The sequence below is a fragment of the Silene latifolia genome, chromosome 11 (genome assembly GCF_048544455.1).
Source record: "Silene latifolia isolate original U9 population chromosome 11, ASM4854445v1, whole genome shotgun sequence".
NCBI lineage: Eukaryota > Viridiplantae > Streptophyta > Magnoliopsida > Caryophyllales > Caryophyllaceae > Silene > Silene latifolia.
Genome location: NC_133536.1, coordinates 75,592,287 through 75,664,375, shown reverse-complemented (window position 1 = coordinate 75,664,375; position 72,089 = coordinate 75,592,287). Strand labels below are relative to the sequence as shown.

At 38.2% G+C, this 72,089-nt stretch overlaps 1 protein-coding gene, 1 long non-coding RNA gene and 1 pseudogene across 2 annotated transcripts; all 3 read right to left on the bottom strand.

Annotated features, from left to right (window-relative positions):
• Window positions 1-26,385: 26,385 nt before the first annotated feature.
• On the bottom strand, window positions 26,386-39,362 carry LOC141614925 (uncharacterized). The gene is made up of 6 exons (XR_012529471.1): window positions 39,090-39,362; window positions 37,173-37,240; window positions 36,596-36,886; window positions 35,715-35,807; window positions 35,520-35,628; window positions 26,386-26,556 (listed from the first exon to the last, which is right to left on the bottom strand). It is a non-coding gene; the product is annotated as an uncharacterized LOC141614925 (long non-coding RNA).
• LOC141612540 (uncharacterized) lies at window positions 38,049-38,819 on the bottom strand (annotated as a pseudogene).
• A 12,352-nt stretch (window positions 39,363-51,714) lies between the features above and the next one.
• Window positions 51,715-52,405, bottom strand: LOC141613565 (uncharacterized). The gene is made up of 2 exons (XM_074432303.1): window positions 51,908-52,405; window positions 51,715-51,765 (listed from the first exon to the last, which is right to left on the bottom strand). Exons 1-2 carry the CDS (start codon window positions 52,403-52,405, stop codon window positions 51,715-51,717), a joined length of 549 nt encoding a protein of 182 aa, XP_074288404.1.
• Window positions 52,406-72,089: the final 19,684 nt, after the last annotated feature.

The following is a 72,089-nucleotide window of genomic DNA, read 5'->3' as shown; positions in this document are numbered from 1 at the left end:
GTAGTCGATCAATGTGACAAAGGATAGACAAACAAACAAACAAGTATATAAAATATATACAATACTACACTATAAAGGAAATGAACATGTTTTTGGTTTTTTCAATTTTTCAAATTTTTATGGTTTTTGATTTTATGAAATAAAAAGACATTATCCTCAATGGTTTTTTATGGTTTTTTTTATGTATTTTTGGAATATAAATTCCCATCCCCCACTTTATTTTGGACATTATCCTCAATGTACATGTAGGAGTAGGAATGAATAAGAAATACATGTTTTTGGATTTTTGAATTTATGAAAATGAAGTACAAATGCAATGATGTGAATGGATGAATGCATGCTCTAACTAAATGCAATCTTATATGATATATATAACAAATGAATGCAATCTAAACTACACTATATGATGCATGTTTTCTAGTAAACTATGGTCACCTATGATCAAACCTCCCCAAACCGATTTAAGCACTATTTCTAGTGTAAAAAAGAATAGGATTGGTCATTAGTGACTATGCATGAATTCTAGTCTATATTAAACTATCTACATGAATCATGTGAGATATATTACAATGCAACTATACTATATGAACTAACTAATGTAAATGAAATATGAAATATAATACAAATGCAAGCTAAATGTATATGTATATAATTAAATGCAAGTGTAAATGTAATGCAAAGTCAAAGGATATCTTACAAATGGTGGTTTGAGGGAGGACTCCACCAAACTCATTCCTTGTTGCCATGGTTATTGATGTTGTCCATGTTGCTCAATGCTCTCAATAATCGGTCAAAGGCTTGAGCACAATCTTCAAACAAGCATGAATACGGTTTGTTCCAATTCAAAATGAAGCTTGGCCAAGGGAGCTTGTCACTTACTCTCTCATTCACCTTGCCCTTGGCACTTGAGTCTTTGCAATGCTTCAAACCAACAAGCCCATGATTCTTGTCAACACAGGGTATGAAGTATGGTTCATATTCGTCCGGAGACTTCCACTCACCAACTTCTTCTATAATTTTGGTGATGATGATAGCGCTTTGATTATTCAATCCTTCCAAGGTACAAGGAGAATTCTCATGGCATTGATGACCGGATACCTTAGGAATTAATGTTGTGGGTGCCAAATTTCCACAAGCAAGTTCATTTGCATGTTTGTTCTTGAGCTTTTCCACCAAGTACCCTTTATATGATGTTTTGACCTTTTGGAGAAGGTCCACCATATCATCTCCAACAATCATAGGTTCCATGGTGGGTGCGAAAAGGTCTTCATGGTCAATAGGAAAAAGAAATTCATCTTCCTCATGGAAGCATGCCTCAAACTTCTTAAGGATGGGGTCCTCAAGTGAGGCAATATCACAACTCCATTCCTCTTCTTCATTCCATAAGTCCTTGCAAGACACATATTCCGCATAAGCTCCTTCTTTAGGCACGTCATCATCGCTATCTTCATACGAATCATAGATAGGGGCTTCATTCTTCTTCAATAATTCTTCCTCCACCATCTCAATATTCACATCAAAAGACACACCTTCATACTCACAAAGGCTAAGAGTATTTGGCTTACTCAACCTCATGTCTTCTTCAGCAAATACCACACTTTCATACTCACAAGAGCTCAAGGAGATTGACTCTTCCCATTTCTTATCAAAGGTAACTCCTTCAAACTCGCATTCATGATCAATGTCTAGAGAATGGTGAGGGGTAGTTACTTGTGTTAGATTATTTAATCTCATTAAAATACATATTCATATATGTTCAAATTTATTTAGTCATAAAATAAATTCTAGATCTTATGCATGCAAACATAAATAAGATAAGAACAGAATCATCAATCTTACTATGTGATTTCGGATTAAAGGGCGCCAACAAATTCACCTATTTGTTAGCTCTTGAGCTTTCCTTAAAATGGATGAACAAAAGGTCCAAATTAGAACCTCTCCCAAATGTGAATACCCAAGGAAATCTCTTAATAACTAATATTATCTTGTACTAGAAATAATATAAGTCTATAAAATTGACACAAAATAAATTGTATTTTCTCTTGAATATTTCGGTCAAGAGAGGAGCTTTTGTGAGGTTTTTATTTCTCTAAAAATGTTTCATAAGACATAGAGAGAATATATTTCTTACACTAGAGAAATTAGGATTGTAGAGAATGAATATGGAGGAATCCATATTGGTGCCTCTTCATCAAAACCGGTGGGGGTGTCTATTGGGGAGCCAATGCATGGATCCAACTTTCTTCCCAAGAAGTGTAGGCTTGCATGGCTACATATAGGTAGGTAATCATTGTATTTTTTTCTCTTATTAAAATAATCAACACAATTTATCCACTAATACCCTCTAATTTTCGGCACATATATAAAATGGGTGGTCCATTTTATTTTGTCATTTGGCAATTGTAACATATGTGACATGTTACTTGACATATGAAATTGTAATGTATTTTTAACATATTAAAAATCAACATACTCATAAAATATGTCATGTACAAAATCGACTAGTAATTCGTAATTACTTGTACCAAAACGGTTTATCAAATTATAAATTACAACGTCTTGTATTTATAATAAGTTATTCATTCAATTTCAATTTCAATTGTTTCAGAAACAATAATTTCATCCAAGTAATAAAACAATTCGATTACTTAGACCGTATCTAATTTAATCGAATTACAATAAGACACGTTAACTTTACTCACAAAATCATCCGTCAATTTTAAGCAATTTAATTAACTCGTATCGGCATACGATCAATTAAATAATCAATTAAGAGTATTTACCTATAGGTATGACCTAAGGGGATCAACTGATCACCACCGTCGCACGACAGTAATGTCAAACTCTAGTCAGCCAATCATTACCGATATGTGTGGACCAGTTGACTGTAAAATATTACATCCCACATGTATTCTTAAAATGAGATTTAAACATGTGATCATCATGATCAACAGTTGTGATCGCATTATTGTCGGAGGACATATATTCCAACAATCTCCCACTTGTCCTCGACAAGTGTGCGTCACCAATTCTCTTGTCTTATTACTATCTCCCACTCAATGCAAGGTGTCTTTCAGGTCGTACTTGCAAGTGATTATATCGAGAGTGGTTTCCTCGATCTGGAGAATAACTGATTGACCGGAATTATCTACCATAGATACCTTCCGAGCGTGGCCACGCATTTCCAGTACATTACTCCTCGAGTGGCCCTGGGATATTGTTTTAACCCTGACAAGGGGGTGGACAATTCCTATCGCACTATTCCCTTCGACTAGCCACAGCCATCATAACCCAAAATATGCCCATTTGACCCCATTTACGAAGGTCGTAGTAACATAAATCAAAGTTAATCTGAAACTGTGCCACCTTAGGCGAACAGTCTTTAGTCAAAAGAATCGACTCACCAGAATACTATAGTAGCTCTCGCCATGACCAGGTTATATAAATTTGCCGGAACTCTATAACCGGTCATAAGGCCCGACAAGGAGTTCCTAACAGTCTGCCTATGTGATCGACTAGTCATCTCACATGACTCTATGGCAATTGAACTTGCCATAAATCGCATCACACTCTAGTCACTTCGAGACGTCACCTCACACAAGTGATTATGGGCGAATACCATGTTAATCCGGGTTCACTTTAACGGGGTTCAATATTGTCTCTACAACCCATTTGGATGTAACAAAGTATAAAAGGAGTTTTCAGATTTTAAAGACTCGAACGACAAATGTGATTATCATATATGAATAGTCAATACCTGATTACTACTTCATATTTTTATAATCCATTTTCATCTTATATGTAGTTGTTCATCTCAATGCAATTGAAATGACATATGACATGACTCATCATGTTAAGCCCATGAGAAGGCTTTGGTTAGTAGGTTTTATCAACTTCTTGTACCTAACTCAACCTTACTACATACTCGTTTTCCTTTGTAATGTATACATTTGCATTACAAAACTTTCTGAGTACGTGTCTAGATCCAATCTAGACATAAGCTCTCTAGCCTTTGAATAGCTCCCACTGTTTTCACAGTGTGCGGGATCCATCCCTCTCGCACATCTCATGATTGCAAGTGTACTCAATTTCCGTTGTAAATATCTCATTGTTCTTTATTGCCTAGAACGATTCTAGCAAATCTATTTCTTAGATAACATAGCCACAATGGTTCCTTAACCATCTTCACGTATTTTGAATATGGTTTTGTAATCTCAATTTTCATTCGTGTAACACCCTTACACAAATTAGTTAATTGCATCAAAAACACTTAACTTTCCATCCTTAATGCTTCCTCAAGCACTTAAGAATAATCTATATGGCTACTCGGTAACTATTTCTTAAATTCGATTTTGAAATAATTCATCATACTCAAAGTATATGAAGTGTTATACATCATTACTCATTTAATTGATCCTAAATAATGAGCAAATGGAATCAATCAAATATGTCCAACTCGATCGAACTAATCATGAATCTTATCAACATAAGACTTCTTATTTGACGCTAATATCATGTAGATTTATCTCCATAAATCCGGATATTAAAGATGTATTATAATACTCCAAAAGTCTTAAATCGTTCCCAATGATCAATATGTCATCCATATATAAGACTAATTAAAATTATCGTAACTCCCACTAAACTCCATGTATAAACACAACTTCTCGACTTATCGAGAAAAGTTTTATAACATGATAAAAACATTGATTCCAACTCATTGATGTCCTACTTAAGACCCTCTCTTAAGTTTCACATTATCTTAGGATGGCAAGAATCTATAAAACTCAAGACATGTATTGAATACATTCCTTCTAATTGAAGAAGTGGGTTTTAGATTCACTCGCTATATGTATATCATCATAATGAAACACAATCCCTAAGAAGATCCAAATAGACTTAAGCATTTCAACTAGTGCAAAACACTTCGCCACCAATCAAGCTTTGATATCTAAAAATTCACTTGGAATTTATTTCGGATTTTCATGGCTCTAAGCCTTGTATTGAGTTGTGACTTAAACATTCTCATGTAAGTCATATATTCATTACTTTCCAGAAGTAACTTGAATCAAACAATTTCTTTGTAAGTTGTAAGCTCTTTACTTTCTAAAAGTAACACTAATTCATCATCTTCAACAAGTGATGACTTTAACCTCCTAGGTTTTGAAGAAACAACGTCTTACAAAACGTCTCATGTAGCCAAGAAAGACCAGTTTCTTGCGACATAACATATAGGTTTTGAAGAAACAACGTCTTACAAAACGTCTCATGTAGCCAAGAAAGACCAGTTTCTTGCGACATAACATTCTTTGTGGCTCTTGAATAATTTCTCCCACTCTGTCTTCTAGAAATAAACTTGTATTCTAAAAAGACAGCTTCACGAGCCACAAACTCATTGTACTCGTGATTATTGTAAGGAAAAATGAGCATTTGTTTCTTGTGAAAACTTACAAGCATGGTACCATACCATTTCATACTCATATGAATCGTTTTAGATTTAGTGGAAAAATTATTTAGACAATATGATAAAATCCCCAAAATAAGATCAAGTAACTCAAAGTAACTTGATTGAAGTCAAAATCATATCGAATAGGGTTTGATTTCTTTATCCAACCACACATTGTCCCATAATGTGTGCTAAGAGAGATTAACTTGTGATACTATATCACATTTCATTTGGCTTATATCAAAGTTTTCACTTTGATAATCCCATCACGACTAGATTGTGATTCATAGAACTCTTTGAAGTTCTTCAAAGATTTCTCTTTTTACCTTATTAAGTGAACATATTGGTGTCAACTTAAATTGTTGGTAAAAGAAAATGATCAACCTATTCTGTATCAATGATTTATAACCTCGATCTCCTTTTCAACCCAAAAGTACGAGATATCTTGTTTTGAATACAAGATACGCATATACCATAAGATTAACAATCTAATGGTTCCAAGAGTACTCGATAACTCTTTGCGTTCATCATTCCAGAATTTAAGGTTTAATCTTGGGTTACCAATTTGAGTCTTGCATCATCTACATGATTTGTCATTCTAGTTTGTTTTAGAATATAATCACCTTGATAATGGGCTAGCCATATATCAAATCATGGTATATAGGGTCACCACAGTGAAACCTCTTTTGTATCTTAACAAGTATATATTCTTATTTAGAGTTTATGCACTTAATAGTCACAATTAAGTACAACTCTAAACCCAAAAACTAGATTGAGTACACAATGACTCTATCTCTCAACATCATGGTTGCTAGTCGTCATATTCTAATCATCCTATGTATCAAATACAATGATGAAAACCACCACCGGTTTCTAATATTGACGAAGTATTATTAGCAAAATTTATGTCAATCAAATAAACATTTAAAGAAGAAGTCTCATTAGATGTCCCACAACTAACTTGTTGATTCTTCAATAATTTGGGGTAGTTTCCTTTCTGGCGTCCAACAATTAAGACAATGGAAACTTTATCGGTCGGGATTGATAGGTTTAGTATCGTTATTCTCAATAACTTTACTTTTAACATTACCTTGTATCAATTCCATTCTAATTTTACTTCTTAGAACCTCGTCCTTTTCTTAACGGTTTAAGAGAATGCTCCCACTCATTTCAATGAGTCTTTGCTAAGAGAAGCAAAATTGAAATTCATGAAGACTACTCTTCATTCGTTTGTTTAGTCTTAAAACTTTCATTCAAGTAGTTGCGGTATTTTGGTCAATTGCGATTTCTAACAAATCTAGTTACCAAAATGATTTAACGTTTCAAAGTACTTAACTCAATTAAGCATATGAGAAATAATTTATTGTAAGTAGATATGTTAGTCAAGAATCAAAAACCCTTTTGATCACGAATAACTTTTATCTATACTCTTCACAAGAGATCCTTCCAATCGAAATGATATCGTATAAATTGAGGTAAAGAAATAGAACAATATGATAACGGAATAGTGGAAAACTTAACATTTATCATTTTATTAATACTTGTAAATAACAAGTAAAGCATTTATATAGTGACCTCTACCCAACTATGATAAATGATTCCAAGATCCAAATTCATATTAACTTGGGCACGGTAGGGCCGATTCATCCCTTATCAATATAACTCGGTGGATTAACTATTTAATCGATTCTACTTTTAGAACTCTTGGTCGATAAAATTACATTAATGTTTATCTTTAGCCCAAAACACATCCGACAAAGGTCGAGAATACTTTTGTTGAGTTCAACCCAATTTTCGAATAAATGTGTCCATGATCCAAATCCACATCAACTTGGGCACGGTCGGGCCGATTCATCCCTTATCAACATGAATTCAGTGGATAGACATTTATCACCCACTTCCCCTACGTAACAAGGTTTGTACCCCGGTAGGGCCGAGCGCACTCCCTCAGGAAATAGGTTTTCATGGTTTCTACTTTTTGGTAAGGCTAAGTCTCAATTGTTTATTTTAGCAAGAGGTCATGTCAATTTATTATCTATCACGTTTTAAGTGAACTAAAGCGGTGAACTACGATAATTGTAATTGACACGGTCGATAAACTCGATTTAATGATAATGCATGTTTTAGTTATGGCGATTTAGCGATGCATGCAACATATAAATAAAATGCAAAGCATAAATAAAATCCTAGTATGGCCTTCCTAAAATAGTAAATCTAATAAACTATTACAAATTCGGAAACCAACTCCTTTGGTCCCTTGAACTTGGGTCTTGGCACGCACTTCAAGGCAACACTTTCTTTGATGGATCGCCTTCTCGAGTGGCACCGTCTTCAAGGTACTCCGGAATAAATAAATTACAAAATGAATTACATAATTTCCTATTATACATTTGTAATTAAAATAAAAATAAATCTATTAAATTACAAAACGGTGATACGAGATCACAATAGTTACAACCGAATCGATATTCCCATACATTTCGGGTAATACCAATTAAAACTAAGGCCATACTAAGTAAAATTACATAATTCAAAAATTACATAAAATTAAAATATGACAATCATAAATAAAATGCAACATTATAATATGTATGAACATGCTAGATTTTATGCTAAATCGCCTTTAAAGAGCCAATATCGTATATTTATCGGTTTTCATGGATTTGCGTGATTATAACTTGTTAAAATCACAATAATTACATAAATTCATATTTATGTACAAGTTAATTACCCTAACCATCTTAGGGCTCAAAAATTAGTCTCCACTAACATTTTGACAATAATTCAACTTGATTTCTTAATATTGTTCATAAATGGACCCAAAAATGCAAAATTATGCTATAAACTTCAAATTAAATTATAAAAATTTCAAATAATTTCGAAATTTGAAATTTAAACTCATGAACATTCTGGAAAAATACCATGACACTCATAATGTTCAAAACATAGGTTAAAAATTTCGAAAATTTATCAAGAAAAACAATGTTGCGGTTTATCGGTTTTAACAATTATGACCATAAAAATATGAGAAAAATTATTTTCATCAACTTTTCACTTTTAGATCTGAAATATGTGATAAAATGCAACATGTGACATTTTTCCTTTAGTCATGAAGTATGTTTTAGCATTATTACTAATTATAGTCACTATTTATGTGATTTTTCATCAAAAATTCATAAATCATGCATAAAGACTTTATTATAGCCAAATCTTTTACACACATCTTGTAAAATTGCATGTGACAACATACTAAATGTCCATGACCAGATTCGAAATATAACTCATATTAACCTGTTTACCCATTTAAATACGATTTTAACTTGAAAAATCCATATTTCGAGCAAAACAACTCAAGCTATCATGAAAATTTACAGGCCATCAGTAGATAATATATGTGAAAAAATATCCAAAAATCACTGAATAATTCGAAGTTTAGCTAATTTTCGTCCAAAAATGACATTTTTATCATAAAATCACATTTTAATGCCAATATTATATAAAATGAACAATAAAATCCATAAATAAACCAAAATGTCCTAAAAATCACTTAAGACCAGAAACTTTTAACATGCAAAGTTATTTATAGGTTTATCTTCATAAATCCAAATTAATTAGTTTTGTATGTTAATCTTATAACTCGGAAAAACTATAAACCGATTTGCATGCAAACAACCTAAGGCTCTTGATACCGCTTGTTAGATTATTTAATCTCATTAAAATACATATTCATATATGTTCAAATTTATTTAGTCATAAAATAAATTCTAGATCTAATGCATGCAAACATAAATAAGATAAGAGAAGAAATCATCAATCTTACTATGTGATTTCGGATTAAAGGCCACCAACAAATTCACCTATTTGTTAGTTCTTGAGCTTTCCTTAAAATGGATGAACAAAAGGTCCAAATTAGAACCTCTCCCAAATGTGAATACCCAAGGAAATCTCTTAATAACTAATATTATCTTGTACTAGAAATAATATAAGTCTTACTATAAAATTGACACAAAATAAATTGTATTTTCTCTTGAATATTTCGGTCAAGAGAGGAGCTTTTGTGAGGTTTTTATTTCTCTAAAAATATTTCATAAGACATAGAGAGAATATATTTCTTACACTAGAGAAATTAGGATTGTAGAGAATGAATATGGAGGAATCCATATTGGTGCCTCTTCATCAAAACCGGTGGGGGTGTCTATTGGGGAGCCAATGCATGGATCCAACTTTCTTCCCAAGAAGTGTAGGCTTGCATGGCTACATATAGGTAGGTTATCATGTGTTTTTTTCTCTTATTAAAATAATCAACACAATTTATCCACTAATACCCTCTAATTTTTGGCACATATATAAAATGGGTGGTCCATTTTATTTTGTCATTTGTCAATTGTAACATATGTGACATGTTACTTGACATATGAAATTGTAATGTGTTTTTAACATATTAAAAATAAACATACTCATAAAATATGTCATATACAAAATCGACTAGTAATTCGTAATTACTTGTACCAAAACGGTTTATCAAATTATAAATTACAACGTCTTGTATTTATAATAAATTATTCATTCATATTCAATTTCAATTGTTTCGTAAACAATAATTGCATCCAAGTAATAAAACAATTCGATTACTTAGACCGTATCTAATTTAATCGAATTACAATAAGACACGTTAACTTTACTCACAAAATCATCCGTCAATTTTAAGCAATTTAATTAACTCGTATCGGCATACGATCAATTAAATAATCAATTAAGAGTATTTCCCTATAGGTATGACCTAAGGGGATCAACTGATCACCACCATCGAACGACAGTAATGTCAAACTCTAGTCAGCCAATCATTACCGATATGTGTGGACCAGTTGACTGTAAAATATTACATCCCACATGTATTCTTAAAATGAGATTTAAACATGTGATCATCATGATCAACAGTTGTGATCGCATTATTGTCGGAGGACACATATTCCTACAACTTGGGCTTCTTTTATTTGGGCAATTTGAATTGCCAACTCCTCACCATGGGTAACAATGCTTTGAAGAACATTGTCCCAATTTTGGCTCTCCTCTAGCACTTATTTGAAGAAATTTTGTTGATCTCCCATCATTTGGAGAACCATACTTTGAATGTCAAATTCATGCTCATCTTCTTGTTGTGGGTGGGTGTGAAAGTGGTTGTATTGTGGTATTTGGAATTGGTTGCAAAGTGTGTATTGGGAGGGTGATTGTTGTGGATATTGGATGTGGTGATTTTTGTGGGAAAATTTAGGGTAGTAGTTCGGATTTTCATTATATGAGTAGTAAGGTAGGTTTGTGTTGACTTGCTCCTCAAACTCCCCATACCCATCGTAGTCATACTCAAAAGATCCACCACATACTCCATGTACCAAGTCTTGGGTCATCATCTTAACCAAGATAAAGATACAACTACAAACATGGAAACTACAATAAAACGGTAAAAACGAACCTTGAGGAACAAGTTCCTCACGGTTAAAGCACAATTAAAATAGACAAACAAGTAAGAACTTAATCACATAACACCGTCCTCGGCAACGGCGCCATTTTGATGGAAGGTGTCGTCGTATCTCCCAATCAAACACATTTATATTTCTCAACAAATAACTAGTTAGTGGTTAAGTCGAGGTCGATCCATGGGACGGTGTGCTTTGGGTTCTAAGTCTATCTATCTCAATTTATGCTAGTGTCATAATTGATTTGGGTTTGTAGTTGGTGAGTCTAGACTAATAGAAGCAATAAAGTAAAACAAGCAATAAAGAGGAAGGATGTAAACAAATGATTAAGAGTGCTAGGATATCATGGGTTCATAGGGGATTCATGGGAGTTGATCATACAAACATGTTCTCTACTAGATGCAAGCAATTATTGTTGTGATGGGATCGAGTTAGTGTATATCTTACAATCCCTAGGAAGATTTAGGTCCCGGAGCCGAGTCGATTAGATTCTACAACACCTACAAGTCGACTTAGTCTCCTCCTATTCAACTTTCTGCATGGTCTAATGAGGCTCGAGTTGGTTTATGTCTTACAAGCCTCATTGAAGAGATAGGTGATGGGTAAAAATACAAGGATTCATTGGCTCGCATTTCATCAAACATAACATGTGCATAAGTTGAAATCACAACAAGCAAGCAAATTAATTATGAAGACATATTAGATTAAGCATGAATCAATCCCCATGTTTGTTTCCCCTAATTTCCCATTAATCCTAGCTAAAAGATTACTCACTTATTATCATGGAAAACATGTCATTAATGGTGTCAATCATTACAACAAGTATAAACATGATGAGAAGATGAGGAAATCAACAATAAAGAGTAAAGAGTAAAGAGATTATACCAAACTTGAGATGATCCAAATCATAAAGCAAAGAATAAAAGAAGAGAACTTGATTGATTGATGAAGAGTTGTCAATTCTCCAATAATAACCGAATAATCTTCAATTACCCAATAATAATAAACTTGAACAATAATTAAGGAAAGATTAATGTGGAATGATTGAGATTAATCTATTCTTATCTACTCCTAATTTAATCTAAGAGGATTTTCTATTATGGGAACCTCCTACTAAGAGGGCTTGTGTATTGATTATTACAAATGGAGTATATATAGTAGTACATCATTAGGTTAAGCAAGGGTAGATTAGTAAATTGCATTGCTAAGTGTTGAGTAGGGAAATGCAAGTCTCGAAGGGAGATGCGCATATCACGTTGCTAGTCCCGCCACAATATGCTCGGATAGTCTTGAAGCACGGTCGGTTCTGCCACGAGATCCGTGCGTCTCTGGGAGAAGACGCTCGGATCATGGGTCTTGGAGACGCTCGGATTGAGCACGTGACACTCGGATCTGAGACAGTGTTCTTCTTCATTCTTGTCTGCCAAACAATCCGAGCGACTTGGAGGGGAGACGCTCGTCTTGCAGAAGACGCTCGTCTTGGGTCTCGGGAGGCGCGGATTGGCGGACAGCTTGTCTATTTGAGCTCGGATTGTAAAACGGACGTCATTTCCTCATCCGGACTCCTATTGGAGTGATTCAAAAGCCTAGACCACTTTATTTTTCGATGCCGTTTCATCTAACATACTTTCAGAGCCAAAGGAGCAACTCTTGGTTTGGGTTCCGAGCAATTTCTTCTTGTAGTGGCTTCCTTCTCGTCATCCTTGCTTTTTAGCCTATGATCATTCTATATACTCTTTATTCCTACATCCTTGGTCATCATTCTTGCCTCCTCTTCATACTAATCCATCCAAGATCGTCAATAAGCTTCCAAATATGCACGGGAGGTGGGAATTCCGCCTAATTAATTTTCCTTCCTACAAAACATATACAATGCAATAGGGAAGCCAAATAGGAAGAAATTGACGGATAAAATAGCCATGAAATGCTATATTAGTATGCAAAATAGGTTCAATTAGGGGACTAAATATGCGCAAATAAGAGTCACATCAGCCAAATAATAACAATGAAAAACCTGATGAATCTACAGTAGCCATCATGATGGCAGTAGTCCAGGAAATCAAGAAACTAAATGAAAAATTCGAAAAAATACCTAGAGTTCCTGCCAATCTAGAAGAAGCTGCCCGTGATAGTTATGCTGATTCACCTTTTATCGAGGAAATAGCAAAAGTGGATCTGCCCAAAAAGTTTGTAATTCCGTCTATGAAAATTTTTGATGGAACCACGGATCCACAAAATCATGTAGCTCTCTATAAACGGAAAATGTTAGCTGCATCTATCCCCAGTGAGTTCAGGCAAGTCTGCATGTGTAAGGGATTTGGAACAACCCTGACCGGACCTGCGCTACAATGGTATATCAACCTGCCAACTGGGAGCATCCATTCTTTTGCCAACCTAATCAACAAATTCAACCAACAGTTTGCAAGCAGCATGGAGTTGGAGAAACAGTCCAGTGATCTTTACAGGATTACACAGAAGCCGGAGGAAACCCTTAGGGTATTCCTCGCCAGGTTCAACAAGGAGAAATTATCTATTCCCATGTGTGATGTTGGAACAGCAGTGGAAGCATTCAGGCAGGGGTTACTACCTCATAGTGACTTATACAATGAACTCACTAAGTATCCCAGCCATACCTTCGAAGATGTCCAAGCCAAGACCCTTGCTTATATCAGGCTGGAAGAAGACAAAAGCTACAAAGTTGGATCATCCAGTGGACCAAAGGATTATGAAAAGAGCAATAGGAAGAGTAATAAAGGAAACAATTACAGACATACTCCATACTCCAGGCCAGACCATTTAGAAGTCAACCTGGCACATGAGTATCAAGTTAAGGCTAAAGTTTTCCCGCCTATTTCCGAGCATAACTTCAGTGTTGATATTGCAGGATTGATCCAAAGGCTTGACAACATGGGATCAGTAGTTAGATGGCCCAGGAAGGTGGAAAATCCCAACCCAAGGAGAGACAACTCCAAATGGTGCGAATTCCACATGGACATTGGACATACAACTGACGATTGCTTCACCCTGAGAAAAGAAGTGGCTTACCTGTTGAAATCCGAATATCTAAAGGACTTGATCAGGACGAAATGCAGACCAGGGCAAAGAGAACCAGGAGCATAAACAGGACCGCAACCTTCCTCCACCACCTCCAATCTATGAAGTAAAATTCATATCTGGTGGATCAGAAATTTGTGGCCTGACCAGTTCAGCAGTAAAAAAGATAGCCAAGACGCCAAGGACCACATCACCTTGCAAACCGGATCATGTCCCGACAACCACTTTTAGTGATTGTGACCTGGTAGGAAATCCTGATGTTCATCATGATGGCCTGGTAATTTTTATGCAGATTGGAACCGCTGCAATGAGGAGGATCCTAGTAGATGGAGGCAGCTCGATGAACCTGATCATGCTTGATGTACTGAAAGCCATGAAAATTGGTGAAGATCAAATCACCAAGAAATCCATCGTTTTGGTAGGGTTCAGTGGAGAAACCAGAAGCACATTAGGAGAAATCCATCTTCCAACTTATATCGAAGGAGTCTCATCCTATGAGAAATTTGGAGTCCTGGATTGCTTGTTATCCTACAATGCAATCTTGGGCAGGCCCTGGATCCACAATGTTAAAGCCGTACCATCAACCTACCTTCAGTGTATCAAGGTACCAACGGATTGGGGCATAGCCACAATCAAAGGAGAACACAAAACCAGCCCAAGAATGCTATACAACGGCCCTGAAGCCTTCCAAGGACGGTAAGTCTTTTGCATAGCAATTATCGTACCCTGTCAGGAGAACTTATGTGGCACCATCTAGGATGGAAACGGATCAGGTAATCCTAGACCCTGACTACCCTGACAGGTACGTTCTAGTAGGATCTGACGCCCCAGATTGTGTCAGGTCGGAATTGGTAAAATTCCTTAAGAATAAATCATCTTGGTTTGCTTGGTCGTATTTTGATATGACTGGAATTAGTGTTGATGTAATTATGCATAAACTTAACATTGATCAATCTTTTAAGCCTGTGCAACAGAAAGACGGAAATTTTCACCTGAAAGAAATGCAATAATTAACGAAGAGGTGGAAAAACTTCTGGATATGGGAATGATCAGGGAAGTAATGTACCTTGAATGGTTAGCTAACGTGGTTGTTGTGCAGAAAAAGAATGGTAAATGGAGAGTTTGTGTAGATTACACTGACCTGAACAAAGCCTGCCCTAAGGATCCGTTTCCCCTGCCACATATTAATGCCATGGTAGCCTGTCCTAAGAAAGAGAAAAGAAACGATTAAAGAAAGATGGCAAGGAAGAAGTACGGCGGAGGAGAGGTAAAGGGAGAAGAAGAGTTTTTGGGAAGGTAGAGGGTTTAAAGATTGGAATTAATGAAGTGGAGGTAGGGAGTTGATATTATAAAGGAAGAGAGAAGGGGGAAAGCGCGAGAAATGAGGGAGGAGCAATGATTAGTGCTTAGGAAGTTGTGTGAAAGACGGCGCGGGATTTAAAAAAAAAAGAATCTTTAATTCCTTATTCGACGCCTCAAGACATATCTCGCAAGGAATTAGGGGCAAACTGTTTGGGCTAAAATCTGCATCCTAGCCTAATGAGAGCAAGCCCACTTGTTCTTATTTGGAGAGTTAGGCCGTGGAGACAGATTGATCACAAGGAGCCCAAGAGCAAGTGGAGTCCGTCTAAGAAGAATGGGCCAAGGAGCGTGCGGTGGAGAGAATGGCTGGTGATAAAAGAAGCCCGCGTCTTGGAAATTCTTCAGGGAGATTTCAGGGAGATTTTAGGGAGATTTCAGGGAGAATTCAGGAAGATCGGGGAGAATGAAGAAAGAAGCCTCGTTATGGAAAGAGTTGTGGTAGGAGTAATATTCCTTACCATAAACGAGATAGGACACGTCTAGGGTTCCTACCCTATAAATAGCCAAAGAAGCAAACGAGAAAGGCATTCAAAATCTCACACGCATAACACATTGTGCTAGCTAGAATTATATTCCGTCTCCATTGTATTCCTTCTCCTATTAACAGGCTAGTGCAATATTTGGAAGGGGGTCGTCCCTTCCCGCGGTTGTTTCCCACATTGGGTTTTCCGCGTCACCAAATCTCACGTGTCAACTTTTATTTTCGTACTTAATTTCTTTACTTACACTCAACGCAAGTATATATCCAACATACAACGAGTAAGACCGCATTGACCTCGCTTAACCTAAATTGGTAGAAAATTACCAAAACACAGGTAACTGAGAAGGAAGTAATATCCTTCATCAGGACGAATATTATTTGCAGATATGATGTCCCATCAGAGATATTGTGTGATAACGGGGCCCAATTTGTGGGGAAAAAGACTAAAGCATTTTGCCGAGTGTGGAATATTAACCTGGTCACATCAACCCCTGGATATCCAAAAGCTAATAGCCAGGCCGAATCTAGCAACAAGGTAGTCATAAGCTGCTTAAAGAAGAAACTGAAGAGAAGACAAGGCAGATGGGCTGAAGAACTTCCATTAGTTCTATGGGCAGACAGGACAACTCCAAAGACATCAACATGCCAAACACCCTATTCTTTGGTGTATGGTTGTGAAGTTGTCATCCCTTCAGAAGTTCGGGTGCCAACATCAAGATATAGCCTGAACAATGTCGAAGCAAACAGCAACCTGATGCAATACTACCTTGTCCTGACAGAAGAACTAAGAGACACTGCCAAAATCAGAATGGCGTCATATCAACAAGCAGTAGCCAGAACTTACAACAAAAATGTCAGGATTAGAGTCTTCAGGGAAGGAGACCTTGTCCTACAAAAAAATTTTCCAAATAAAAAATAAAAATCAGCGGGCAAGCTTGCCCCTACATGGGAAGGCCCTTACTTAATTGATTCAATTGTCGGACAAGGAGCATACAGGCTCCAAACATTAGAAGGAGAAATGATCCCAAGATCTTGGAATGTAACACATTTGAAATTATTCCATGTATAAATTCTATGTCAGCCCTAAATCAGGTAGAAACTATATCTTTATTATCAGTGTTTCAACCTGACGTGCTATTTGAAAAATTACGTGTTTCACATGTCCTATGTGCAATCTATGTCTATATATGCAACTAAGCCAATTTCTCTTATTTTTAATCCTGAACAATTATACATGATAAATGTTTATATGCATAAATATTCAGGATTGAGGGCTACTCTATTGTACATCAGACCTCTTATTTACATACTTTTTAAAAATTTTTGCACTTCATTGTGCCTACTGAAGTTGGTAACCATCACCGGATACGGTAAATAACAGGACCAATCAGGCATGAAATAATTGTCTGACCTGACAGATTTACTTCACACATCTACAACCGGCTCGACGCAGCAAGACGGTGCAAGGGTGTTTTATCCCGACCATCAGTCTAAAATGCCCTCCTGTCAGGTCGAGTACCAAGCCCTCCAGTCAGGCAGGGGACATAAGCCCTCCTGACAGGCCGGTTTTCCAACCCCTTCAACCACTATGGCAAAAACCATACATGGTTGAATAGCTTATGATGGCTTCATTCGCAGGACAGGTTAACAGGTTTAAAAAAAATCTAACAGGTTAACAAAGTCAAGATTTTAACAGCTTGACAGGACAGGAGAAACAAGGTTCACAGGTTCAAAAAAAATCAAAAGCAACGAAACATCAGGAAATAAGTAAAATAAGCCAAGGAAGGCCACTACCATCATATTAATAAAGCCCTTACCCCCTGGGGCAAAGGCACCAAAATATTCGTCAAGGCCAGGGATAACCTCCCTGACCTACCCAAAAACAAGAAAATAAGATTATTTGTCCAGGGACATCCCCCCTGGATGGGCCAATACCATCAGAGAAAATATAAAATTACTGCTCCACTTTGGAGACAGCATCAGCACTTCCACTTTTGGCTTGATCAGCCTAAGCATCAACATCCTGCTCCCTTGGAGAATCGACCTCCTGTTCATTGCCCATATTATGCCGGTCAGGATACTTAGAGGCAGCAAAGGCCATCTCAGCTTCAGGGTTCCAATTTGCCATGGCCTCCACAGGCTCCGACATGGCAGCCACTTTCCCCTTGATATAGAAGTACAGGGAAGCATCATCAAGCTTGAACTCCAAATCATCCCTCTCCAGGGTAAGCTCCTCATTCCTTTCCAGCGCCTCCTGCAGAAGTTGTTTATTGCTTGAGCTTGCCCCAGCCTTGGCAGCATCCCTCTCAACCCGCGCCTTTCCCAAATCAGCAGCCCCTGCAGCCAGATCAGCCCGAGCAAAATCCAGTTCAGACTTTAGCTTATCATAATCAGATCTCATAAGATCAATCCTGGCCACCAAAGAAGTAGCCTAATAAGCGTTATGGAGACAGGCCGCAACACCCTGAACAGAAACAAAAATAGTATAAATATTATGTCATAATAACAAAAACCTCTAAATAAAATATGTATACATATCACAAAATAAATAAATAAATAAATAAATAAATAAATATTTATAAATAATAAACTACACACCTCTCTCACAGCAGCCAAGGCACCTGCCAAAAGGCTGACAGCGTGATCTACTAAAGCAACCACCTGAGTAGCAGTCTCAATAGGATCAAGGGTGAGCATAACATCTGATTTGGAAGTGCATAATCACTAATATTTACCACGGCAGCCTCCAAATTATCCACCCTGGCTCGCACTTCCCTGACTGGGGCAGACAGATTAACTTCCTCCATTTTTCTCTTCTGCGCTGCTGAACCTGTTTCAGCAGGGGCAACAGGAGTAGCATAAACCTTAGTAGTGGCAGGCAGCTCGGTTAAATCAATTACAGGTCCAGAATCGCCACCTCCTGGGAACTCTCCTCCTTGACCTTGGCCAGCCTGGCAGAAAGGTCAGCCATACCAAATCTGGCAAGGCGAGTAGATGATCTAGTGGCTATAACACGAGACACTATATTAGCAATAAAGACAGGCTGTCATGAAAAAGAAGAAATAAAAAGAAAAGCAAAACCAAAAAGAGAACAAAATTGACTTACTGCCTGAAGTAGAAGCACTGGCAACTTTTGAAGGTTTGGGCACTCTAGCAGCGCCTTCAGTCTTCAGGCAATGAGGAAGATGACCAGCCCACAACAAAGAGGCCAAGTCCTCTCCAATTGAGGAATAGCAAGGAAGGCATAAATACTTGCAGTGGGATATTCGATTTCATTTGACCAATCATCAACTACGAACAAAAAGAGGTAAAAATTATTTAAATTCATTTCCTTTAAAACTAACAAATAAACATGCAGGATAAAAGAAAAAGACAGTATACTCACCACCAACACAGGCATCGTAGTTCAAGTACGCCGGATCAGGACCCACAGAATTGGTCCTGATGAACATGTACCCAGTAGCCCAATTTTTGTCATGTCCGCTGTCCAGATTACTGAGAAGAGGAGTAGTGGAAGGCCTGAACTTGAAACTTATGCGGCCAGGACTGTTGGTCTTGACACCATAACAAGCTTTCAAGTCCTCCAGGGAGAAGGTAGTATTATGTTTTGTGCAGAGATGTTCAACGGAGTAGACTACCTTCCACACCATAGGCATCAACTGATAAGAAGGCACACCAATTTCTTTGATGACATCCACCATAAGTGGTGAGAAAGAAAGCTTGCAACCAGCCCTGAAGGCCCAGTCATGAATACAGAACCAACCAGGACATGCCCAGTCAGCCCTGACAGGAGAATTTTCAGGGATCCAGACTTCGGAATCAACATGAATGATTCCCTTATCCTTCAAAAATTTTTCAAATTCAGGTTTCAGACGATTTGGAAGAGACTGATCATCTTTTAGAGCTTTTGTGGGTTTGAATTCGAATTCTCTTTGAAAAATTGAAACCATTTCAAGAGGAGGATTAATTGGTTTTTCAACCGCAAGAGGTTGAGCAGTAGAAGACGCTGGTATATTTTCAGAGGTGGTTTCCTCAGGATTTGGAACGAATGGAGTTCCAGGAGACATTACTCCCCTGGAAGATTTCTTTTTTGCAACCATTTTTTGAAGATTTAATGAAGATGTGTTGAAGATAAAAAGAAAAAAATCTGGAAATTAAAAGAACTTAGAAGAAGAAGATTATTAGAAGAGAATAGAGCGACTTTGGTGAAGATCAATTCAATGAAGTAAAAGGTATTTATACTCGGTAAAATTAGGGTTTCAACCGCAAGTTGCAAAGGTAATTATTGAAGAAGTTGCAGTAATTGCAACACGCGTCAACAAACCGCCAATTAGCTGTTACAGGATCCAATCAGCCATAATCCAGCCGTTGTAAGCAGTTTTCCAAAATCAGAAGTTATCTCCTTATTTGTGGCCTGACCCAGCGAAGATAAGGAGATAAGGGGCAATTGTTAGGCCTGGAAATCCGCAGATACTTCAGGATGACATTTTACCCTGGCCTCGCTATCAAGGCATCAGGGTGTCAGGCCACCAAGTTGCAAGAAGACAAGCGCTAAGCCACGGAGAGGAGACCGGTCAAAACAGCAGGATGATATTTGACCAGATGACTATGTTATAAACGATATTCGCGCAATAATTGGAGCATTAATGGAGAAGATTTAGCAATAAAGGACGGCAATTAAGGGAGTAATAATGAGCATTATTCCGGATTATTTAGGCAGAATATTCAGCATTGATGAAGGAAGATCCGGCAGCCGTTCAACATTTAACTATATAAAAGAACACTTAGATCATTTGCAAAATACAAGAAAATACTCTAGCAATACTCATATACAATACTCAAGCTAAATTATAGTCATTTGTGCGAATTACTCAATATTTTAGTGAAATCCTCTCCTGGCTTGGTGCCCGTGGTTTTTTTCCATTTAAGGGTTTTCCACGTACAAAATTCCTTGTCTCGTTATAGTTTTATTTATCTTGTTTTACTTTTCTACTTTCGTACCTTGCCTTACATTTTCTCGAAAAGTTTGAGCTAGTTAACCCTTCCTAGACCTACCCTGGCCTGATTTCGCCTTGCGCAAAATCCATACAAAACAGCATCGAACGGCGGTCAGAACCGGCCTACGTACACCTCCTTACAGATGAAGAAGAAAACCCAAAGGAACCTTGGTTCCAAGCCATTCTAAACTTCAAACTTAATGGTGCATTCCCACCAGATATGGACAAGAGGGGACAACGTGCCATACGTCTACTCGCCTCTCAGTACCTCTTTATGCAAGGAGAATTATACAAAAGAACACCACTCGGTGTCATCTTGCGTTGCCTTGATCATTCACAAGCGCATAAAGTAAAGTAATAGAAGAAGTTCACGATGGAGAATGCGGTCCTCACATGAGTGGACCCATGATGGCAAAGCAAATCACACGTCTAAGATATTACTGGACGACAATGGAGTCAGATTGTATTAAATACGTCAGACATTGTCACAATTGCCAGATCATTGGAAATGTGCAACATGTTCCTCCCTCAGTGCTTTACAACATGACATCTCCTTGGCCATTTTCCGCTTGGGGAATAGACATCAGTGGGAAAATCACCCCAGCTGGACAGGAGGTCACTGTTTCATTTTGGTAGCCATCGACTATTTTACTAAATGGGTCGAAGCAGCATCCTACACTGGTCTTACACCTAAACATGTGGCAAAGTTCATACAAACCAATATCATCTGTCGATATGGTTGCCCGCATGAAATCATCAGTGATAACGGGTCACATTTCCAGGCCGAACCTGCACAATTGCTAGCCAAATAAAAAATCAAACACGACCATTCCTCACCATATAGACCCCAAACTAACGGCGCGGTAGAGGCAGCTAACAAGATTGTCGTCATGACCCTCAAGAAAATGATCGACAATTATCGAGATTGGCCTAGAAAAATACCTTTTGCGCTGTGGGGATATCGCACATCAGTTAGGACGCCCACTGGGGCTACTACTTTGTTTTTAACTTACGGCATGGAAGCTGTGCAACCAGTTGAATTGGAAATACCATCCCTACGCATTTTGCTCGAAAGTCAAATCCCAGAAGCTGAATGGAATAGGGATAGATATGAGGAACTCATCCTCTTGGATGAACGACGGTTGCGCGCATTATATAATGTGCAGACATATCATGCGCGTATCAAACGAGCCTTTAATAAGCTGGTTAAGCCCAGGAACATCAAAGAAGGAGATTTGGTGCTCAAGTTAGTCAGATCTCTCTGTGGACATGGGCCACAAGCCGGTCTGCGGGCGACAGCCGCCTACCGTCTTGTAGTCACGGGCCACCTGCACGCCAAGCCAAATTATGGACATGCAGCGGTCTGAAAGCCATGCTCGGTGACAAAAAAATGCTTTCGACCGGATCGCTTTAGATCGGTCGGTTTCATCTCGGTAAAGGTCTCGAAATGATTAGAGATGTTCGGAGTCGCCACCAAACATTTGTGGGATGCTTGGAACCCGTTCGAATCCACTTTATACCTAGGTCAATCAAGGCAAAAAGCGGTGTTTGACATAAGTACTAAAGATAAGGACTCGTCCCCCTTTTAGCATTCTCTGCCTAAAATGACTCTCGTATGCCCTGGATAAGGCCATCCACTATCCAAAGGTTCTGAGTAAGGGGTGAGGGTACGTATTGGAAAGCCCTTTAATCGGACACCCAATCCCGCCCACGTTAGCGGCCTCTACTGATCGATCGTGGTTGTTTAAGTGCAAAAGTTGATAAGACGGTGTAAATGCATGAATGCACATCCAAAAGTTTAACCTAACACGTGAGCATTTGCTAAGTTGGTTTGTTTATCCACATAGCATGCAATTGATGTCAAAGTTGGATTTAGATTGATTTGCATGTGAAAACGGAAATTAAACATCCATTTACCAAATTCGGGTTATGATGCTTAACACGATCCATTATTTGAAAAAGGGTGTCAAATGACAGTGTAAAAACGTAAGCTTGTCAATCTGATCCGTCATGTATTCGGATTAACCGTAATCGGGATCGTCCTAGATAAGTACCAAACGGGACAGAACAGTGCCAGGCAAACCTGTTAGGGCGCGAGCCTATTGGCGAGGTAAAGGGCTCTGCCCAGGTTTTAAAACATGAAAATAGACGGCCTCTTGGGGCGCGAGTCAGACGACGACCTAAGGGGCGTCTCCTGGTTGTTAAAAAAAAGGTTGTTTAAAACCGTTTTTTGTGATTAATGATTTGCAAGTATGATTTGCATGACTCAGAATAATTAGTATTATGTTAGTAATATTCGTTGTCAGATTTGCAAGTTTGAAAAGCATAGTTTACAAATAAAAATGTAAAATGTTTGATTTGAACTAAATATGTTAAGTTCATTTCTTTGTAATTAGTCAAGTTTGTCATCGTACTCGGATTAAACCGACATGGTATAAAGAACCAAGGATGATTATGAATTATGACTAATATATTTACAAATGTAAATAAATGAGAAAAATGATAAATAAAGTAAAAGGGGGTTAAAATACCCTTTAATTTGTAATTAACCAATAATATCACCGAGTCACGGAATAAACCGTCATGGTATAAAGAACCAAGGATTATTTTTGTAATGGTCAAAATATGTTTATCACAAAAATGAATTAAAATGGTAAATAAAAGAAAAGAATTTCCTTTAAAATGTTATTAACCAAATAATATCACCGAGTCACGGATTAAACCGTCATGGTATATGGAACCAAGGGTGATTATGATTTATGGTTAAAAAGTTTGTCATAAAAACGATTTGAAGCATTTGAAATGGTAAAAACCGATTGCAAATAAGAAAGAAATAAAGAGGAAAGACGAGAACAAACACGAATGAGTCTGACCCGATAACCCACAAGAGGCGCGAGCCTCTTTGCAGAGCAAAGGGCTTCTGTCTCGGGCCAAAACTCGGTTTTGGCTCGTCTAACCTATAATTGAATCGTGTTATGCATTGTTCATGCATATAAACTTATAAAAACAGTAAAGACATGAAATAAATGAGTTATTTACACCCTCAAACTTACGTGTATTGATGTTTGCGACGTAGACGACTTTAGAGACGGTTTTCTCGTTGTGACTACTCGCGATCAAAGAAGTTTAAAAGAGTGCCTTAAAAAAAGATTTTGTTTTGAAAATGAGATGAAAATATGTTAATTAAAACATGTTGATTGATGAATTGAGTTGGTCAAATGGGTCGGTCGAATGCACGGCGACGGTACCAAACAAAATGTGTAAGGCTTGTGTTTACGATCGGTAGGTCGTAAACACGTGTCGATTTTGTGACTTAGGAAGTCGGGTCTAAAAGTTTAAGGGAGAAGGAGGGGGCGGACTCTCGCGTTAGTTTTTTGGTGTGTGAAGGGTGGTAATTATAGAGAAATGTGGGGAGGTAGGTCGGTTGAGTTTGGTTAGAGGCTAAGCAGACACCCCAAGGAGGCGCGAGCTACCTTGTGACTGAAGGGGGTGTATTGTCCCTTTCAGAAATTTGGATTTTGCATTTGTTCTAACCAATGTTTTGTTGGTTGTGATTTGTGGTCTTTGAGGTTTGCTTAGCCATGTAAGCTTCCTCTTGGCTGATATTTGGGGTAGGTATTTTGTGTCTTTGACTCGGGTTTGACCCGTGTGAGTCGGGATTTGAATTTCAAGTCGGTTTTTGACTCGGTATCGGTTTTGTCTCTAATTAGGGTCGTTTTAATGGAAGTGACATGATAAAGACATTCATGGCATTATTTTCAACATTCGAGATTTGGTTTGACTCGGTTTGACTCAGGTTGACTCGAGTTGCGGGTTTCTGAGTTGGTTTTTGGCCCGGTGTCGGTTTTGACTCTAATTGGGGTCATTTTAATGGAAATGAGATGATAAAGGCATTCATGGCATCATTTTTAACATTCAGGATTTGGGTTAACTCGGGTTGACTCGGGTTGACTCGAGTTGCGGGTTACTGAGTCGGTTTTGGGTCCGAAGACGGTTTTAACTCTAAATAGTGTTATTTTAATGCAAATGAAGTTAGAAAACTTTTGAAATCATTTTTCATATCCGAGTAGTGCATTAAACCATCTCATGTATAGCCAATCCACGCACGCATATCAAAAACACGTTATAGTCCGATCATCATCGGGTGGTTTTTGGGAGGTGCAGATACTGGGTATCTACAGAGCCCCCACTTTGACCGAGGCTTGTACAGAACAAAAGTCAAAGTATGATCTCCAGGTCAATCGAAGATTACAACCTGAAGACCATTGCGACGTCAAGGCGACGCAAAAAGGTTTGAGCCAAGGACCTGCCGTCGGGAAGGGCGACGTCGAGGCGACTCGAGGATTCGAGTCAAGGACCTGTCGTCGGAAACCATTTAGAGTCTGTCGACTTCCGATTCGGGTCGTTTAAAGTCCATTAGACTACGTATAAAGGCTCGCCAGCCATAAGAAGGAGTCATACCTGAGGCATCTTCGGGATATGTCCTTGAATCTTTTGCGCGCAAAGGCTCGCCAGCCGGTGATGAAGGTGTTGCGTTTGGAGGCTCACCAGCTATAGGAAGGAGTCATACCTGAGGCATCTTCGGGATATGTCCTTGAATCGTTTGCGCGCAAAGGCTCGCCAGCCGGTGTTAAAGATGGTGCGTTTTGAGGCTCGCCAGCCATCGAAGGTGCGTATAGGCTCGCCAGCCATGGATGGTCATATAATCGACTTCGGAAAATAGCTTGGAACATCGGGCTTACTTCTAGATATCGTCCGGTAATGACTTCCAACCAAGTTGACGTTGATCGGTTCAGCCAGGGAGCAACGAACTCCAACTTGATGGGGTCCTAAATGAACTCCGTGGGGATAGATCATCTGTGTGACTTCTATTTGAAAATCAGCACTCGTTGGGGAGTTAGAAACTTCTCGGTACTCGCCGGGGATATGAGTTGCCGCTTTTTGGGAGGTAGCGTATGCCATGTAATCGACGGGGTTAAAGCCCTTAGACTTGACGGGTCGGTGTTTGTTGGGAAGAACCCAGTACTCAGTTGAAGTGAGTTTGTTTTCTCATGATTACCTGCATGGTTAGTGACCAGACAAATCCGCAGTCGCATAGACAAGCACGCACTACAACAAATCCCTTGCATTTTTTACGCTTATAAAGCCAACTCTCGACGCAAAAAAGCGTCAATAATTATATTCTCGACGCTTCTTAAAAGCGTCAAAATTTTTGCCGTCCGTATTTTTTGACGCATTTTGGCGTCACCAATATTGACACATTTATGCGTCAATAATAAAAACTACGCTTTTAAGTGTCACTCTATTGCATAATCACGACGCTAAAATTATATATTCATGACGCTTTTAAGCATCATTTGTTCATTTTCTCTATAACGAATTATTATATGCATCAATTTTGTTTTACTCATACATCACGACATGTATTTAATCAAAGTTCTTACACTATTGTCGGTTGGGGTCGTTATATTGTAACAGAACCTCATAATTAATAACCACGAAAATTAGAAAACTCATATATAATAATTAGAAGCTAGTTACTACAATTATTATATTATTCAACCATGCCAAAATAGAAAGAGTGTTGAGTAAACTTAATCCAAAATACAAATTAAAACTCAAGTTATCAAATGGTACTAGAACAAAAAATCTCTTGATAAAATAATTTGACGCGATAGTTGTAGCAGATAACATTCCGTCTCATTATTCCGGCGCGACTTGACCATCCGAAGAATCTGAAACCTACAAATTTCAAATGAGCGCGTCGATTTAGTATTTAAGTAATAATTCAGTTTCAGTTTAGTTCACAGAAAGTACCGTGATCATGCTAGCGGAAATGTAATGAAACTACGAAGCACCATCAGCTAAACATTAACATTAATAGTAGCAACATAAGTGTACTGATTCGAATTTTTTCCAAAGAATGACAAAGTTTAGAAAGGGCTACCAGAATCCTTGTGCAAGCTAAAAGTTCTCAAAACATTGCATTTAGTGGAATGTAAATTAGGAGATACTGTATTAAGTTGATTGGTGAGCTGGGAAGTCTACTTGTTCTTAGTTTACTTGGATCGTCTATGGACGGGTTACCTGATGAAATTGGAAAGTTGAACAAACTTCGGTTGTTGTATATGAGAAACTGTCGGTTTAAGGAGCCAAGATTTCCTGCTAATGTGATAGCTAGGCTTTCTCTTCTCGAAGGGCTCTATTTGGCAGATAGCAACCTTACATAGCAGTAACTTAATCTGGCCCAAAGTATAATTTTCTAAGCCTAGTCTGGTAATTCACAGTAGAAGTCGACAAACAAAGACCCAGCCAACTTGCAGACCTTGGTTCATAGTTCGAATTTCCAAAAGAGATCTCCACCAATGTAATTTTTCTAATCAGTAATGTAATACCCGCCCTTTTAGAGACCCTTTGACCAGCGTTGACTGACCTTGGGAGCGGTAATAGTCTTTAGAAGTGCGTGACCAAGCTATCTTGGGTTGCGAGTTAAGAGTGGTACTCTATAGAGTAGAGGCTACTCGATCGAGTAGCGCGGTTACTCGATCGAGTAGGGGGTCACTCGATCGATTATGTGGGACACTCGATCGAGTAACGGGTTTTCAGCGAGGGTTTTTAATCGCGTTTTGTTAAATCCGCAAATCATTTCCGCATCATTCCTTCAACCCTTTAGTCGCCTCTTTCTCTTCCCTTCACCATAAAACCTCCATGGAAGCCTTTTGAAGGTCCTTGTGCCTTAGGAGAGCATAGCTTGAGTCGGGTAGCGGTCTTTTGCCGGGTTTCTCCTTGTAGGTATGTCGTCATCATCATCCGTATCCTTGTCTTTGCAGTTAGGGTTTGCTTGATAGTAACAGATGATTGTGTTGTGGTTATAGGCATTGGTTGATTGCTGGATATGTCGTATGTTGGCATGGATTGGTTGTAGTTGCTTAAAGGTAGGTTCGCCTACTCAGTTTCTGTAGATAGTCTAGTATGTCGATTGTGGTGTCGTTGTTGTTGTATTGTGGTTGTGTTTGTGTGGCAGCGTATATACGGTTGTTGGTTGTTGTTGTATTGCAGCGGTTGTTGATTGTGATTGTTTGTCTCTGGTTCTCGAGATGCGTTCTCGGCTGAGTGGAGTCACTTGCGGGAATGGCTTCACGCCCTAGTTTCGCCCTCCGTGGAACCCTCCACGCGAGGGGATGTGCAAATTAACGGGACAATGTTATCGCTCGGTATGATGAGCGGGGCTTAGGTGGGAACGGCTGCGGTCCCCCACTGGCAGGGCTGGTCCAGTGGACAGTCGGTGACGGAGATTGATTGGAGTGGGTGTGATTGCGTGTGTGACTGATTGTGTCGTGTTGTATTGCGAGACGTCGTTGGTTTTGCCATGTCTTATCTCAGTACTGACCTTGTGTGGTTGTCTTGTTGTTTTATGTGTCTGCCGTTATCCCTTATAGTGAGCAGTCTGTCTTAGCAGGTGTTGATATCGTTGATAGCTGGAGTCCGGGCAGGGATGAGTCTTCACGAGATTTGATAGTAATAGCGAGTAGCCTTTGAGTTGTATCTTTTATATCGTCAGTTGGTTTTAAATCACTTGTAATATAACATAATAGTTCTTTTATCGACATTTGATTATTACTGTCCTCGAGCAACCGAGATGGTAATGCCCTTATATGTTAAGGAAGGCCTAGTTAAGGCTCCTCTGGATATGGGGGTGTTACAAACTGGTATCAGAGCGACGATTTTGGAACCTGTAACCAATGAAAATAATGAACGTAGCGAGTCTAATAAAATGAACCTGCTGTATGTATAATGGGAGCCCCAGCTGATGCTAGGTTTTGGGTGAGTAGGCGCCCTCATTTCAAAATCTTGGTCCCATGATACTTAAGCCAGTCACAGGATATGGGAATGTGGAGTCCGTGTGTATATATGTGATGTATATGTTAGTTGTGTCAGAGTTATTTGTGGTTGAGTCTTTGCTAACATAGAGATGGGTATATTAGTTGCTTTTGGATGGTGTATAGTGAAGTTTTGAGCATGATTAGTGAGCTTATATGATGGATATGAGAAACGTGACAAGAATTTATTTGATAGAAATGCGTGAAAATGTGAAAGTGTATGCCGTAATATGAAAGTGATCATGTTAGTATTTGCTTCAGGTTGTTAATAACGGTAATTATGTGCGAGTTTATAAGCCCTACCGCCATTACAATGATGATAGTTAAAGAAGTATTGAGTTATAATATGAGACATAGCATATAGGAATGCGTATATGCCTTGTTTATTGGTTGAAATATTTCCGCTGCGTGACGATCGATTTATGTAAGATGATTTGCTTATGATTGAATTTGGAACACGATAGACATTAATTTGCTATGAAGAGTATGCATTTATATGACATATGAAAGAATGAATTAATGTTAATTGTATGTTTCATGTCGATATGAACCCGAGCTTAGTAGTAATGTGGTAAGATAAGGTTAAGTATGGTATGATGACGTGATTATGCTTATGATTGACTCGGTAGCAGGTAAACCGAATGGGATAATTCATTGTAGCGTAATATGATATAAAACTTATTTGTTGAGACGATATGGTATGCTTGAGTAATAATGGTAATGCGTGAACGAGTGTGATAATTGGTGCCGAATTCCGAACTTAGTTTGAAATCGACACGCGATGTTGTTTTTGCAGGAATCTTCGATTTACTTCGTATTTTTGACCGAGTACTTAACTATACTTGACCGAGTGCGAGTGCTCACTAGACCGAGTAGACCTCACTCGATCTCGTTAGGAAGCTATGGCGTCAGGATGTGGAAATTTTCTGCAGATACTCGACGAAATAGCGCCTACTCGATCGAGTAGAGGGCACTCGATCGAGTACCCTAGACACTCGATCGAGTAGGTTACTGTACAGTGATTCTTACGGGTTTCTTAAAACCCCTAATTCTTCCTATTCTTCTCATTCTTTCTTCTTGATTTCGAAACCTAAGCTCTCAAAACCTTCAAAAGCTCTCATAACTTGGTAGTGTGGTGACGGATTTGGGTTGTTTCTTTTATTTGTTTGCATTCTTTTACTTTCCTACTTAATCAAGGTATGATTTCTTCCCTATTTACCTGTTTTTATACCTTTAATTTGTTGGGAGGATTGTATAATCTGAAATTTCGATTCATATGGGCAAATCATTGCTTTTAATTGTTTTAATATGATTCACATGTTCCCTTTTCTTGAATGTTGGTGATTAATTGCTGTAAAATAGATTAGAAATCACGAAATTAGGGACGGATTTTCTAGGGTTTGCAAAAATCAAAACTGATTTTGGGTTGTTTTTACATGTTATATGATGAAATTGGACACTATATATGGTACATATCATGTTGAAAGTTTAATTTTAGTAATTTTCACCCCAAAAGTGCCCCAAATTGAAATTCGTTTTCTATGTCTGGAATTTGGTGTTGCATATGATTGTTTAAGTAAGGGTAAACTTCAAATATGATAATGGTGATGTTAATTGATGGTGAATATGTCAAAGTTGTTACAGCTGTAAAGACCGTCTGTAGAGACCGTCTGACAAGTCTAAGTGAGTTGTTTGTTTCTAATATTGAAGGTTGGTGATGATATGTTCTAAATAACCTCTCTATGACTATGTATGATACCTCACATGTTATTAGGTGTACATATAGAGTAACATTGAATCATGCTAGGATGTTAGAAATTGGTTGGGTATGTTGTGTTTACCATGCTAAACTTTTCACAACTATTGGATATGAGTTGCTATAAACTGAATGTGCATATCAAATTGGGAACTTGTTGGTGACGTGTGTTCCTAGCTTCGCATTCAAAGTTTAATTGTATGAATTATGTGCTTTACATGTCTATACAAGTTTGGTTTAAGTTATATGCTGAAACAGATGCCGAGACTGAACATAGGGACCCGACAAAGCAAAAGGGGGAGGGCTTCACAGCCTGAGACTGGGGAAGGGAGTGGACCCGTGGTACCCGCGGTACCGGAATACCCTTCGGTAGTGTTTGTAGATTTCAAACAAAGAGAGCGTTTTGTGGTTTTGCAAAAACGCAAGATGAGGCCAACTCGATGTGTGGACACCACACTTCTGACTGATTTGGGAATAGAGACGGATGTCCGTCACATATTTGAGACCTTGGGCTTTACGGGGTTGTATCGGCTGAGGAAACATTCCTACCCTTTTCTTACTCTTGAGTTTATGAGCTCCTTTAGTTATGACCCAGTTGCCCAAACCGTTGAGTTTCGGTTGATGAACACAAGTTTCTTGCTTACCATGGACCTTTTTGCTTCTCACCTTGGGTTGGCCAAGCCTCCCAAGGATTCTATCACTGATATCCCTGCTGAGTGCGGTGTCTGCCGCCTAATGCCTTGTCTTACCGGGAAACCAGCTCCCACCTCAAGCAACATGCTGATTAATGATGTTCAGCATGTTACATTGAGGATGTTTCTTCGTTCTCTCTCGAACCTCCTTTATGATAGACCGGATATCAATAAACTGAACAATCATGAGGTGTTGCTTCTGATGTCTTACTTGAACCCGGAGCGGGCCAGGAAGGTGGTCTTCAATGCTCCTGCCATCGTCTGCGCTAGCCTTGCTTTGATGGCTACTGCCACTTCCCAGTACCTTATCGCCACTCGGTTAGCTGAAAAGCTAACCTCCTTTGAGGCTTCTTCGGCGTATGTGCCTCTGGCTACACCGGTGCCTACGATGGACCATGACTACTATCTCGGCCTGAAATGGTTGAGAACTTTGGCTGACGGTAGCCTAGCCTGGAGAGTGTGGGGGATGAGTTGGATGGGGATCCCGGCTCCTGAGCACCTTCCACCGACCGAGCCGTTAGAGCCGGTGGTGACAGCTGTTGACTCCGACGAGGAGGAGGAGGATAATGACGTGCCTCGCCAGTTGCAGACCTACCTCATTGATGACACGATTCTCGAGGTGATGCCCGAGCCGAAGAAGGGGGAGAACGCGGCGGTAGTGGAGGAGAGGCCCAGGTTGGGGAGAGGACCCCGTCGAGTGAGAGAGAGGACCGCTGAGACTAGACCACGGCCGGTAGCACCACCACAAAGAAGACACCCTTTTCCGTGCTACCCCTACCTTGACACCCCGGAGACGCGATCGGGTTACTTGGCGGAGAGAGTGTCATCTACTTTGACACTCAGGAATATGCACGAGATGGCGTACACTGAGGGGATTGGGACAGAGGGACCGCATCCGGTATGGTGGAGTGGAGTTGGGGACTATAGTGGGGTTTTCCACTCTTACGGGGTGGATCAGTCAGCTTGGGGGACGCCTCAGTCCTTTGCTTATGGTGGTTTGACCCCATGGTACGTAGGTCCGGGAGCTGGAGCGGGAGTTGATGTAGGTATTGGGTCATCGGGAGCGGGCACCTCGGGAGGCGATGGTGGTGGTGATGAGGTGATGGAGGAGGAGGAGGAGCAGTAGCAGCAGGAGTGATACTCCATTTCTTTATCCTTGTTTGTGGTCGTTGGTGTTGGATGTTAGTAGTTGTTAGTAGTTAGAAATTTTATTTTCGGATTTGTATGGTTGGCCATAAGGCCGGATTTACTAGCTTGACTTTGTTGTAGGATTCTAGAAGTCGGGAAGTCATCCCGACTCATGTTATGTGACAATTATATGTATATACAGGTGGTTTATGACAGGATTTTCCATGATATTTGACCTGTAGGTACTCGACAGAGTACCTCACACTCGGTCGAGTAGCTGCAGGTATGAAAGAAATAAAGCATTCTGATCTCAGGGCTACTCGATCGAGTAGCCAAGACACTCGATCGAGTAGCGGGCACTCGATCGAGTACCACTAGTTACTCGATCGAGTAGCACTGTTACAAGAACTTTTGAAAAAAATTAAACTGTTTAAGTGTTATATAATTGCATGTTTGATGTTTAACATGGTTATTAGTGGGTAGTAACATGTTAGAACCGTTCATTTCAATTGTTGGAGGTCGTGCTTGGTTTTAAAGGCGTATTTGCAACGAATAGTGAAGTTGTAATTATTCTTATTGCATTCATTTTACATCCGTTTTGTCTACAAGTTATATTTCACCGAATTCAATATATACAAATTCAAATGATATGCTTATACGTGCTTGACGGTGACTAGTTGTTCGAATATGATTGTATGTATCGTTATGATTGACTAGTTGTACGAGTAATATGAGTAATGTCAACAATAAATAATATGGTTTTAATTTATGTCACGATACAAGTAATAAATAACGTGTGTGATAATTTGGTAGTGAACTTCGGGGACGAAGTTCCTTTTAGAGGGGAAGAGTAATGTCACAAATAAAAAGGCTGATAAAAAGGCTGATTTTGAGATTATGTTGTTGTTCGTTTAAAATGTTTTGTTGTTTATCTACAAAGTTTTCTTTTACTTTGGTCACTTTGATTGTACGAAGTTGTAATTGGTTACTTTAGTTCGTTGAGTAATTCATGCGTCGAAGTGGAAGTTGATAGTCGTGGTGCCATGTGTCGTAGTAGAATCGCGTTGTTGAGTAACATGGTGGTATAGTCGTGCGGCATGAAGTTAACATGCGATATGTTTCGTGTTGATGGTTGTTGCTAGTGAATGGGGTAATCTCTTATATGATGAGTGATCGTTGTTTGTGCTGGTTCATATTGCGAAGTTGGTGTTTATGTGATAGTTGTAAGAGTCGATATGTATAAAGCGTTAGACAATGATGATGATGACATGGGGGATGGCATTTCTGGGGAATAGTGACCTGTGTCGAAAGAGTAACGATGTAGTTGTGTTCCCGTATCTTGTGCGTTGAGGTAGGTGAGTTGAACTTCGGGGACGAAGTTCTTTTTAAGGGGGGAAGACTGTAATACCCGCCCTTTTAGAGACCTTTGACCAGCGTTGACTGACCTTGGGAGCGGTAATAGTCTTTAGAAGTGCGTGACCAAGCTATCTTGGGTTGCGAGTTAAGAGTGGTACTCGATAGAGTAGAGGCTACTCGATCGAGTAGCGCGGTTACTCGATCGAGTAAGGGGTCACTCGATCGAGTATGTGGGACACTCGATCGAGTAACGGGTTTTCAGCGAGGGTTTTTAATCGCATTTTGTCAAATCCGCAAATCATTTCCGCATCATTCCTTCAACCCTTTAGTCGCCTCTTTCTCTTCCCTTCACCATAAAACCTCCATGGAAGCCTTTTGAAGGTCCTTGTGCCTTAGGAGAGCATAGCTTGAGTCGGGTAGCGGTCTTTTGCCGGGTTTCTCCTTGTAGGTATGTCGTCATCATCATCCGTATCCTTGTCTTTGCAGTTAAGGTTTGCTTGATAGTAATAGATGATTGTGTTGTGGTTTTAGGCATTGGTTGATTGCTGGATATGTCGTATGTTGGCATGGATTGGTTGCATCTGCTTAAAGGTAGGTTCGCCTACTCAGTTTCTGTAGATAGTCTAGTGTGTCGATTATGGTGACGTTGTTGTTGTATTGTGGTTGTGTTTGTGTGGCAGCGTATATACGGTTGTTGGTTGTTGTTGTATTGCAGCGGTTGTTGATTTTGATTGTTTGTCTCTGGTTCTCGAGATGCGTTCTCGGCTGAGTGGAGTCACTTGCGGGAGTGGCTTCACGCCCTAGTTTCGCCCTCCGTGGAACCCGCCACGGGAGGGGATGTGCACATTAATGGGACAGGGTTATCGCTCGGTATGATGAGCGGGGCTTAGGTGGGAACGGCTGCGGTCCCCCACTGGCAGGGCTGGTCCAGTGGACAGTCGGTGACGGAGATTGATTGGAGTGGGTGTGATTGCGTGTGTGACTGATTGTGTTGTGTTGTATTGCTAGATGTCGTTGGTTTTGCCATGTCTTATCTCAGTACTGACCTTGAGTGGTTGTCTTGTTATTTTATGTGTCTGCCGTGATCTCTTAAGGTGAGAAGTCTGTCTTAGCAGGTGTTGATATCGTTGATAGCTGGAGTCCAGGCAGGGATGAGTCTTCACGAGATTTGATAGTAATAGCGAGTAGCCTTTGACTTGTATCTTTTATATCGTCAGTTGGTTTTAAATCACTTGTAATATAACATAATAGTTCTTTTATCGACATTTGATTATTACTGTCCTCGGGCAACCGAGATGGTAATGCCCTTATATGCTAAGGAAGGCCTAGTTAAGGCTCCTCTGGATATGGGGGTGTTACAAGTGATGCAACCATAGTTCCACCGTATTTCAGACACACTTTAATTTGGTGAAAGCTATCATTCTCCGCAAATACTAGGATTGTTGTGAACTCAATCCAAAGACCAGCTCAAATCTAATGCAGGAAATTGTTTTTAGCCAACAGTATTTACTGTTGATGCAAGGTTCTCAGCATCAGTAAACTAACCCAACATAGAAGAAATCCAAGAAAGGTACACAATAAGGGTCCCTCAAGTTTACGGGCATTGTAACAAGTCTAGATCCGGTTAGACGGGAGGTAAGATGACCATCAAAAGACAGTCATATCAAATGAAATTAATATTGTTGCAATATCAAATACTGCCATGACCCCAGTATACCCTTAGTTGCAAAATTTAGGTTGGCTACACACACGTTTTTACATTAACAGAAGGCAATATATTACCATTCTAAGAAGTAAAATTTCAATTGTAGCATCATCACCTTACCTAGTAGCAGCGGACTTCACAGATGGATACACATATAGTGATAGAATAGTGAAATAAGTAAAAAGTACCTCTGTATTACTTACATGTAAGATATTCTTTGACAAACGTTCCGTCTTTCTTTTGATGAGTACTCCTAAACATTTCCAATACACTTGGTTCCCTATTATTTCTCTCCTCCTGAAACACAATATCAACAAGATGTTATGGCTAAATATACTAACAAATGTAATGTATGGATGTGTTAAATTTGGATGAAGACATACAAAAGAAGCTCGTATATTAGCATAACGTTTAGCTCCGGATGTATGAACATGATTTTGAAGTGCACGTGCTTCTTTTCCACAATCTGAATACCTCTGCATCCAAATTAAAATCATAAATAATTCTACATCAGGCACATACGCGGCTAAGTACACCATTATGACACCATTCTTTGCTATATACATGTCCCTTTCCGTACCAATAATCAACCAAATCAATCCAACTGTCATGAGGATGTCCAGAAGGCGCAGATTGGTATATCTGTTCTTTCGTCAATGTTGTAGGTTTAAAAAGCTTCTTCTTTAAGGAATGTCTATATTGTCTCAAGCTTTTACCCGTGCGCTTCAGAATTCCTTGGTCGTAACAATCACCATTGGGTATAACAAAACGGGACTTGGAAGAAAAAATAAATAAATAAAGACATTATAGTAAAGCACATTAAATTTGAATCTGCACTAACCAATTCGTAAAAAGAGATCAACTTTATAGAAATTCTTACTCGAATCAACTTAACAATCTCACTTCGAAGTGTTCTTTGACATGACGCCAATTTGTTTCTCTAATTGGACAAAACTGCTCCTATTTTGCCACATCCCCAATAAATCTTACAAGAATATGCCCTCCTTTTTTCAGCGGTTGATAAAACTCATTAAAAGTGACAAAGTACTTCACGCCGTTAGCATGCCAAACATCATTAGGGTGGATTAAGTGACTGACCAAATCGTAATTTCCTTCGGCATCTAAAAAAAATGCAGACTAAAAGTATCAAAATAAAACGCAAAAAAAAAAATGCACACTAAAAGTATCAAAATAAAACGCAAACTAAGAGTATTGACTCAAAGGTAGTATTTATAAAAGCACACTAAAAGCTGGAGAACCTTACCTATTGTTACAACATCCTCGTCCTCAACAAATTCTACTTCATCCAGCCATTCAGGCATTAAATTACAACGCGTGGGCTTGAACAGTTCTCGGACATTATTGGATCTAGTTTGTTGACCATTCTCTAAATTGGAATTCTCTTTGGCTGCATTTGGTAATTCTTGATCCTTTGGGATCACTTCCGCATCATCAGAGAGGTTGTTGGGAATTCTGTTTTGATGACTAGGTCTGAGATCACGTGTTTGAGAAGTGTTTGTGAATTCTGTCTTGATCCTACACCTAAATGCACACCCTGTCGGATACACATAATCGAATCTGAGTAACATAGCTAATTCCCAGGTTTACTCTCAAACATACAGGACTTACTGCACTAATATCATCTATGAGAAGCATAACTACCCGAAATGCGAATTAAGACATAATCAAAAGACAGGTAACCTTAGAAGTTACTTTTAAGAACACGAGTGATCAAGGAAAAATTAGAAACAATACAAAACAGATTAAAATAATGGGTTGCAAGAGTATTCACCAGAAAATAAAACAAATTACTGAACTATTTCAAGAAGTCGGATTCTCACCTGCAAATTTTGACTGAAGCGGTTAATTTGATCCTTCCTATCAACTCGCGGACAAAATTCGCTCTCAACTGTATGAAAAAAATGAAACAAACTAATAAATAATTGAATAGAGTACTAATTTGTTTTAGCCGTACTTTTAAAAAAAAATCACCACTATCAATGTCAACTTATGCAAGTGAACATGGATTACGAGTAACAAACAATGAGCTAATGAAGTGGATGTCAACTTGTTTACCTATTAAATTATCGAGGACTAGGACCGCTAGTACTAATAATAACCTAGATTCGCTCAGTTATATACACAAAAAGGAAACAAACATTTGAATTTAAGGGCAGGGCGATGAAGTGCAACGCATGAGATGAAGCACACGCCTCATGCAAAGAGGATGCAACTTATTTCCTTTTTGGATTTAGAGAGAGATATCATGGTCAAAAATAGAATCTACATAAAATGGAGCTACAGGAAGAGATTAACGAGTAAAAATATAAAAATTATGTAGCAATCGTCTTGTTAGCCATGGTTTCTTAAAAAAAAGGCGGCATTTTGGCTGGTACTTCAGCAAGCCTTGGGTTTAAGGATGCCTGAGACGTGCACTTTTACACTAAGCCCAAAACACTCTCATAGTCAACTACAACCAGGAAAAAGTGATCAATAAATAACAAGTTCATAGTTCTAGAGCCGTGTGACATTAAGCTTCATGTCTCTAATCTTCCTTTTTTTTACAGCCAAGACAAAGCTTCTGGAAATTATCTACGAAGTACTTCACTAATCAATTTCCAGAATCTGAATATCTCAATCTCACTAACAACCTTCTAGAGAAAATCGCACAACGAGAGTCGATAATAAGCTACTTGCATACCAAAAAATCACACTGGTCAAATTATATTCTGCAAAATAAAACATTCACATCTGGCACGAAACACAAGAACCGCTCTTCCATTGGGCGGTGCAATCTTCTTAAGATCGGCCTCTAGCTCACGGTGATGATCACGAGGCAATTCAAATAAACCCTTTTTAATACCATCCTTAGCCACAGGATTGGAGTTCTTAACACATTCCCCAGTCTCAAGCTGTATATCAAACTCGGCCGCCTTCCAAAGGCCCCGACAACTTGGATTACGGCATTTTCGAGTAGTACACATGACAATTGCCTAAGCAGCCATTGCTAAACACACAATACTAACCCCCAAAGACCCATATATAATAAGATTCTCACAAATTTCATCTTCCAAAACATAATATACCAAACTAGTAATCTCAGCAAGCTTAGTATATGTATACATAACGTAAGGGAAGAGCAAAAACCTGAAAGCGCCAACAACAGCAATCAAGATCACAAAATCAATAACAGCCAACTTAGATTCACAGCAGGTTGATTGTATCTGATTATGAATATGATTAATTATACTCCATCCTACTAAAACACATTATCGAAACGGGCTCAAAAAAGCTAACACTGCCATCAAAATGCAAACTATGCAAAGACCCAAAAAGCAAGTTAGAATTAAAAGTATTGGAATAAGAAATCAGTTGAATGCATCTATTGGGGATTTCTTTGTGTGTAGGACATTGTTCTATCCAATGAATGCATATACGAAAAAAATATCTCAAAAATAATATTAATAAGTATATTCTTTACTACCCATGTCTCCATTTATCGTCTATAACTGAGCATCAAGGTGGTAGTAACAGAAATAGAGTACTTTGCATCAGATAATAGATAGAAGCAAGAGCAATAATTACTTATTAAAGTCCAGAACCGTTGGGAAACTGGATTAACAACACTTGATACTTGAAATCGCTAATATATAATTATACCAAAATCTAATTCATCACACGTATGACAGTAATATCGTATAGAGTACTTTGTAATTGAACGAAACTGAATAAATTGATGATGAAGAAAGTAAACAAACCTTTGTCTTAATTTGTTACTGGAAATTGAATGAATCCCAATTGAATCGACTATTGCTATGAATGAATCCCCAATTTGTGTTTTGATGCGCGAGTAAATGATTAATGAGTTGTTGAATCGATTAGATTGAGTAGTGAGATTAACGGTTTGTCGATTTTTTTAATGAAAATGGGAGATGCCAGTTGATTAGCTAGGGTTTTGTTTTAATGAAAATGGGAGAAACTTATGGAAGATGAAGGGTTAGGCGCGCGGTGGAAATAATTGGTGTGCTATTTAGGCTGATTTTTAATTTTTTAATAAAATGAAAAATTGCGCTCAACTTTTACTATATATATGCTAATATATGCACGCCTGCGCGGTTATTAAAGCCAATGACATGATAACGCATCATAAAGGGAAGAAAACTGAATTATGTGGTCGACGCTTTGTTAATGCGTCGATGGTAAAGTGTCTTAAATGTAAGGGATTTGTTGTAGTGACGTAGCACACAAGCATATAAGCACGTAAGCACATAAACATGTAAGTAATTAGCACGTAATATCTCGCGTAAGGGGAGTGATGTGACTCATATTTGCGCACATTTAGTCCCCTAATTGAGCCTGTTTTGCATACTATTATATCATTCCATAGCCATTTTATCCGTCAAATACTTTCTATTTTGCTTTCCTAGTGCATTTCGTATGTTTTGTAGGAAAGAAGGTAATTAGGCGGAAATTCCCGTCTTTCATGCATATTTGGAAGCTTGTTGATGATATTTCATGGACTAGTATGAAGAGGAGGCGAGAATGATGGCCAAGTATGTAGGAATAAAGAGTATATAGAAGGATCATGGGGTTAAAAAGCAAGGATGACGAGAAGGAAGTCAATGCAAGAAGAAATTGCTCGAAACCAAACTAAGGGTTTCTCCTTTGGCTCTGAAATTGCTCGTGTCCCTTTACCACTAAAGGGAGTACAAATCATATTGCAAAGGAGACAAGATTCGCATATTCCATATGATTGAAATCAAATGGTTCATAAAATCTAGTCGACACTAGCCTTTAATGCGTTTCTCATTTACGTAACCTAATTGAAAAATCAAATGTACACATCATTTGTATTACAAATTATGAGTCTTTTGGATCGTATTATGTAGATATCTTTGCTTGAGTTGGAAGTGTCTAAAACATGAATATCATTAAGATAAGTGACATGGCTCACAGCCATGTCAATTTTCAAACACAATACAATAATTGTCTTTGATGGCAAAATATAAATCCTTTCATGTCTCACATAGAAATGGAAATAATGTTTTAGACAAGGTGGGTACATAATAACAATTATGTAAATTACAACTCAAAGTTATTAGCTAACACAAGTACATAAGTCCCTCTTGAAGTGGCGGCTACCCTAGCTCCATTTCCTTGTCGGAGATTCATATCACTCTTGTTTAGCTTTTCCACATTTCCAAGTCCCACTTGGAGTAACAAGTCCAACTTTGATATCTCCCAAATACTTGAGGCAATTTCGCTTCCAATGGCCCATGACATTACAATAATGACATTCTTCATAAGATTGGGCACCTTTCTTGGTCTTGGTTTTGGTAGTCCCACTATCCATTTCCAATTCATAATCAGGTTTGGATTTTTCACCCATCTTTGCCTTCCCTTTACTAATACCAATACTCCTTTCAGTTGCAAGGACTCTCTTGCTAGAACTCCCACTGAATTTAATATTACTCCTTGTTTCTTCAAACAAGGATGCCTTTGGTTTAGTGAGATTTTCTTCACAAGATTTTCTTACCAAGGTGGTGGGCATTAATATTGGAGTGGGTGGTGTGGAGGTGGTAAAGAAGCAAAAATTTCCATCCTGACCAATGCCAACGCGTAATTCTCTAATCGTATCATTGTCATACTCGGAGCATTTTTCATCGAATGATTGGAGCCATGTATCAACGGTGATTGGTGTAGGAGTATTAGATGAATTCATTGCGTATAATTAACTACAAAAACGAAAATGAAGGAAATAATTAACATCTATCGTTTTAATAATACTCGTAAATTTAACTACAAGTATTGCATTTATATAGTGACCTCCACCCAACTATATAAATGATTCCGAGATCCAAATTCATATTAATACGGGTACGGTAAGCCGAGTCATCCCTTATTAATATAACTCGGTGGATTAACCTCTTAATCGATTCTACATTTAGAACTCTCGGTCGATAAAAATTACTCTAATTTTCATCTTTAGCCCGGAACACATGCGACTACGGTCACGAATACTTCCGTTGAGCTCAATCCAAATTTCGATGTAATAACATTGTATTACCCACTTACCCAACGTAACAAGGTTTGTATTACGGTAAAGCCGGCTTAACTCCCTTATGAAATTGGGATTCATGGTTTCTACTATTTGGTAAGGCTATTTCTCAATTATTATATGTGAGAGGTCTTGTCAATTTATTATCTATCACGTTTTAAGTGAACTAAAGCGGTGAACTACGATAATTATAATTGACACGGTCGATGACTCGATTTCAAATGCATGTTGTTGTTTATGGCCTTCCTAAAATAGAAAATCTAATAATCTATTACATATTCGGAAACCAACTCCTTTGGTCCCTTGAATCTTCAAATGGCACGCTTCCCAAGACACTGTCTTCGTCGGATCACCTTTCCGAATGGCACCGTCTTTGAAGATGCTCCATAATTACAAATAATAATAAAAATACAAAGCTATTCCTATTATACATTTGTAAAATGGAAAAACTAATAAAATAAAAGTGATACGAGATCACATTAAATTACAACCGAATCAATATTCCCTTTCATTACGGATAATATCGATTAAAACTAAGACCATACTAAAATAAAATTACATAATTCAAAATTATATAAATAAAAGACATTCAAAAATTGAAATATACAGAATTATAATATGTACCTATCATGCCAAATTATGTGCCAAATCGCCCTATTTAACTTATATCGTATATATAACCCGGTTTTACGGAAATTCGTGATAATAACCTCTTAAAATCACAAATTAACACTTAAATCACATCTAAGCTCAAGTTAATTATCCTAAAACTCTTAGGACTCAAAAATTAGTCATCACTCAAGTTTTGACAATAATTCAACTTGATTTAAGTTTTATGCTCATTTTTTACCTTAAAATCATAACATTTATGAAATAAATCCAAATTAAATTATAATAATTTCAAATTTCAAATTTTAAATTTTTAAACATTCTGGAATATTTTCATGATACTCATAATGTCAAAAATCATGGTTAAAATTTTCGAATTAATTTTGAGAAAATATAGTTGTTTTTATCGGTTTTATCTCATAAAACATCTAAAGTATCCAAAAATTAATCCAATAAATTTTACAACCTTAGATCTGATTAGATATTTATGCAACCTAAAATAATTTTCTCATGCCATGCAATATGTTTTAGCTATTTATGCCAAAATAGTCACTATTTATGCCATTTCTACACTAAAAATTCATAAATCATGCTAAATGAGATCATTTAATCTCAAAATTTACATACACTCTGTAAATTATGCATGTGACAACATATTAAATTTTCATGGCCCAATTCGAAATATAACTATTTTTAACCATTTAACCTCTTTTAATCCATTTTTATCTCATAAAAATCATAAATCATGCAATATTAATCCAATTAATACGAGATTTTACACACAACTTGTAAAATATGCATGTGAGGTCAAATAAAAGTTTCAAGGTCATAGACTTAGGTTAACTATTTTTAGCATTTTAATTCCCATTTTAGTCATAAAAATGTAATAAAATGACCAAAAATCCTTAAAATGAGCAATAAATTTCCATAAATCATAAAAATGACCTAAAACATTTTAGGACCAGAATATATAACATGCATGATGATTTCGTGGCTTATTCTTATAAATCACAAATTTTTAGTTTTATATGTTAACATTTTAACTCGGAAAAACAATAACCGATTATGCATGCAACATCCTTATGCTCTGATACCACTTGTTAGGTTTATATACCTGTTATTAGACTCCTCTAATGGTGAACTAATTAACTTCTTAATTATTTGTTCTTTAGATCTAGTGCATGCATAACAAAATAAAAGATTTATAAGAAAACAATGTCCCTTACATTGTAAATTTCGGATTTATGGGCACAAGTAAGGTCTCCTACCTTCACTTGTTCTTGAGCTAGGATGAGTAATAGGATGATACTCCAAAGACTTCAAGTATAGAAGTCACTCCTCTTGATTGCACCCAAGATTATCCCTTATCTCTACTAAATAATATTTGCTAGATATTTGTTTAGTAGTTTACCTTAAAATTGATTACTAATACTCATATATTACACTAATAATATTAGTAATCTTGTTGAACAAATTGGATCATCATTTCTCAAGTTTTGGAGAAGGATGAACAAGAATATATGAGAGAGGAAAGTTTTTATGTGTTGTGTAAGAATAATAATGATAAGAGAATAAAATTCTCTTAAGGAAGAGGAGGGAGCACGGTTGGAGCAAGCAAAAAATGCCAAGGATGCATCTTACTTTATGCTTTTGTTCTTATCAAAACTTTAGGCATGTAAGGCTAGGTAAGTAGTGTTATGATGATGTTTGTTTTAGCTTATTAAAAAAAAATCACCACCATCCACTAAGCCCTCTTCTTTTCGGTCCATATACATAAAATGGACTACCATTTTATTTTGTCAATTTGTCATTTGTCACACAATATGTCACATGTAGTATGTTACATGTTATTAATTAATTTAATGCATATTTATCACATAAATATCATTTTACAAATTAATTAAATTACATACAACAAATTGACTAGTAATACTTGATCACATAAATAAAATGGGTCATATAATTATAATTCACAACATCTTGTAATTATAATTAACCGTTCATTCTTATCTTTATCGTTTCTCAAACAATAAGCAATTTTAGTAATAAAGCATTTTTATTACTAAAATAAATCTTATTTAATCCCATTACAATAAGATATCAATATTCTCTCTCACAAGTAAATTGTTCAATTTTAAGGAATTGATTAACTTGTATCGTCATATAATTAATCAACTTTACAGATAAGGGCATCATCCTTTAGATGTGACCTTAAGGGATCAACTGACCACCACCGTCCCACGACAGTAACGTCAAACTCTAGCAAGCCAATCGTTACCGATTAATGTTGATCAGTTGACTATATAATTGAATCATCCCTTACGTATTCTTAATATGAGATTTAATTATGATATTAAATCATGTGATCGCACTATTGTTGAGGACACATTTTCCAACAATCTCCCACTTGTCCGAGACAAGTGTGCGTCACCAATTCTCTTGTCCTATTACAATCTCCCACTCAATTTAAGGTGACTTGCAGGTCGTACTTGCACTTGATCATATCTTGAGTGGTTTCCTCGATCTGGAGAGTAACTGTCTGACCGGAATTATCTACCATAGATACCTTCCGAGCGTGGCCACGCATTTCCAGTTCATTACTCCTCGAGTGGCCTTGAGATTTCGAATAACCCTGACAAGGGGTGGACAATTCCTATCGCCCTATTCCCTTCGTTCAGCCACAGTTCATCATAACCCAAAATATACCCAGTTTGACCTCATTTACGAAGTCGTAGAGTATAAATCAAAGCTAATCAGAAATTTGTGCCAACTTGGGCGAATAGTCTCTAGTCAAAAGAATTGACTCATAAGAATACTATAGTAGCTCTTGCCACGACCAGGCTTTATGAATTACCAGAACTCTATAAGCGGTCACTTTGACAGAGTGTCCCATACAGTCTGCCTATGTGATCGACTAGTCATCCCGTATGACTCTATGGCACTTGAACTTGCCATCAATCGCATCACACTCTAGTCACTTCGAGACGTCACATCATATAAGTAACTAGGGGCGAATACCATGTCAATCCAGTTCACTTTAATGGGGTTCAATTTGTCTCTACAACCCATTTGGATACGACAAGGTAACGGGTGAGTTTAATGAAACTCAAACGATAAATGCGATTATCATATATGAATAGTAAATACTCTATTACTACTTCATATCCTATAATCTTTAGTGTATTATTAACACTAGTTAAAATGCAATAAAAGCTTGGCAAGTGGATATACCCTATATCCATATATTCCAACTTTTACAATTGCTATTTCCTTTTATTCAATGTTATTTCTAATAACTTGAATTTATCTCTAAGTATTTGTCTAGTTTTCTTGCTAGACTTGGGCTCTTTAACTTGAAAGATGCTCCCACTGTTTTCTCATAACTTGTAATAAAGTCATTTGTAGAGGGATTCACCCTTAATCCCTACGTTGACCATTTTATCACAATTTACTTAGATTCCTTTTGTAGAATTTGCAATGCGCGAAACTAAAACACTTTTCTAGTATCTTACTCCTGAGTCAATAAGACATCATAGGATTTCAACAAATCCCTTTCGGTTTGGAAACTTAAGTTTGTGCAACCCTTCAACACCTAACTTAGTTTATCATCCAAACATATGAACGAATCCTTAATTCTTCTCAAGAATCTCAAGGATGTTCTTTAAGGCTTTTATAAGCCATATCATGGGAATTATCTTATTATTGACTTATCTTGCCCTAGGCATATATCACATCATGGCATGTGCGTCTGTTGGCATACATGATCATTCTAATGGCGGAAACATTAGAAATCGATTTCATGTAATCAAAAACTTAATAGGTTCAGTGAGCGACTATAACTCTATCATAGTAATTCCACTTTCATCAACATGAATAACCTATTGACCCTTGTTGATGTACAACAGATACGAAAGATCTTATCCTCATAAGATTCTCAACTTTATGCCAATATTCTCTCTCATAGATTCAAAAATCTAGAATACTTTGCACCCTTTTCCAAGTCTCCAATCACTCTTTCACAGAAGAGAGCATTGGTACATTATTCTTAATAAATAATATGTTATCAACATATAAGACATTGGAAAAATGATTCTGGCTCCCACTTAACTTCATGTATAATCATGATTCTTCAATCATGTGAATGAAACCATTCACTATTATCACATGAACGAAAAGTATAATCCTTTAATGCTTGCTTAAGACCATTCTAGGATCACTTAAGAAAGAACCGCATAATATGTTAGGATTCTTAGATCTTCATCTAAGGTTTTGTGTTCCAAACACTCCCTTCTCTAAATTCATATTTTAGAAAAGCGTATTTTTAATATCATTTGCCATACTTCATGAAATGTGGCAATTCCTAACATAATTTATCTTGATCAACATCTTCATGTCAATCTTATGCATTTGAGTACTCTAAAGCTCTATTTACCTTTAAAGAGACCCTCGCTTTCAAGTAAATCTACTCTTGAGTAACAATTTTTGGATTGTAATGTTATGGCTCGTTTGTAACAAGGTCGATTTGGAATAAGGTCATAATACCTTTACTTTCACAAAGCAATATTTTAACAAATAAGACATGTGCGCTAAACTCCCACTAAACTATACTCCCATTCTATCTTTATAGATTATAGTTCCATTACTTTCTCAAAGTAACACTCTAACTATAAGACATGTTTGTTACGATCCAATCTACTCCCACTCTATCTCTTAGAAATACCTCTATCTTCTTAAGAGATAGCTTTGTGAGTTACAAACATATATATGGTGGAGTATTAGGAGTTTATCTAGACTATGTATTAGCTTTCAAAAGGCCATCCCTAATATGGCAGTTTGATTCATGTAATATACGAGTCTTATCCATGTCATCTGTTTAATAGACTCTTTATTCTAGGTATTTCATGGTTGACCATCCGTTTAGAATTACTTGTCCGTATTGGATTGCAAATTCCCAAAATTGAGTTCAACAACTCAAAACGACTCATATTAGTTTGATCTTATGGGTAGTGACACTAGATCATAATCCATCTTTAATAAATCAAACTTATTACTTAGACCTTTGCCACTACGATCGGATCGTAATGTTTTAGAACTTTATTCAATTGGTTCTCTACGTCATTTAGAAATTTCTCAAATGCTTTACTTTATATTTGATTAAGTAAATATACCCATATCTACTTAAATCATCGGTAAAAGTGACGAAGTAGTCATAAATTCCCCTTACGGTGATGCTCATTAGAATACATACATCAACATGTATTAGTCCCAACAAATCACTTGCTCGTGTCCCTTTACCACTAAAGGGAGTACAAATCATATTGCAAAGGAGACAAGATTCGCATATTCCATATGATTGAAATCAAATGGTTCATAAAATCTAGTCGACACTAGCCTTTAATGCGTTTCTCATTTACGTAACCTAATTGAAAAATCAAATGTACACATCATTTGTATTACAAATTATGAGTCTTTTGGATCGTATTATGTAGATATCTTTGCTTGAGTTGGAAGTGTCTAAAACATGAATATCATTAAGATAAGTGACATGGCTCACAGCCATGTCAATTTTCAAACACAATACAATAATTGTCTTTGATGGCAAAATATAAATCCTTTCATGTCTCACATAGAAATGGAAATAATGTTTTAGACAAGGTGGGTACATAATAACAATTATGTAAATTACAACTCAAAGTTATTAGCTAACACAAGTACATAAGTCCCTCTTGAAGTGGCGGCTACCCTAGCTCCATTTCCTTGTCGGAGATTCATATCACTCTTGTTTAGCTTTTCCACATTTCCAAGTCCCACTTGGAGTAACAAGTCCAACTTTGATATCTCCCAAATACTTGAGGCAATTTCGCTTCCAATGGCCCATGACATTACAATAATGACATTCTTCATAAGATTGGGCACCTTTCTTGGTCTTGGTTTTGGTAGTCCCACTATCCATTTCCAATTCATAATCGAGTTTGGATTTTTCACCCATCTTTGCCTTCCCTTTACTAATACCAATACTCCTTTCAGTTGCAAGGACTCTCTTGCTAGAACTCCCACTGAATTTAATATTACTCCTTGTTTCTTCAAACAAGGATGCCTTTGGTTTAGTGAGATTTTCTTCACAAGATTTTCTTACCAAGGTGGTGGGCATTAATATTGGAGTGGGTGGTGTGGAGGTGGTAAAGAAGCAAAAATTTCCATCCTGACCAATGCCAACGCGTAATTCTCTAATCGTATCATTGTCATACTCGGAGCATTTTTCATCGAATGATTGGAGCCATGTATCAACGGTGATTGGTGTAGGAGTATTAGATGAATTCATTGCGTATAATTAACTACAAAAACGAAAATGAAGGAAATAATTAACATCTATCGTTTTAATAATACTCGTAAATTTAACTACAAGTATTGCATTTATATAGTGACCTCCACCCAACTATATAAATGATTCCGAGATCCAAATTCATATTAATACGGGTACGGTAAGTTTAGTCATCCCTTATTAATATAACTCGGTGGATTAACCTCTTAATCGATTCTACATTTAGAACTCTCGGTCGATAAAAATTACTCTAATTTTCATCTTTAGCCCGGAACACATGCGACTACGGTCACGAATACTTCCGTTGAGCTCAATCCAAATTTCGATGTAATAACATTGTATTACCCACTTACCCAACGTAACAAGGTTTGTATTACGGTAAAGCCGGCTTAACTCCCTTATGAAATTGGGATTCATGGTTTCTACTATTTGGTAAGGCTATTTCTCAATTATTATATGTGAGAGGTCTTGTCAATTTATTATCTATCACGTTTTAAGTGAACTAAAGCGGTGAACTACGATAATTATAATTGACACGGTCGATGACTCGATTTCAAATGCATGTTGTTGTTTATGGCCTTCCTAAAATAGAAAATCTAATAATCTATTACATATTCGGAAACCAACTCCTTTGGTCCCTTGAATCTTCAAATGGCACGCTTCCCAAGACACTGTCTTCGTCGGATCACCTTTCCGAATGGCACCGTCTTTGAAGATGCTCCATAATTACAAATAATAATAAAAATACAAAGCTATTCCTATTATACATTTGTAAAATGGAAAAACTAATAAAATAAAAGTGATACGAGATCACATTAAATTACAACCGAATCAATATTCCCTTTCATTACGGATAATATCGATTAAAACTAAGACCATACTAAAATAAAATTACATAATTCAAAATTATATAAATAAAAGACATTCAAAAATTGAAATATACAGAATTATAATATGTACCTATCATGCCAAATTATGTGCCAAATCGCCCTATTTAACTTATATCGTATATATAACCCGGTTTTACGGAAATTCGTGATAATAACCTCTTAAAATCACAAATTAACACTTAAATCACATCTAAGCTCAAGTTAATTATCCTAAAACTCTTAGGACTCAAAAATTAGTCATCACTCAAGTTTTGACAATAATTCAACTTGATTTAAGTTTTATGCTCATTTTTTACCTTAAAATCATAACATTTATGAAATAAATCCAAATTAAATTATAATAATTTCAAATTTCAAATTTTAAATTTTTAAACATTCTGGAATATTTTCATGATACTCATAATGTCAAAAATCATGGTTAAAATTTTCGAATTAATTTTGAGAAAATATAGTTGTTTTTATCGGTTTTATCTCATAAAACATCTAAAGTATCCAAAAATTAATCCAATAAATTTTACAACCTTAGATCTGATTAGATATTTATGCAACCTAAAATAATTTTCTCATGCCATGCAATATGTTTTAGCTATTTATGCCAAAATAGTCACTATTTATGCCATTTTTACACTAAAAATTCATAAATCATGCTAAATGAGATCATTTAATCTCAAAATTTACATACACTCTGTAAATTATGCATGTGACAACATATTAAATTTTCATGGCCCAATTCGAAATATAACTATTTTTAACCATTTAACCTCTTTTAATCCATTTTTATCTCATAAAAATCATAAATCATGCAATATTAATCCAATTAATACGAGATTTTACACACAACTTGTAAAATATGCATGTGAGGTCAAATAAAAGTTTCAAGGTCATAGACTTAGGTTAACTATTTTTAGCATTTTAATTCCCATTTTAGTCATAAAAATGTAATAAAATGACCAAAAATCCTTAAAATGAGCAATAAATTTCCATAAATCATAAAAATGACCTAAAACATTTTAGGACCAGAATATATAACATGCATGATGATTTCGTGGCTTATTCTTATAAATCACAAATTTTTAGTTTTATATGTTAACATTTTAACTCGGAAAAACAATAACCGATTATGCATGCAACATCCTTATGCTCTGATACCACTTGTTAGGTTTATATACCTGTTATTAGACTCCTCTAATGGTGAACTAATTAACTTCTTAATTATTTGTTCTTTAGATCTAGTGCATGCATAACAAAATAAAAGATTTATAAGAAAACAATGTCCCTTACATTGTAAATTTCGGATTTATGGGCACAAGTAAGGTCTCCTACCTTCACTTGTTCTTGAGCTAGGATGAGTAATAGGATGATACTCCAAAGACTTCAAGTATAGAAGTCACTCCTCTTGATTGCACCCAAGATTATCCCTTATCTCTACTAAATAATATTTGCTAGATATTTGTTTAGTAGTTTACCTTAAAATTGATTACTAATACTCATATATTACACTAATAATATTAGTAATCTTGTTGAACAAATTGGATCATCATTTCTCAAGTTTTGGAGAAGGATGAACAAGAATATATGAGAGAGGAAAGTTTTTATGTGTTGTGTAAGAATAATAATGATAAGAGAATAAAATTCTCTTAAGGAAGAGGAGGGAGCACGGTTGGAGCAAGCAAAAAATGCCAAGGATGCATCTTACTTTATGCTTTTGTTCTTATCAAAACTTTAGGCATGTAAGGCTAGGTAAGTAGTGTTATGATGATGTTTGTTTTAGCTTATTAAAAAAAATCACCACCATCCACTAAGCCCTCTTCTTTTCGGTCCATATACATAAAATGGACTACCATTTTATTTTGTCAATTTGTCATTTGTCACACAATATGTCACATGTAGTATGTTACATGTTATTAATTAATTTAATGCATATTTATCACATAAATATCATTTTACAAATTAATTAAATTACATACAACAAATTGACTAGTAATACTTGATCACATAAATAAAATGGGTCATATAATTATAATTCACAACATCTTGTAATTATAATTAACCGTTCATTCTTATCTTTATCGTTTCTCAAACAATAAGCAATTTTAGTAATAAAGCATTTTTATTACTAAAATAAATCTTATTTAATCCCATTACAATAAGATATCAATATTCTCTCTCACAAGTAAATTGTTCAATTTTAAGGAATTGATTAACTTGTATCGTCATATAATTAATCAACTTTACAGATAAGGGCATCATCCTTTAGATGTGACCTTAAGGGATCAACTGACCACCACCGTCCCACGACAGTAACGTCAAACTCTAGCAAGCCAATCGTTACCGATTAATGTTGATCAGTTGACTATATAATTGAATCATCCCTTACGTATTCTTAATATGAGATTTAATTATGATATTAAATCATGTGATCGCACTATTGTTGAGGACACATTTTCCAACAGCAATCCCTCTACCATAATACCTGATCAAATCTTGACAAATAAGAATGTAATCTAGAATACTCCTTCCCTTAACAAAGGCCCCCTGATTCCTACTGATAATATCTGGTAACACCAATACCAATATATTGCACATGATTTTAGAAATTAACTTGTATAAAACATTACAGAATGATATGGGCCTGAATTGTTTCACACTAGTTGGTCTCTCCACTTTTGGAATCAGTGTAATCACAGTGGAATTTACCTGAGCCAGTAGCTGACCAGTATTAACGAAATTAATCACTATAGTACAAATTTCACCTCCTATAACATCCCATACATCTCTATAGAACTGGCTAGAGTATCCATCTAGCTCTAGTGATTTCCCTTTGGGAATGCTAAAGATGCTTTGCTTAACTTCCTCAGGAGAAACAGTTTTAGTTAAAATTCTCCAGTGTTCCTCAGTACAGCATAGCCCCCTTCTTACTACATTCTGATTCACAGCAATAGTATCCTTATGTGTACCCAGTAAATCCTGATAGTAATCCAAAAGAGCAGATTGAATAACATCTGCTTCAGTACACAATACTCCATCTTTATCCTTTATTTGAAATACCTTGTTCAACATCAATCTTTTCTTAATAGCATGGTGAAAAGATGAGGTATTCAAAACTCCTTCTAAAGACCACTGCAGCTTTGCTTTCTGTGTTAAAAAGCTATCCCTTGCTACTATAAGTTCCTTGAGATTGTTGCCTAAGTCCATCTCCTACTGCATCAATTCTATATTCCCTGGATTATCATTTTTCATTTAGTATTAACGTTGATAGGATGTTAGAACTCGTTATTGAAGACGTTTAATATAACTTTTTCTACCCTTATCGGCGAATGATTTTGTATTTGAGCTTGTCTTTGACATGGAAAGTTTGTGTTCTTGTGTGCACAACAAGAGCTATTTCGTTCCATGGAAGAAGACTTATACTTTTGAAAACCCTTCTTAAAAGTTTTTGGAAGAATTACTATATCCATCCTTGTAAATGCTTTGGTTGTCGATTTCAAAGGAATCCGACTTTATCTTTACAACTCTTCACTTTCTATTTTCAAGTTCCGAGGACGAAACTTTTTTAAAGGTGGGATGATTGTAACACCCGCGAAATTTTCGTTTTGGAATTTATAATGTAATTAGCAATTTTATTGTTCTACTTATATTTTAAACTCATTTCTATAAAAATTTTGTTTTATAATAATAATAATAATAATAATAATAATAATAATAATAATAATAATAATAATAATAATAATAATAATAATAATAATAATAATAATAATAATAATAATAATAATAATAATAATAATAATAATAATAATAATAATAATAATAATAATAACAACCTTGTTGATCGTTCGACCATGCTTCAGGAGGTCCGCCGTCGTTACCCGGTTCTTTCCCGTTGGGTGGAGTTTTGTTATTCCAGCCTTGCCCGTCTTTTTTATGGGGAACACTGCTTGTGGTCTTGTCAGGGTGTTCAGCAGGGTGATCCGTTGGGCCCTTTGCTTTGGAATTTATAGAGAACCCGACAAACGCCCGATGATGATAGGACACATGTATTTATTAGTTGTCATTGTCATTATTTGGGTTCGTTTTACGATGTAGAATGAGCGTTGTCGACGGAGTATTTTATTAATTTAAATGATATTTAAATTAAAGTTTTTTTTAAGATAAATTCATTTTATTGCTTTATTTTGAATTTATTTTCTCAAATTTATTTTATTGAAAATAAAATAAATATTTGATTTGAAAAATCATTTATTTTAATGTGTTAATTGTTTTGAAAAATCGATTCAAAAATCGAAAAGAACTCGTTTTAAACACGTGTTTTAGAGCTTGATTATAGCTCGGTTTTTGGGCCCGTTTTCTTTACGAGTTGGCACGAATCTCGAGTACACTAACCAACCTAAGCCTCTACCCATCCAACCCCACTTCGAACCCCATAACCACGGCCCAAATCATGCCCCAAATCACCCCCAAAAGCCCGCACAAAAACACGAGCAGCCCCCCTGTTTTGCAGCTCAAATCCCGAGCCCAAAACCCGCTCCAAACACCACCAAAACCCGTACCCATTAACCCTAAACCATACCCTAGTATCCTACCCATATTACCTTACCTTAACTACCAAGAAAACCCGTCACAAAGCCTCTCAAACCCTCACAAAAGCTGCTGGACAGCAGCTATGCGTGAATGAGCCCGTCTGCCTCTCCCCCCTTTTACCCTACTTTAACTCCTTATAAATACCACCCCTTCACCATACATTCATTCCTCTAAGTTCTCCATACATACAACCTTCATTCACAAGCTTTAAACCCCAGAAACAAACCCTAATTGCCTCTCAAAAACCCTCCACAAAACCGACATACAAACAGAGAATCGGTTTGTGTGTTCTCTTTGAAACCCTTCGTTCTCCCTTCAAACCTCCATCAAAATTCGAGTTTCTTGTTCCTAATTAACCATACAACATCCATCTACACATTAGACAAAGATTTACGAGCCAAATTGCCCTTGAGAGTACACGAATTCCCTCGAAAAACAGAGTGTTATACACTCTGTTTTCGCGGCTTTTCCTGTCTGTCCAGTTCTGTTTGTGCTCGTTTTTCGTGCCCTATAACTCAAAACGAGCAGGGATTGTTTTAAGATCTTTGTTCTCCTCTCTTTCTAGTTTTCAAAACATCTTTTAAATCGAATTTTCACTGTGAAACGAGAGAGAAATCGCTGTTTGAAAGTTGCTGTCCAGATTCGATAAAAACGTGTTGTTTGCTTTGTTTCTTCGTCGACGACGGCCTCTCGAGATAAAATCTACCATCGATTACGACCCAAGACGGTGTCAACGATACATGTAGGTTGAGGGTGCATCAAATCCTCCTTTTTCTCCCTTTTATTTCGTTTTTTTATGTTTGTTTTTTTATTGTTTCGTTTTTGTTCGTTTATCGTTTTTATTTATCGTTTAAATTAACTATGAAACTAGTTTAGTCCGAGTATGAGTTAAAGTACCACCATGAACACCCGCGTTGACTTGAGATGGGAAAGAAACCGCTACATCAGTCGGTCGTACACCCCCGTCTCATTTACATATCCTCGTGTTCAAGGTAGGGCATTAATAAAACGATTACTAACTTCGTTCTTCGCTTTTGACCCCTCTCTTCTCTCGTGTGATTCGACCTACCCCTGGACCATTTACATGTTAGTATGACCTCTGATTGTTAACATATAACTCATTTAGATTACATTAGATTAGTTTAATAACCTAATTAGACACGTTAGGGTACATCGACATAGCTTTAAAAATCGACTAACAATTCTATAACCTAATTGAACGCATCTCACTCTTTCACCTAATTTCTCGCTAGTATAAGAGTGCGTGATTAGCACCTTCTTATTAACACTCGATGAGTTAAATTAATTAGCAAACTTGACCTAATTGGACCCCTTTAGGCCGTGTAGAATGCGCGTTTGCAAGGTATCTTTTCAAATCGATCAATGTCGTTTCTAACTTGTTTTCTAGCCCGCTTTCGAACTTGTTTCGCAATCAACCGATCTAACTAATGAGCCTGACCTAGGCCTTAGGGTAGGACGTGGCTTTAGGCCGTGAGGCTTGGCCGTGTCCTTTGGTTTTTTCTTGTTTCGTTTGTTTTACAACGTTCGTTCTTTATTTGTTTTGTCGCTTGTAATTTATCGTTTGTTATCGAGTTGTAATTTTAAGTCACTTTCTTTTATCGAGTCAAAACCTCTTTCAAAACCTTAGTCTTGTTTGGTTAGATGGTTGTGCCCCAATGCATGTAGGAGCGTAGTAAATCGCATGTTGTTTAAAGCAACATGGCCCGATTTATGCTAATGCATGCTTTGGTGCGTGGCCCAATGTCTAATTCGATAAGATTAAGCGAAAGCACGCATTACGAGGAGTGACCCAAGGCCATGAGTCATGTAAGCCGTGGGCCACCCCCCTTTGTGAACGTTTTCCTAGGCCGAATGGCCATGTGTCATGTACGGTTTTGTGTATAGCGTTGTATTTTAGATCGAGTTGTATCTTTAATTTATCGTTGTGTCGGCATGAAATGCCTGGGTTGTAATAGGATAGATCCCAACGGCTCCCCCATTCCCCCTAAGCCTTGTTTGCTTTTTTTTGTATGTTGTTAGATCAATCAACCCACATGCTAAATTACAACTTTGACAAAGTTAGTTTAGTTGCATCTAAAACGACATAGAAATTGTTGTCACATGTTAGGGTTTTAAAACGATGTTTGCATATCATATATCGTAGTAGCTATGACCTTGTTTGAAATCCGACACTTGACTTAGTAGAGGCCGTTATTGACGGGCGAGGTTAGGTGTCCTTATGGGCTTCCTAACACGTACCCTCACCCCTTACTCAAGATCTATGGTTTGTGGATCCGTCTAAATACCATTGGATTACGAGAGTCATTCAAATCGAGTGATATAGGGTACAAGTCTTTATCTTTAATCACTCGTAGTCGATTGGCTTTATGCTTTTCGATGAAAGGTGTAAAGTTGACTTGAACGGTTCCAAGTTCCCAAAAAACTTGGTGGCGACTCTAATTTGTCTTAATTCGATTCGAAAGAACCTCGGGTCGATTATGCCTAGTGTGGATCCCGCGGGGCGCAGCTTCCCGAGGGCCTTGTCCACGCTTTGGCGACTCCGGGGAAAAGAGGACTAGTTACACTTTGTTTCTAGGGTCTTTTCCTCCGAGGTGAAACTTGAAAAGAAAGTATTGGAAAGTAAAACATTACTCATAGTGCTACGATTCATGCATAAACCCTTAAGGATTTTCCCGGGCCGTCCCAGCGTTTCTTTGTGATGCGTGGGGGGAGACGTCCCACTATGCCAGGAACTTGCACATTGCTTGCTTCCGCTCCGCCTCGCGTGGTTCTTGATGGTGGGGATGCTCTTCTAGGTACTCTACCTAAAGGCCCTTGCTCTATAAGACCGCAAAAGGATGGAGGGCATAGACCTTCTTGTAGAAGACCTGCCGAGACTTAGAGATGTCTAGGAGCATACATCCTTATAACATGAGAATGACAATGTGCAAGGTGTTTTTCCCGAGTCTTTTCAAAATTTTCCGTGTCCTTTTCAAAACCGAACTTTTGAACAACTTACTTTCAAAATAGCATGGTTTTAAAAACGCGGAATGCTGCCCAAATAGGACTAGAAATTTCGGTCAAAATGAGCTTTTATAGCCGGCATGCTGCCCATTTCAAATCTCATTTTCAAATCGATCCTTCGTTTTTTTCAAATTCAAATCCAAAATATTTCTCGAACCTTAACCAAGCATGAAATGCGTCGAGTCGTGTCCGGATCGTGGCCGTGTTAGGCCGGGTGTGTTTCGTTCTAAGAGTCTAGAACACGACTTTGTTGGGTCACCCAAGCTCACCTCTTGGGCCTTGAGTCTAGGATAGTCCACAGAAACGCCCAAGCTAGGCCATTTAGGGCGTTTCACCCGAACCTATGGGCTATGTTAGTCCAATCACGGGTTTAGTCACACCGAGTCCAGTTTAGAATCGTGCTATGACAGTTTGAGTCATGTCGTTTTGTCGAGTCTAAAATGAACCAAGGTCTAAATCCAACCGTGAGTCGAACCTTTGGTTAGTCAGTCTCAAGTCGAGTCTTTGTTTGAGTCAAGTTGGGGTCGTGTCCTTAAGTGTGCAGGGGCTCTTACTGTGACACCCTCATTTATTGCGGAAAAATAAACACGTAATTCTAGAATAAAACTGCATGGATATGTTTGTAATAGGTTCATTTGGGTAAAAACCTGTAATTTTTAAAACCTGAACCTGTTATAAAGATATCCAAATTAGAAGGTGTCAAACATACAAGGTCTAACTAGAAGTTTCACAACATAACCATCGCTAAAGTCGCGAATAGCAAATTATTTGTATAAATCGAAAATCAAAATACTTTCAGAAACATTAATGAAAAGTTTTCAAAAGTATAAGTCTCATTCATGGAACGAAATTGCTCTTGTCGTGCACACAAGAACGCTAACCTTCCAAGTCAAAGACAATTTAAAACTGAAAATCACTCGTCGACAAGAGTAGAACAAGTTATTAAACGTTTCCAATAACTAGTTCTAACATCCGATCAACGTTAAAATCAAAATAAAAGAAAGGTAATCTACTCAAATTTTCTTTGACAAAGTTTGATATCATATTTTTCAGGAATTTCATTCCCCTTTGAGTTTTACTTTAAATATTGACTCAGTACGGGGTTTTCTTGTAGAAAGGCCGCCAAAAACCCGACGTCAAGCAATGGAAGATGCTGTTAACAAGCTCACTGAGGCCGTGAACCTCATGATGACCCGAATGGATGCAATCGAATCTAAGCTGAGTGAAGATTCCCCTCCATCTACCCCACCTCTAACTGATCTGGAGAAACGGTTTAAGTTCATCGAAGACCGTTTGAAACTCTCCCAGGGGAAGAACATTCACTATGAGAATGCTAGGGCCTATGCCCCAGTTCAGGATAAGTTGCCCACGAACATGGTACTCACTGACATCCCAAAGTTCAAGGGCACTGAAGATCCAGTCCACCATGTTAAGGCCTATAAAGGGTACTTAGCACTGAAGGGAGTACCAGCTGACATGCTGTAATGCCCCGTAATTTGATAATAATTTATATAAATAATTTACGTAATTCGAATAATTAAATAATTAATTAATCGTGTTTATTTAGCATTTTGCAAGTGAGTCGGGTATTATTAATAATAAGCGAGACGGGTATATAGTAAGTAATTAGAAAAGGAGCAGGTTTCGTAAATGGGTCGGATCCGATTAAACCTAGACTATAAAAAGGAAAAAAAAAAAAAAACAAACAAAGAAAACCCTAAACCTAAACCTACGTCGTTCGTGCGTGAGTTGCGATTCCGTCAGCCAGAAACCGTCATAAGGTAATCTCGTAACTACTCGCCTTAAATCGATTGTAACTTGTTAATTAGACCGCTAGATGACGAACCTAGGGTACCGTTGTGACCGTGGGACATCGGAGATTGTCGAGGACCCATCGTTGACCGGAGTTAACTGCGGTGGTGGTGGTTGTGGCCGTGTTTTGGTGGCTGCGGGGATGGGTGTTCGAAAAGGGTAATTGGGGGTTTCGACCTAGAAATCGTGACTAATAGGACCTGGGTTTGGGTTAAGACGGTCTATGGGAAAGGGTCGACCATCAGGGTGGTTAGGTGGTGGTCGTTGGTGGCAAATGGTGGTTGCAATCACGAGTTTTGAACCCGACGGGAAACAGGGGCGGTTTTGAGACAATTCGAACCCATTTCACGACACGACTTGACCTGGGTTGGTATTGGGTGGTTAGGGCGACCCAAGGGAGGACAGTGTGGCGGTTGATAGTGGTGGTTTGTGTCAGGGTGGCCGGAAAGTCGCAAAACAGGGGCGACTTGTCGGGGATTCGCGTGGTCGTCTTAAGACGACCACAAGACCTTCGTTAGTGGACCATAGAGGGTGTAGGGACCACCTTTGGGATCACCCTGCATCGGTGGTGGCAAGGGTGGCAACCATCAGTGGCGGTGGTGAACGGGGTGGCCGTGGGGAGTGGTTATTTAGGCGGTGGTTGTTGTTAATGTAGCGTGAGCAGGCGTCTTAAAACGCCGTCGTATCGTGGTGGTTTGACCACCACATAGGGTTCGATGGGTGGGAGTTGATGACCCATCATCGGTGGTTCCACCGTGGGTCGGTGGTGATGACGGTGGTGACTGGTGGTGGCGAAAATGTGTGGTTTAAGACGGTCGCGTAAGTGTTCGATGAAATGTCAACATATGTTTTAAAAACTAAGTATGGAATTGTTTACGAGGACCTGTTTTGGGGACGCGTGTTTGGGCTAGTGGTTGACCTATGGGGCCGGTGGTTTGACCACCTGGGACCACCGTGGACCAGGTTAGCTAACCATGGTGGCGACGTGGCGGTAGGACCTTACGAGGGCATAGTAAAACACGGGTTAAAGAGCCTTGTCGAGGACATTGTATTAATTATTTTGAAACGGCTTTTCGTTATTGAGACGGTTATATATTATTAAATAATATAAATAAACATCGTAAATAATCATTTTATTTATATAATCTATAAAGAATAATTTATATATAAGTTATAAATAATTAATTTGTGATACGGACAATTAGTAATTATATATGTGGTTATTATATTTTAATTAGGTGACTTGAGTCGTGAAGCATTGACATCGGATCTGTTGCTTTATTGTTTGGACTGTTTGAGCTGCTTAATTGGATTTGCTGGCACTTTGAGGTAGGGAAATACACTTGTCCTATTATCGTCATAGTTGAATTGTGTTGACTTGATTCCTGGTTGTTGATTTACTTATCATTTATATTCGGAAAGGTGATTGACTGATTTGATCGTATTGAGTATGATATCACAACATCGGGTAACTGGCATGACTTTATGATTTAGCAGTTCAGTGATTTATATACATATTGCATTGCATTAGTTACTGTTGAGCATTTCATATGCATTGGAGTTGGAGGATGATGTGGTAGTGACGGTGTTGAGATACGATGTGATGTTGTGATAAGGCCCAGGCGGGTTCTGCAGGACTTGCCCTGGTGTCCTCAGCTGTTGAGCTGGCAGATCGGCTTCGGTCGATATATAGTCTACCGGGGATCGGTATGGCTGGGTTGTCCGGGATATGAGATATGAGATTGAGTTGAGATGGCGATGGAGGTGGCGGAGTATCATGCATATCATATTTATTGTTTTATTGTTTCCCTACTCAACCTCGTGGTTGACCCTGTGTATTCGTGAACACCTGTGATGAACCGTTTTATGGGGAGCAGACTTGACAGGTTTAAGAGATAGGACGGGAGCTTGATGGGCGTGAGACACTGGATCAGACGACCTAGTAGCTAGATCATCATCTAGAAGACTTCACTTTTATTTACGTCAGTTCTTGTAATTTAATTTGAAAAAGAGAATTTGTAATAATTAAGTTAAAATATTATATAAATTGCCTTGGGGTTTAATTTGTTATTCACTACCTCGGGAAACCGAGATGGTAACAGTCCGTTTTATGAGGGAATGTCTTGACGAGGACTTCTTTTATAAACCGGGGTGTTACAAAGTGGTATCAGAGCGAACGATCCTCAGGCCTAAACCAATGAACCCAATGAATGTAGGATGTGTCTAAATAAAATGAACCCCTGGGTAGAAACTGTTAGGAGCTCATAGTACGGTTAAGAAGGCGCCCTTAATTCGTGCTCTTTAGCCCTCTCAGTTTTGGACCAGGTAACCCGAGAGAAAACGAGAGAATGGGATTGTTAGAAGTGCCTGTTGCCAAACGAGGACAGTGATTGTCATCGAGTAGAATTAATTCTTACAATGTGATGTTGTGATCGTGATAGAAACCTGTTAGTGATAAGTAAGGATTTGATAAGGAGAAAACCTTGAAATGTGTGACATGTGCATATTGAGACTGTGGCCTGATTGTTGAACATTGGTTGAATATATGTGAATGTCTGATGATAGAACTCGTGCTTAAGTATATGCGGAATATGAGTCCCGAAACCATGTTAGCTTAATACTCTTGAGATCATGAAAAGTGTTATCGAATTGCATGTTTTATTTATGATGATTCTGATAAGGAGTAAGTTGGAATGTGATATATGCCTAAGTACGTATTAAGTTAGGCAAGTGATCAGTTAGGATGAATAGATAGGAGTAGTATGTTTATATGAGAATGAGCTATCGTAAAAGTAGACCTGGTGCCGAAATATTGTTCTGTCCGATTTCTATTCTTAATCATTATGGGTGCTAATTATTCTCTGTTGTTACCTATAAATAGAACTTATGTGAAATCACCTACTGAGTTAGCTTTCTTCTGATGTTGGTTACATGCAAATAGGATATACGGTTTAGGAATAATGATGTTTAGTAATCAGTAGATAGAAAGTTTTGTGCTAGATGTTTCGATAAATAATTTGTAGAATTTCACATCTAATCACAATTTCCGTTAAATTCAACTTCGCTTATTAGCATTCACTTATGCATCAAATCGTGGAATCATGAGAACTTTGTTGTTTTAGTATCTAATAGCGATTTTTGTAAATTGGCCGAAATTTAGAAGATTTTATTTAATCCCTGCTTGAACAAATTAAGTTGAGAAATTCGCCGTACATTTAAACTTGATGAATTGAATCTCGTTAATTTTCTTATACGCATTAAACTCCTTAAATTTTGTGAAAAGTATTATAACTCGAGCTTTACTTGGGAAGTTATTTAATTGTGAATTCTTTTGAAATAACCCAAGAATTTTAAATTTAAAATATAGTTCTATTTCAACTTTTCTTACAATAGCTACATAATTCATGAGTCTTATTAGTCCGACCTGACAATGTTCTTACAAGATGATAATAACATGTACATTAGATAAGCGTCTTGACGATTGTTAACATGAAAGTTTATCTGGATTAACGTGTTGATCTGAAAGTTAAGGGACTAAATGTGATTGAGGGTTACATGAATTCCATTGTAATGTATTCCATATGTTTAAAGCATTGTAGGTATCTCGTGTGCTCATGATGTTTGTAATGAACGAAAATGCGTAATTATAAAATTTTATTGCCATGATCATTAAAGTCGGATAAGAACGTGTTAAGAAATTTTAATCTCCTAACATATGTTTTTGATCGAAGTTGGAATCTTAAATTTTCTAATCCATGTTTAGTGATCGATTTTCTAATTTTAAACGTTCTAATCCATGATAATCAAACTTAAATTCCCTATGGTTAATTTTATAAATTTTGCTATCGGTGTTTTATTGAGGGAATAAAATATGCATAGGGATAGTACATAAATTCACGGCTAGTTCTGAATGTAATATGTTACGTTGTTCTAAATGTTTCCCATGTAATTATGTGTTTCTATATTTGTATTTATTGCCTTCCGGGTGTTATTTGATTTCAGTTGAATTATAAGCTATGTTAGAATATGAAGAATGACGTTGTTAATAATTCATGAATAAATATATGCAATTAAATTGATATGAAATGCTAAAGTGATCGCGACGGTTATTCATCTTGATTGAATCTAAAATACTAGCTTAAATAATTATGACAACTGAAATATATTTTCTGTTGCTAATTATTTTGCTTCCATGTATTATGTCAAGTAGGCTGGATATTAATATGAGATTGCCACTGTTGATACACAAGTTACTGATGTGTGTTCATGATAGTCATTACAGACATGCTAAATTACTTGACAATGTTGGTCACATGCTAGGTATATATGTAGAAGTAATAACGGAAATTTGTTGTGACTAGAAAGGACTGCGGTAATTACTTTTTCTGAATTATATGGTAAATGTTCATTAATCTTGTGATGGGTGTCAACTCTTGCAAATCGCGTGGCTGCTTATGTGGTAATTGTCATCTATTTCTGTGCTATCATCTTTATGCAAGCATATCTATATATATTTATAAACCATTATTTTATTTACCTGGTCTGTGAGACGGGATGAATTGTGAGATGAGTTAGTTATCTATAAGTGTTGTTGAAGTTTTGAAATTTGTTAAAGGATGATGTAATATACGGAGTATATTGGTTTGGATGTAGTAGAAATTGTGAGCTAGTACTGAGATTGGTTGGGATAGTTATCTAAGAGACTAATTTGTGAATACGGATTGTGAGTTGTCTGATATGGAAAGACAAGGATTGAAGGTTTTGGGTATGATAGATGATTGTTGGCAAGTATAATGGAGAGGAGTTATTGGGGTAAGAGAGTTTATGATTTCATGGAAATAGAGTGAATAGAGTTTGGTTGTGTTTTGAGGAGACCTTAGAAGATGAAGTAGAGATTGTGAAGGTAGTGATATTTGGAGCGGTAGTACCAAGGATTGGATGGATTCGTTGAGGAGATCGACTCGAAAGGTGATCGAGTAATTGCCATCTAGGGCCAACCTATGCAGATGTATCTCTAGTTACTAGAAGTCGTTAGTTCTTGATAATGTGTTGCGTTGGGTTTAGGAAGTGACACCTTATTGATTGGAATAATGTAAGCCTGTCGGATGTGGTGATTCTAATTGTTGTAGGATGTGTGAGTTTCAATTTGGGTTTAGTGATCTTTTCTATGGTTATCAAATTCGCAATGGCGATTATAATGTTATGTGACAAGGATATTTGGTAAAGGTTACGAGGACGTAACCATGTTTTTAGGTGGAGAGGATTGTAAAATCTTGTATTCTTATCTAGTAATTCTTATCTGGTATTAGGATCTAATTGCGGTGTTAAACTCGTTGTGAAAGGATGTGGTTGTGTTTAAACTTCGAGACGAAGTTTGTCTTTAGGAGGGTGGAATGTGACAGCTCGAATTTTCAGTTCTTTTGGTTGGTTAAACTTGTGTGGGTAATTCGGTGATGTTTGAACGCTGTTGTTGTTGAGACTCTAAGTACGGACTCGTTGTGGGTAATTTGAGTGAACTTCGGGACGAAGTTCATTTTAAGGGGGGAAGATTGTAATGCCCCGTAATTTGATAATAATTTATATAAATAATTTACGTAATTCGAATAATTAAATAATTAATTAATCGTGTTTATTTAGCATTTTGCAAGTGAGTCGGGTATTATTAATAATAAGCGAGACGGGTATATAGTAAGTAATTAGAAAAGGAGCGGGTTTCGTAAATGGGTCGGATCCGATTAAACCTAGACTATAAAAAGGAAAAAAAAAAAAACAAACAAAGAAAACCCTAAACCTAAACCTACGTCGTTCGTGCGTGAGTTGCGATTCCGTCAGCCAGAAACCGTCACAAGGTAATCTCGTAACTACTCGCCTTCAATCGATTGTAACTTGTTAATTAGACCGCTAGATGACGAACCTAGGGTACCGTTGTGACCGTGGGACATCGGAGATTGTCGAGGACCCATCGTTGACCGGAGTTAACTGCGGTGGTGGTGGTTGTGGCCGTGTTTTGGTGGCTGCGGGGATGGGTGTTCGAAAAGGGTAATTGGGGGTTTCGACCTAGAAATCGTGACTAATAGGACCTGGGTTTGGGTTAAGACGGTCTATGGGAAAGGGTCGACCATCAGGGTGGTTAGGTGGTGGTCGTTGGTGGCAAATGGTGGTTGCAATCACGAGTTTTGAACCCGACGGGAAACAGGGGCGGTTTTGAGACAATTCGAACCCATTTCACGACACGACTTGACCTGGGTTGGTATTGGGTGGTTAGGGCGACCCAAGGGAGGACAGTGTGGCGGTTGATAGTGGTGGTTTGTGTCAGGGTGGCCGGAAAGTCGCAAAACAGGGCGACTTGTCGGGATTCGCGTGGTCGTCTTAAGACGACCACGGTACCTCGTTAGTGGACCATAGAGGGTGTAGGGACCACCTTTGGGATCACCCTGCATCGGTGGTGGCAAGGGTGGCAACCATCAGTGGCGGTGGTGAACGGGGTGGCCGTGGGGAGTGGTTATTTAGGCGGTGGTTGTTGTTAATGTAGCGTGAGCAGGCGTCTTAAAACGCCGTTGTATCGTGGTGGTTTGACCACCACACATAGGGTTCGATGGGTGGGAGTTGATGACCCATCATCGGTGGTTCCACCGTGGGTCGATGGTGATGACGGTGGTGACTGGTGGTGGCAGAAATGTGTGGTTTAAGACGGTCGCGTAAGTGTTCGATGAAATGTCAACATATGTTTTAAAAACTAAGTATGGAATTGTTTACGAGGACCTGTTTTGGGGACGCGTGTTTGGGCTAGTGGTTGACCTATGGGGCCGGTGGTTTGACCACCTGGGACCACCGTGGACCAGGTTAGCTAACCATGGTGGCGACGTGGCGGTAGGACCTTACGAGGGCATAGTAAAACACGGGTTAAAGAGCCTTGTCGAGGACATTGTATTAATTATTTTGAAACGGCTTTTCGTTATTGAGACGGTTATATATTATTAAATAATATAAATAAACATCGTAAATAATCATTTTATTTATATAATCTATAAAGAATAATTTATATATAAGTTATAAATAATTAATTTGTGATACGGACAATTAGTAATTATATATGTGGTTATTATATTTTAATTAGGTGACGGAGTCGTGAAGCATTGATCGATCTCATTTGCTTTATTGTTTGGACTGTTTGAGCTGCTTAATTGGATTTGCTGGCACTTTGAGGTAGGGAAATACACTTGTCCTATTATCGTCATAGTTGAATTGTGTTGACTTGATTCCTGGTTGTTGATTTACTTATCATTTATATTCGGAAAGGTGATTGACTGATTTGATCGTATTGAGTATGATATCACAACATCGGGTAAATCGGCATGACTTTATGATTTAGCGATTCAGTGATTTATATACATATTGCATTGCATTAGTTATTGTTGAGCATTTCATATGCATTGGAGTTGGAGGATGATGTGGTAGTGACGGTGTTGAGATACGATGTGATGTTGTGATAAGGCCCGGGCGGGTTCTGCAGGACTTGCCCTGGTGTCCTCAGCTGTTGAGCTGGCAGATCGGCTTCGGTCGATATATAGTCTACCGGGGATCGGTATGGCTGGGTTGTCCGGGATATGAGATATGAGATTGAGTTGAGATGGCGATGGAGGTGGCGGAGTATCATGCATATCATATTTATTGTTTTATTGTTTCCCTACTCAACCTCGTGGTTGACCCTGTGTATTCGTGAACACCTGTGATGAACCGTTTTATGGGGAGCAGACTTGACAGGTTTAAGAGATAGGACGGGAGCTTGATGGGCGTGAGACACTGGATCAGACGACCTAGTAGCTAGATCATCATCTAGAAGACTTCACTTTTATTTACGTCAGTTCTTGTAATTTAATTTGAAAAAGAGAATTTGTAATAATTAAGTTAAAATATTATATAAATTGCCTTGGGGTTTAATTTGTTATTCACTACCTCGGGAAACCGAGATGGTAACAGTCCGTTTTATGAGGGAATGTCTTGACGAGGACTTCTTTTATAAACCGGGGTGTTACACATGCTCTCTGAAATTTTTGCCCAATCTCTGGATGAACACCCGAAGGCGTGGTTCTATAATCTTGACCTTAAGAACTTCCCCACTTTCGAAGATATTACGGTGGAGTTCTGTAAGCACTATGCTGACAATGTTGAGATTCAAACCAACATAAGGACTTTGGAAGTAATAACACAGAAGGAAAAAGAGGGTTTTACTGAATTCCTCGCAAGATGGCGCGCTGAAAGCGTGAAACTAGCTAAGAAGCCTGATGAAGTTGAAATGGTAGATAAGTTCGTGAAGAATTTACGACCTGTCTACCGTAATGCTCTGAAATACCAGAATTTTGGTTCTTTCAAAGAATTGATAAGAATCGGGATAAAGGTAGAGGACGATGTCCGAATGGCTGAAGCTGAGAAGCCAAAAGGATACCAAGGGGCCTCGTCATCTAAAGCAAAAGCACTGCGGCCCCACTTTGTTGAAACTGTCAATCTCTTAGATGGACAGTCAAAAAGGCCTCCGCGCCAAGCTCCGAGGGTATTCACCGATATCGGGTGCACTTACGCCTACGCTCTCCAAAGGCTCATGGCCCAAGGAAAGTTGAAGCCCATTGGTCCAACTCCGGATCCACCTGCTGAACAACAAGGCAAATGGTACAAACCAAATGCCTATTGTGCCTTTCATCAAGGGAAGGGACACGATACTGAAAGGTGCTTTAGACTAAAGCACGAAATTCAAGACATGATTGAGAACGGAACGCTCCCAATCCCGGCCATAAAGCCCAACAACGTCACCAACCCCTTTGGGGACCACACTAACTTTGTCTCTACCGAAGATAGTGTTGATTATTCTCACCTGATCCGCCCATGTCGTCTAAAAGGGGTTTTCATCGGAAGAATATTCGTGGATTGCTCCGAATTCCTACCAAGCTCGAGAAACGAGATTACATTCGGGGATTTTGTTGTCGATTGCACTCCTTACATACTCCGGAGTGGCAATGAAATCAATGGCGTTTGGGCTGATGACGAAGATGATGTTTACCTCGTCAAAGGTGCGACAATCCCTCACACCCAAGAAGAAATCTTAAAAGTGAGGCAACATGCCCTAGAGTCAAACCATCTGACTAGATCAGGGCGCCCATACCGCGTGGAGAAAGCTAAGGATATCCCGAGCAAGACATCTCCCAAAGAGCCGGTAGTGGTCGAAGTTCTTGGTGAAGGGTCGACCTCCGAGGCCTCCCTCATCAAGCAACTCCAAAAGACTAAGGCCAACGTGTCCATCTGGCAACTTATCTTGAGCTCTTTCGAACATCGTCAGGCTTTGTTGCAAGCTTTGATGAACATGACCGTGTCGTCAAATACTACTCCTGCTGACATGGTCACTCACATCGCCCAGAATCGGCCACAGATTACCAACGCCGTGACATTTTCCGACGAAGATCTACCACCGTTTGGGCCCCGACATAACCTGGCCCTCTATATTGCTACCGTGTGTCTCAACAAGCATATCCCCATGACTTTGGTTGACGACGGATCGGCTGTCAACGTACTCCCTTTGAAAACAGCACATATTCTGGGCCTGGAGAAGAATGACTTCATCCCCACTACACAGACAGTTCGGGCTTTCGATGGCACTGTGCGTCGAGTAAGTGGACTTGTCGATCTAGTAGTACAGACGGGGCAAGTGGAAAAGAAAGTGAATTGCCAAGTAATTAACATTTGCTCATCCTTCAACTTATTGTTGGGAAGACCTTGGATCCACGCTACAAGGGCCGTCACATCAACGCTCCATCGAAAAATCAAGGTCTCACTCAACGGTAAAACCATCACTATTGACGCCACGCCAATTACTGTGGCAGGAGGAGACATTACTTCTGAAGTAAGGGTCGAAGCTGCCAATGACGCATGCGGTTTCGAGATTGTCAACATGATCGAGCTGAACTCCGAAGCAGAGAATATGGATCTAAACACAGGAAGTCATTCCTGCGAAGTGGTTCTCAAGACTGGGAAGTACTTCGGTTTCTCTTTATACCCTAGAAAGGAGGGTACATTCGAGTTGAAACCGCCAGTAGCCAAAGGAGTAACCTTCGGGCTTGGATAAGAGCCCACTGGGAAAGATCTGCTGGAAAAGAGGGGAAGAACGATCGAAGATCGAGATATTAAAATGGGGCCGTATCACCTAACTCTAAACGGTCACTTCGTGAGGGTCAAAGAACTTCCCTGCATGGACTTCCCCGAACCTATCTTTGACCCAAAGAAAAACCTTATGGTCCCGGGAATCGAAGTATTCCAAGATTGCTACTACATCCCTGAAGATATTCTGACTGTGATGCCAGTAGGGACTAAACCAGATCCAATAAATGACGAGAAAGCTATGGGTCTTCTTTTCGGTGAAGAGAAGAAATCACCAATACCAAACAAAGATTTAGTAAGCATGATCCTGAGAAGCGAGCGGTTCGACCCATCTACCCTCATCACCGATGTAGATCCTCTTAGGACCAACACGGGATGGCGGAAAACAATCAAGTGGACTGACAACAAGGGACTTCTTTTCAAGTTGACAACGGGAGAAGGAGAGATGTTCAAGCCAGATGATGTTACCGATTCTGAGTCTGCGTCTGAGTCCGAGTCTGAGTCTGAGTTAGGTCCTAAGATTGAGTCCAAGGAGTCAGGTGTTGAAAATACCCCTCCCCTAGCTTTCCCTTCCTACGCACCTTTTCCTAATGGTGGTATTCCGGGGCCTGTCCCGAATACCCCTATCTCGCCACTGAGCTCCGACCAGTTGGCTCAAATGTTAGCGCATTTCGCGCAATTTCAAATCAATAATAATATGAACCAGTTTGCTTACGACTTGTCTCACTTACATTGCAATTCAAACTTTGAAAATGATTGTTTTAATAATGACATTGAGACTGAGGTCGAGGATGAACAGTTGGTCGAAGAAGAAGAAGAAGAAATGGAACCACCTCTACAGTTGATAAAAGGGTTGGAAGAGTACGAACAGAAAACTTCGATCATCGAAGATACCGAAACCATCAATGTAGGTACAACCTTAGAACCACAGGAGCTTAAAATAGGAACTACTTTAAGTCCCACCGAGAGACAAGGGTTCATTGGGTTGTTACATGAGTTCAAAGATGTTTTTGCGTGGTCCTACATGGACATGCCAGGCATTGATAGAGAAATTGCGGAGCACAGGATCCCAATCAAGCCGGGATATAAACCAGTCAAGCAGAAGCTACGCAAAATGCACACAGATTGGTCTTTGAAAGTCAAGGAAGAAATCGACAAGCAACTCAAAGTCTGGGTTTATCAAGGTGTCGAATACTCGGACGGGTGGCTAACGTCGTGCATCGGTGCCAAAGAAAGATGGCAAAGTTCGGGTTTGTGTCGACTTCCGGGATCTAAACAAGGCAAGTCCGAAGGACGATTTCCCATTACCTCACATCGACATCGTGGTTGACAACACGGCAAATCACGCGTTATTATCCTTTATGGACTGATACGCCGGTTATAATCAGATCAAGATGGCGAAAGAAGACATGCACAAGACTGCGTTCAGAACGCAATGGGGAACCTATTGCTACACAGTAATGCCTTTTGGGTTGATAAACGCAGGGGCCACATACCAAAGGACCGCGACAACGTAGTTACATGATATGATGCATAAGGAAGTCGAGGTTTATGTCGACGACATGATTTTCAAGTCAAAGGAGCGTGATGGCCACCTTGGTACACTACGCAAATTCTTTAAACGATTGCGCAAGTATAACATGAGGTTGAATCCCCAAAAGTGCGCATTCGGAGTCACATCCGCAAAAAGCTGTTGGGTCACATCGTTAGCCACCGTGGCATCGAGGTGGACCCATCAAAAATAAAGGCCATAATGGAAATGCCTCACCCGAAAACCGAGAAGGAAATTCGAGGTTTCCTAGGAAGAATCCAGTATATAAGCCGGTTCGTGGCAAGGCTAACTATGATATGCGAGCCAATTTTTAAGAAGTTGAAAGTCGGGGAACACGTCGTATGGGATGATCACCGTCAGGTCGCGTTCGATAAGATCAAAGAAATACTCTCTTCCCCTCCCGTGCTCGGCCCACCAACTACCGGGTTACCACTTTTGTTGTATCTTACGATTCTGAATCTTTGCAATGGGGGCGATCTTTGCAGAGATAGTCGATAAAGAAGAAAGAGCAATTTACTACATTAGTAAAAAGTTCTTGGAGTATGAAATCAAGTATACTCAGCTCGAGAAGACATGTTTGGCTTTAGTATGGGCGACAAAGAAGTTACGACACTACATGCTCAGTCATAGTGTCTGCATCCACTCGAAGATGGACCCAATCAAATACTTGTTTGAAAAACCCGTTCTAAACGGAAGGGTGTCGAGATGGACTTTAATGCTTTCCGAATTTGATCTAAAATACGTACCGCTGAAAGTGATAAAGGGAAGGGCGGTTGCAGACTTCATGGTAGATAACCCGATAGAAGAAACTGAGATTGTAGATACGTGGTCGTTTCCCGACGAAGATATCGTTCATATAGACAATGATACGTGGGACCTCTATTTCGATGGAGCATCGAACTGCAGGGGTTACGGGATAGGAGTGCTACTCATTTCACCAGAAGGTGAACATGTTCCCATTTCAATCAAGTTGGACTTTAATGTTTCTAATAACGCGGCCGAATACGAAGCGTGCCTACTCGGTTTGCACAGTGCTCTCGAGTTAGGCATCAAAAAGCTTGTAGTACATGGGGACTCGTCACTAGGGATCAATCAAGTGGCCGGGACGTGGAAAACCCGAAGTGATAGCCTGGCTCCGTACCAAGCGAAAATCGAGGAACTAGAAAAGTTGTTCGCCGATGTCAAATACGTGCACCTCCCCAGAGATGAAAACCAGTTTGCTGATGCACTATCAAAGCTAGCTGCTCTGATCAACATACCTGATCATATGGATACTATGCCAATATGTGTCGAACGAAGATCATCACCTGCTTACGTTAATGTAATCGGAGACACAGAAGAAACCGAGGCTGAACCTTGGTATCATGCTATTCTGAAATTTAAAGAATCAGGAGAGTATCCACCCGACATGGATAGCCGCGGAAAGCGCGCTATTTGAATGCTAGCCGCTCAGTTCGTTAGAACCAATGATGGACAATTGTACAAAAAGACCGCGCAAAATGTCCTTCTGCGATGCATAGACTCACCAACTGCAAAAAGAGTCATGGAAGAAGTCCATGACGGGGAGTGTGGCCCACACATGAATGCCCATATGCTAGTGCGTAAAATCATGAGATTAGGGTATTATTGGACCACGATGGAGACAGATTGTCGCGAATATGTCAGACGTTGCCATAATTGCCAAATCTTTGCAAACATACAACAAGTGCCACCATCACTGTTGTATACTTTGACATCACCGTGGCCTTTCTCAACATGGGGAATCGA

Coding starts and splice junctions, on each gene's coding strand:
- LOC141613565 (XM_074432303.1), bottom strand. CDS start 52,405: ATGGACTTAGGCAACAATCTCAAGGAACTTATAGTAGCAAGGGATAGC. Junction 51,766..51,907: donor CTGGTCAGCTACTGGCTCAG/GTAAATTCCACT, acceptor TGGTGTTACCAG/ATATTATCAGTAGGAATCAG.